This window comes from Pagrus major, chromosome 1, assembly GCF_040436345.1.
Source record: "Pagrus major chromosome 1, Pma_NU_1.0".
Taxonomy (NCBI): domain Eukaryota; kingdom Metazoa; phylum Chordata; class Actinopteri; order Spariformes; family Sparidae; genus Pagrus; species Pagrus major.
In genome coordinates this window covers 6833051-6903216 of record NC_133215.1, presented here as the reverse complement: position 1 = coordinate 6903216, position 70166 = coordinate 6833051, and the positions used below count along the sequence as shown (strand labels likewise).

At 40.7% G+C, this 70166-nt stretch overlaps 6 protein-coding genes across 7 annotated transcripts; 3 read left to right on the top strand and 3 right to left on the bottom strand.

Annotated features, from left to right (window-relative positions):
* The first annotated feature begins 739 nt into the window (after positions 1 to 739).
* LOC141004471 (anionic trypsin-2-like) lies at positions 740 to 3609 on the top strand. The gene is made up of 5 exons (XM_073475975.1): positions 740 to 786; positions 1916 to 2090; positions 2307 to 2513; positions 2718 to 2727; positions 3463 to 3609. Exons 1-5 carry the CDS (start codon positions 747 to 749, stop codon positions 3607 to 3609), a joined length of 579 nt encoding a protein of 192 aa, XP_073332076.1. The 5' UTR covers positions 740 to 746.
* A 1650-nt stretch (positions 3610 to 5259) lies between these two features.
* On the top strand, positions 5260 to 8048 carry LOC141005586 (kallikrein-6-like). The gene is made up of 6 exons (XM_073477475.1): positions 5260 to 5318; positions 6106 to 6286; positions 6439 to 6633; positions 7076 to 7128; positions 7462 to 7619; positions 7712 to 8048. Exons 1-6 carry the CDS (start codon positions 5276 to 5278, stop codon positions 7880 to 7882), a joined length of 801 nt encoding a protein of 266 aa, XP_073333576.1. The 5' UTR covers positions 5260 to 5275; the 3' UTR covers positions 7883 to 8048.
* Positions 8049 to 10598: 2550 nt separating this feature from the next.
* rac2 (Rac family small GTPase 2) lies at positions 10599 to 26164 on the bottom strand. 2 transcript variants are annotated; one of them, XM_073468724.1, is made up of 7 exons: positions 26079 to 26164; positions 18709 to 18780; positions 16585 to 16702; positions 16017 to 16079; positions 12925 to 13084; positions 11960 to 12093; positions 10599 to 11220 (listed from the first exon to the last, which is right to left on the bottom strand). In XM_073468724.1, exons 1-6 carry the CDS (start codon positions 26111 to 26113, stop codon positions 11963 to 11965), a joined length of 579 nt encoding a protein of 192 aa, XP_073324825.1. In that variant the 5' UTR covers positions 26114 to 26164; the 3' UTR covers positions 10599 to 11220; positions 11960 to 11962. The 2 variants fall into 2 exon arrangements, with proteins under 2 accessions (XP_073324825.1, XP_073324833.1); XM_073468732.1 differs by having other exon boundaries at positions 11069 to 11220; positions 12921 to 13084; positions 26079 to 26158.
* A 2281-nt stretch (positions 26165 to 28445) lies between these two features.
* Positions 28446 to 41335, top strand: cyth4b (cytohesin 4b). The gene is made up of 13 exons (XM_073462940.1): positions 28446 to 28886; positions 31921 to 32003; positions 32117 to 32181; positions 33433 to 33499; positions 34287 to 34405; positions 34795 to 34875; positions 36141 to 36253; positions 36503 to 36651; positions 37655 to 37766; positions 38163 to 38239; positions 38818 to 38889; positions 39044 to 39198; positions 40296 to 41335. Exons 1-13 carry the CDS (start codon positions 28868 to 28870, stop codon positions 40375 to 40377), a joined length of 1194 nt encoding a protein of 397 aa, XP_073319041.1. The 5' UTR covers positions 28446 to 28867; the 3' UTR covers positions 40378 to 41335.
* Positions 41336 to 43953: 2618 nt separating this feature from the next.
* Positions 43954 to 54547, bottom strand: fam83fb (family with sequence similarity 83 member Fb). The gene is made up of 5 exons (XM_073473708.1): positions 53988 to 54547; positions 47616 to 47783; positions 46321 to 46442; positions 45381 to 46129; positions 43954 to 45140 (listed from the first exon to the last, which is right to left on the bottom strand). Exons 1-5 carry the CDS (start codon positions 54501 to 54503, stop codon positions 45094 to 45096), a joined length of 1602 nt encoding a protein of 533 aa, XP_073329809.1. The 5' UTR covers positions 54504 to 54547; the 3' UTR covers positions 43954 to 45093.
* Positions 54548 to 56455: 1908 nt separating this feature from the next.
* On the bottom strand, positions 56456 to 60578 carry grap2b (GRB2 related adaptor protein 2b). The gene is made up of 6 exons (XM_073471542.1): positions 60498 to 60578; positions 59672 to 59763; positions 59020 to 59142; positions 57904 to 58066; positions 57681 to 57761; positions 56456 to 56851 (listed from the first exon to the last, which is right to left on the bottom strand). The coding sequence occupies exons 1-6, from the start codon at positions 60573 to 60575 to the stop codon at positions 56666 to 56668; spliced, it is 723 nt and encodes a 240-aa protein (XP_073327643.1). The 5' UTR covers positions 60576 to 60578; the 3' UTR covers positions 56456 to 56665.
* Between the last annotated feature and the right edge of the window lie 9588 nt (positions 60579 to 70166).

The following is a 70166-nucleotide window of genomic DNA, read 5'->3' as shown; positions in this document are numbered from 1 at the left end:
ATTAAAACTTTCTGCACGCTGGTGCCCTTTTCATTTTTTCCGCATCTGCCCCTCAGACAGCCTGATTTGGCCACTAAAGATGTTATTTTTATTCTTTCTTCTCTAAAAGGTAAGAAGATTTCTAAATCATGCAAGTGTGTCACCCCAGATTGTCCGAGATGACTCAGAGTCGACAAGAGCCCTGCTGGAACAGGCCATGAACTATAAATGTTCAGTGTTTCAGCAACATAAATGAGCTATTGAGATGCAGCATTTCTGGCAGCTTCCATGTTCATGTGGTGCAGGAAGTTAAAAGAAGTGGTTTGGCTTCGGAGGATGAACCTAACAGGGTTCTGGTGAAGTTTCTGAGACAAAGTTGAAAAAGTTTTGCAAATGATTTAGTACAGGTTTACACTGACACTTCACTTAATTGCTTTACATGGATTATTTTCAATCAAAATATCAACTTAGGCCAACTTTTACTTTCCCCTTAAACTTAAACATTGTGTTGATAAAATGCAGCTATGTTTTTTTTCTGTCATAGTTTTTTGTCACTTTATGCGAGACAAGTAGGTGATAGGAAGACTTGATAAGTGATCAGAAATTTGCATCAGTCCAGAACTCTGTAGCCAATGAGGTTGATTTGATAAACCTTCATGAGATGATTGGTGGCTCGAAGGCCAACAGGTCAGTGTGAACAGGTTTAAAAAGGCACCACTGTTGCACCAGGAGGGCAGTCGGAGTCAGAGTCAGAGTCAGAGTCAGAGATGGGTGGCTTGACAAGTCTTCTCCTGTTGCTGTGCGTTGGTGAGTAGATCACTATGCTTCACACGTCTGTTACTTTAACTACTGTATGTTCTGTAATTACCTGTGAAGTCTTATACTGCATCAGCAGTGTAGGGAAAACGGATGAAGAAGTCCACAGCTAAGAGAAGTTATGCAGGCTCAGACAACACTTAGTGAGGATATTGTAGGGTTGTTTTCTGAATTGCAGGCGATAACAGTATCCAGTGGAGCCATGCAGCTGACAAGAGGCTGGCTACAGCCTCGACAGGTCGCCAGTCAATTAAAGGGCTGACACATTGAGATGGTTCACACTCACATTCACACTTCAAGTCAAGTATGTTTGGGAGAATGTGGCTTCCCACCGTTCTCTTCCAGTTACAGTCCATCCTAAAATGGTGTCACATAATCTAACTTTACTCTCCATTCCTGGACCCACCAGAGGAATCATCTTCCTCGTTGAGGTGTAAAGTTCATGACCACCGGCCACACATGGTCACATGTCCCTCTTGGACACAGTGAATACTGGATGTCAGGCACATCTGCAGAAGATTGTCAGGGACAGGGGGATTGTTATTTCCCAGGTGCATTACAACAGAGAACACAAGGTCTGATGTCAATATTTACATGAGGCTAAATGTCAAAGACACATGTTGTATTTCTATATCTGTCGCTGTCCTCTACATCTTTGTATAGTTAATATGTAGTTGTGTATTGTCTCAATGGAATGACTTTAATTTCCATTTTGTGAAGTTGAAATTACTCTGCAAAAATGGTAAAAGGCCTTTTATTGCAGTGTTTCTAGTTCATGTATGTGACATGTACTGTAAGGCAGCACAATCCATGCAGTAAAGATGTGCCACTTTTTTTTATTGAATTTTTGTTTATACTAAATGAATGAATGTAAAAAGATCAGCTGCTTTAAAGACAGTAGTGATACATATTTTAATGGTACTGGGGGTTAGTGTTGTGTCATTGTGTGATGAGTGATAAAGTCTTACTGTTAGGACACAAATGTTGTCAAAACTGTAATACTGGGCTGTAATAGAAACACTCAAACAACTTTTGAACATTTCACCATGCAACAAGTTGTTCTCTACAACGACCACTGCTCTGACTCACAGTAACCTGGTGGAGGACTTTTCTCTTTCAGGTGTCACAGTGAGCACAGTGTTGGATCTGCAGAAGAGGATCGTTGGCGGTCATGATTGTGGACCAACTGAGCGTCAGTACCATGTGAAAATTACTACTCGTATTGGTCAATTCATATGTGGTGGCTCTCTGCTCAGGAACAACTGGATTCTGACTGCAGCTCACTGCTGGATGTGGTGAGAGAGCAACAGCTTAACTTAAATATATAAACATATTTCTCATAACTTCAATCTGAAAACCCTCAAGCAGCAATCAGTAATGGTTTGATATAAAACTAAATCATTCCCAAAATAAATATATCATTGCTAATGTTCATGCTATAGCTGATTTTAAGATGCAATGTATCTTCAGTAATTCAGTGATGTTCTTCTTTGACCTCCACTTATTTTTAGGGGTATGAAAGCAGTTGTAGGTGTGCATCCAGGCACTCAACCAGGTACTCAACCAGGCACTCAACCAGTCACTATGCTGATCACAGCACCGCCTGTGATGTATGGGGACGGCAGTAACAGGATCCATGACATCATGCTACTGAAGCTACCAAACGCTACTCAGATTACACCTGTAAATCTTCCTGACTGTAACAACAAACCCAAGCCGTAAGTTGTGATCTTTCTCTTTTAATACATCTTGAAGCTCAACTCATCGTGAAATAAAAAAATGCATCCAAATTATTTTTTGGTTGTTGAACCTTTTTTCTGTTTTTGTTGTGATTCATGTTGTAGACTTCTTTAAAAAGAAAATGGTTATTGTATTATATTATATTGTAAATCCTTTTATCTTTTTTTAAAATTGTATTTCAGAGGTGCTACAGTTCGGATTGCAGGTCATGCAGCCAACTACACAGGCCCTAATAATGAAAGACGTGAGATGAATCCTTCTTATTTTATAACAATTATTATCTATGTTTATCACAGCTAGTGTCATTATTTATGCATGTATGATTGTTATCATTGCTGACTCATTATATTAAATATATTCTTCTTTCGTCTTAAACTTTTGTTTCTGTTCATAAGACATAAATCTGCCAGTACACTTTCCTTTCACGCTCAACTTGGCTCATTTCAAAATGTAGTCGAACCCAGTGACACATTTTAACATTTAAAGATGCTTTCTGATTTAATTTCTCTAAGATGTCTGGATAGATTTTATATAAATCTAAAGAAGTAAAATTAATCTGATTTCATTTGTAAGGTGCAGGTAATAGAAGTAGTAGTGAAGAAAAGTAGACTATTCATTAAAAAAACCTTTCTTTTTAATCTAGAGAATAATGAAACCGAAAAACTCCAATGTGCAGACATCAAACTTTCTTACTGTGGGAACCTCCAGAATTTCAGGGACTATAATGAGCTAAGAAAGTATGACTACTGGCTCTGTGGCCAAACTACCACAGTGGATGCATGTTGTGTGAGTAGTCATGGCTTCTAACCTTATATCTTTTCTATAGTCATTACAGTAGTAGTTTAACCCTTTTCAATGTCAATAAGCTTTTCAAAAAATGATGCAAAAGTCTGTAACAAACAAGCAATATATACATCTCTCTTACAGGGGGACTCTGGAGGAGGAGTGGTGGTCGGGACCACGATTTATGGTGTCATTTCTTTTACTGGTAATGCTACACATGCACATGATAAAGATGTTGCATTTATGGATGTTTGTGAATACAAGAAATGGATCGTAGATACTACTAAATAGACCTGATAAAGGAATATTTGGGCTTTGGCTAGGTGTGATATGTCCTGTCATTTAAAGGGCATTTCACTTTTAATAAAAATTGTTGAGCTACTCCAAATTTGCAATTGATACATTAACAATGGATTGGTTTGCATTAAATGTTCAACTATCATTTGCAATGCCCCATATTAAAACAATAAAAGTGATTTTACAAAGTTATACAAGGCCGTGTTTGTCATGAATGTTCAGATTCTTGCTGTTATATCTACAATCCTACATTTTCAATACTTAAATTCAATGGATGCTGCCTGTTATTATGCTATTACAGCCTGTGATGACTGCTAATATACATTCATAGTATGGAAAAACACAATGATAAACAATTATGACTCACCTTTTATGAGGTTATGTCACTTGAAGTACATATTGAAGTAACATATTTCTGCACAATTTCCACTATTCAACATCTAGTGGGGCGATAGGCTACTATGACCTTTTAAGATATGCCGGTGCCTGGTCATTAATGGCTTTGTATGTGAGTGGGAGGATTTTTTAAGTGTATATGTTATGTTATGTCTGTTCAGCAACACAAATGAGAGTGACTGCAGTGATACTTCTTGGTCTGCTGTTTAGAAGCAGAAGTTTTCTAAAAAGAAGTCATTTTATTGGTGTGGTAATAGTTCAATAACAAAAAGCCTTCAGCAAAATAGTGACTGACCAACAGTTTCACAGACGTGAACGACTGCATCGATTGAAATTTCACGAAACGACATACATCCCCATACCAACATGCCCATTGCAGTGTAAACAGCAATACAAGTAGTGGACCTTCATTCTACAGAGTATGCATCAATGCAGGTTTACAAACAAGACTCCTAAAGTGCAGCATCTCTTTTGTGTCCGAGTTGGACACACTACTCCCATACAGTTATGTCCTCAGGAAAATTATTATAATGAAGTTTTCTTAGCTCAGATAGACTATTTACTTGCATACCTGACAGAATTAGATGTTAGATTGTATATTGGAATGAACATGCCGTTAAGAAAATGGTACACGTGTCCATCTTATTTGACTTGATTGCCTGTGTTGCAGTTTAAGGGACTGTGGAAGAATGGCAACTTAGCTACTGAAAAAATGGGAAACAACAAAACAAAAATTGTGGCAAAAGAAGGGTGGGAGTGAGTTTTTATTTATTCAGTCAATACATTTTCCTTTCACAAGCATACTAACCCAAAAATAGGCCACTTTATTGATCCAAGGGAGAGATGGGGTCACATTAACAGGTGCTTTGTCCAATTAATGTAAATAAAACAGAATAAAAAATATGTTCGTTAGAATAATCATGATAAAATAATAATGATATAGAGAATAAGAAGGTCTAATAGAAATATAGAAAGAATTTATGAATCAACAGTTCTGCACATATTTTAAAAGTCCTCAGAATGAAATACAGTGAACAGATTGAGGAGCATGTGACTCGAGTCAGTGAACTCGTGTTGCCTTGATAGAGTATAGTTTCATTTCAGTGTCATTTTCCTGCTGTCACTTTACGGAGGGCGAGGGCGTAAACTGATGATAAGTTCAAACTTTGCATAAACGTGTGGAGCTTTGCAGCCAATGGGGTTGTGTTGATAAGCCTTTGGTTGCCGCCGCTGTTGTAACAGAAAGACAGTCATTAGAGGGTGAATGGCAGCGCTGGCTGATGCTCTGATGCTTCTGCTGTGGGTCGGTGAGTATTCAAAAATCTTATTTACATCTACATGTGTGATGCCTTCTTTGATGATACAGTACGTTAATATTTTTTAGTAGTGAAATTTATGTCGAGCTGATTCATTAGTCTAAATATTGTGCTATGAATGTGTGCACTTGGCTTATAAGTTTTCATGAAAGTTGCAGGGAAACACATTGTTACAAGGGACAGGATGCCATCACATACATGAAAAAATGTAAAAATGAAATGGTCTAATGACAGCCATTGTCAGAGCAAACCACACATATAATATTACAGCATAAAGTTAACTGGATCCTTTAAGTTTGATAATTAGGCCCGTATTGACATGTGTCTACGGCCCAGAACACTCTGGCCACACAAGATAAGATGTCGTACATACCCTGTATCAATGTTAGGCCCAGTAAGGTATGGATGAGGGCATAATGACGTCTGATCTATGAGTTTATATCTCTCATGGTCTTTGCAGATTTAGCAGTTTGAAGCTGCTGTAGAAACAGATCTCTGACAAACCAAAGCTTTTGTTTGTGTAAACCCGTAGGATGGCCTTCGATCTATCTGCTGTAAGCAGACTAACTGTCTCCAACGTTTCCTGAGCTTGAAGGGAGAAGGATGGGCAGGATTAACTTGACGATGCACTGTGCATACAGTTGTGCTGTTATTTTGCAAGTTTGTATAAACTACTTCAACGTAAGACAGCGGTGCCTCTGAGTCTTCTTCATCATTTCCTGACACAACACTTTGTTTTAACCTGTGGTCACCTGGTGGGGCATCTTTTCTCTTTCAGGCGTCACAGCGAGCACGACGGTGGATCTGCAGAAGAGAATCATCGGAGGTCAACCATGTGAGCGTCAGTACCATGTGAAGCTGAGAGGAGTTGCTGCTGGTCGATCTTCCAGCTTGTGCGGCGGCTCTCTGATCAGTGACCGCTGGATTTTGACCGCAGCTCACTGCTTGAACCCAAAAAGGTGAGAAAATGACCTGAATCTAAACACTATAAACATTTACAGACGTGTTTTTGATATTTTTGTGAAGAAATGTTCAATTAATGAGAATCTGACTGATCTAAAGTCCGACAGTTTTTGTGCAATATTCATCTTTAACCTCTTCCTCTCTGTAGGACTATGTTTGCAAATGTTAGTGTGCATCCAGGTGGTCCAGCACAAGAAGTGCAAATCACGGCAGAACCAGTGATCTACACCGACAAAGACAAGAACAACAACAGCAGGTCTCATGATCTCATGCTGCTGCAGCTTCCCGGGCCCTCTAACATTCAGCCTGTGGCTCTTCCTGACTGTGGAGATCATCCTAAAAAGTGAGTTGTCATTTGTCATAGCTGTCATAGCAACTGAAAGTAGCTTAAATTAACCAAGTTCAGATCTATTTTTTAGATACCACCACAGAGCCTCAATTACATCACAGGTTTGAGTGCCAACTATTCACATTACACACTGAGATTTGATTGTTTGTATAACAGAATTAAGCAGCGCAAATACTGTAAAAACGTTTAAATTTAGAATCAGTAAAATAAAAGAGCTGGTTTTGCCATTAATGTCAGCTATTCCAAGTATTGATATTTCTGTTGTTTTGAGGCTCATGTCTTTGTAATTTTCACTGTGTACAGAGTTAAAAGACATCAATAATTACAGTAATATTTGCTGTAGCATTATGAGTGATTGCATTAAATTCTTTATGTTGATATAATATATAAAAATGGAAATGGTGTTCTGTGTGATGTGGTTGTTGCTGTTTTCCAGAGTCGAGGTCGCAGGTCACGCTGCCACGACCGGAGGCCCTAAAGATGAAAGGAGTGAGATGATTTTTGATGATAAAATAAAGTTGTTGCCAGTGGAGCAGGAGCAGTTTAGGGTTCAGTATCTTGCCCAAGGACACTTTGACATGCAGACCAGGGGAATCAAACTAGCGACCTTCTGATAACAAGACACTGGATCTACCCCTGAGCCGCAACCACCCTTATACAACTATGTCACAGATGAAAAAGCACTAGCCAAAGGGCTGACGTTTCAATTCTATTCTGCTGCAGTTCTGCATAAAATTAAATATAAAAACAAAATACTTTTTATCATAAAATGTTCAAACAAGTTTACGTGTTTTGTAGAAACTTCTTCTTCTTCTTCTCTAGAACGCGGTGTATCACCGACTCTCCAGTGTGCAGAAGTTGACGTTGTCAGCTGTGACGACCTCGAAAACAGTGTGAAGACAAATTTCCCTCAGGTCTACCAAGTCAAGGTGTATCAGCACTGGTTCTGTGGCCAATCAGCTCGAAAGGACATATGTTATGTGGGTTGGCATGGCCCGAAATTGTAAATCATCTGTTGTTAAGTATTTAAATAAGGCTGATATTACAAACAAAATATCTTTCTCTCTCACAGGGGGATTCTGGTGGAGGAGTGGTGAACCAAGGCAAGATTTATGGCGTCATTTCTTTTCTTGGTGATCCTAACAAAGTGTGTACAAAAGCAGCTGCGTTCATGGACCTCTGCAATCGAGAATATGCAACATGGGTCCGTGAAACTATTGAAATCAAAATGTCTCCTGTATGATGAGGTTAAGTGTAAAGAGAAATGTACAAGATTCCAGATAAACAAGAAACTTTAAGTGGTTTTTGTGTTTCTTTTCTTTTTAAACTCAGAAAATGTGTCATACAAATTAGAAGCAATGTTTGTAACAATCTGCTTTACATTCGAAAATAAAAGTTACCAGATCATCAATCAGTAATCTGCTGCTATACTTTGTGTCAGCTATGACAAGTGTGAGGGAAATTCTCTAATATCCCTTTATTATTCTGATATGTTATTCTTGCAAACTGACAAATATAGATGCAAATGTGTGTAGGCTGAAAACTTGTGTCTGTGGGCCTCCTGCATGGTTTCTACTATGATAAAGGATGAGGAGAGACTGCCTCTCTTCAGTCATCATCTATGGGCTAATGATGAGTGACTTTTGCTTGCAAGCAATAAAGAACTTCTAGAAAAGAAATATTGTGACAAACTTGGTGTTTTGACCAACTCTCATCTGCACTAGACAAGTGACCGATTTTCAGTCGCCACGACACAAGTGATGCAGGATTTTAGAAACACCGAGGTCATGAGTCAGCGTCATCTAATCACATTGACGATTGAAACTGCAGAATGTATGTTAATAACCTTAAATCCCCCTGGTAAAGGATTTTAATTGTTTCTATCTTAACAGGGCATTGTGTCTTGAAAAAGTTAGAAAAAGTTGTTGAATCTTTTTACATGACTAAAGAAGCACAATCTGACCTCTGTAACACTTTTGTTAAACTCATGTGTGGTACATGATATTTTTGCCAATAACATAACATATGAAGGTAATGACAATCAGCAATTAAAAGTAGCCTAGCTGCTAAATGAGTTCAATCTAAATCAAATCAGAAGACCCCTTGTAACTTGAACCAGAATGAAGAATCCCATAAACCCAAATCCTGGGATCACTTTTCCATCATATGGAGTGCACTAACATCAGGGTTGTACATTTTATGGGGATTGTTCCTTCAACAGTTTACATTACATCTACATGTTTATGCTCATTTAATCAGTAAATTGTGTGGTTTCCAAACTAGAAAGAGTGTAAAATAAATATGTAAAGTTGTTGGACCTTATTAGAGCTTTATCACAGAAGATAACTGATATTAATTGCCGTCATAATTAAATGTTTCACCTGTGTTTTCCCTGCTAAGACAAGCAACTGCCTGCCGTGACAAAGGTCTATAAATCTGAATCACTGAAGAAAGATAAAGACACAAGTCTTGCTCTGATGCACGGCTAAGATTGATCATTCAGAGAGCAAAACAAGTTATTTTCTTGTCCCTTTTTTCTCTCATGTGCAGTTTTCTGCGCAGTTTGTTGTGAAAGTCATGTTGTAAAACCTATTTTTAATCCGTCTCCGTGCACTTTGTGAGCTTTTGTCCAGAGCACTCACTGTTGTTTAAAAAAGCGCTCAACGCGATTGCACGTTTAAAGGGAAGCGTGCCGTGGTGGAACACATTATTACCTTGTCGAGTGACGAGTGTCCCCATCGATCCTAATCTGAGCTGTCAGGCAAGTTCTCTGTAATCATCAAGTCGGGGATAATCTGTTTTGAAAAGGCAGCCTCCCTTGCTGCTGCAGACCAAACGCCTTTTGTCGACTTGCTGCTGTTTGACAAATCTTTAAGCCCCTCGAGAGGCTTTTGGGTGAAAAGAACGACAAATTGATTTAATGCACAGACGCGTTCCTCCGATGCACAAAAAGCAATCCATTCACACCTACTGTATGACAGTCAGCTTGCAGTTTGTGCACAAAATGACTGAGTCTGTCTGAGTATAGTGTTTACTTTAAAGGGCATGTCCAACAATTTGACACATCTATGTGTGTTTACAGGGTTTGGGGAGTCGTAATGCATGTGTGAAAAAAGTTTGTGGCTCCAGAAGAAGCTGCACATAATCTGATGAATCCAGTGATGTCACTCAGTGGCCAAGTTGAATTGTGGGTAATGTGGACACCAGGTTTTGAAAAGCAGACTACTGATGTCCACTGTGCTCCTTTAAGAAATGGACATTATGTACAGTGATAGATTCAGATAAAGCAGAATCAGAAATATCGCATTTCTTATTCCACACATTCTTCTTCCTTTTCCAGTGCAACTCAACCCATTTGGTGAAGGAAAGGAAAAAGATTGGGGTCTACAAGTGCCTCATTCATTCATTGAACAGTCATACAGTTCATCATGACAAATAGAGCTTTGCATATTTTTGCTATTTACTGTTTTAACGTGCATCATAATAGAAATAAATGATTAACGGGCTGTACCTTTAACCCTGGTAGTCCTGGTGCGATGTGAGTCCCTTTGAAGGCTCATTTGTTCCCTTATAAACACACGTTGACACACACGTGCACACTTAAACAAATGATGAGCGATGTTCCTCACCTGGTGAAGAGAATTATAACGTCTCCCCCGCCATTTTGAACATTAATCAGTTAGCCACCGTTAATCAGAGCGAACAAATAAGTCAGATTGATGTCACCGTCCTGATGTCTCGCCCTCCAGGAAGGCAAAGAGAGATGGATGATGATGCGGCAGATGGTAGAAACGCAGTCAGATATATCAGCGTTACCTCAGACAGAGCCGCCAACACTGTCACTCTGATTTATTTTGTGTAGATGCTGCTGCTGCTGCTGTGTGTCTGAGGCTGCCTGCACAAAACCAGGTTTGGAAAATGGCGTCATTTGTGAAAAAAAAACACCTTTTTCTCCACGGACATTTACTCCCATCAAATGTCTTTTATTTTAATATCACAACAAATAATACATTTGTTAATTACTTTTATTCAAACACAACATTGTTCAGCTCCCTGCTCCTACAACATTCCTCATCTGTATGTTTCATCACTGGTCATCACTCTCCAAAGAAGACATTATGAAGCACCACTATGTTTGAGCTCCGTAACAAATATTATCATTATGTGAAGCCGAACAAGACACCTGTGTACATGCTGTCAGCCCCAAAAGGGACAGCAGAGTCCGTTGTGCAGGTGCTTTGCTGCTCTTGATCTGACAATTTAAGCCAACAGGATGAATGTACAGTGTGTCAGCCTCCACATCTAGTGATATACTTTGTTCAATTTTACAGTGAAATGTCTGCCTGGTCTATAATGCACTTGAATAATCAGTCTCAGAGTATGCTGTACAGAAAGGGTTTGCTACCATTTACCATTTATCATCACCGCACAAGCATTATTTTTTTCTAAACTAGTGGAAATCTAGTCGCAGTCTTCTATCACAAACAATTAAACATAACAGAACTTTCCAATCGTCTTCTTTTCACCTTTTCATCAGTCGCAAACGCTTTCTCATCGTCGTCGTCTTCGTCTTGCAAGAATCTGAAACGATGAAGGCCACAAGGATCTGCGTCAACGTCATTAACACGCACGGTCACAAGTCATTTCTGCTTCAACATTGAGGACATAAACATTTATTTCTCTCAGCGAAGACGTGACAATTTTGAAAAGATAATTTCCCTGTGACGTGTCTATAAATTCTCTCTGTACCTTGGCATATTGAAATGCCAGCGGGGTGTTTTCACTTAAGCTATTATTATGGTAATTCTACAAGAGACAAGAGCGGAAAATTAGCTCCTTATTTTCTGTGGACTCAGTGTTTGTCAGTCGCTAATGTAACCGCCTGAGGAGAAAAGGTTTGGATTGCTGTCTGTCAGGTTATTGCGGTATCGTCAAAGCTCACTAAATTATGTGTCTGTCCTCCTCTGGGCAAATTGAAAACCTGACCGAAGGCTTTGGAAATAATTACCCAACCGTTGTGATTGGAACTTTTCACATGCTATGCACCCGTTTGTGGAAAATCGTCCTTCGTTCTCATATGTTTCTAGTTCTTCTGGTCTCTTTGCTGCGTCTCCCTTCCTGTTTTCCTGCCTTTGAATCGTCCAATTACTGATCTGCCAACTCTCGCCGCACTGCACTGTTTGTGATCAAGATTCCTCAAAGGACACACAAAAAGCAAATGATTCTTCGTGACCTCTCCTACTCTAACTCCCTCGTTCATTACATCTCTCAGTCGCTCTTTTATTCTCCTCCTCTCGCTCTGTGTTTACTTCAGTCTTACCATTTACAGCAGTGAGCACGGCTTCTTCTTGACCTTGGTGGGCTGAGGGCAGAGCACGGCCCGGATGGCCTCGTCGAACACGGTCTTCAGGCCACGCTGGGTCAAGGCTGAGCACTCCAGGTACTTCACTGCATCTGCAGGCGAGGAGACGCAGAAAAACACATCAGTAAAACTACTTATAGAAAGAAGCGGGAAGTAAACAAGCTGAAATGATGTGCTGAGCTTTAACACCTCTAGGGCGAATACTCAATTCTGATTGGCTGGAGCCCCTCAGTCAATTAACTTTTGATATAGAGAGCCGAAAATATGTATTTTAATGACTGGAAAGAGAAACAACATTTTTTGATCCCATTTGAATTGTGCCATGAACTACACTTATAATGTTCGACGATTGAAAAGATTATTTTTCAACTTGAGAAAGTCATAAAACTTATGAAATATAACATGATGAAAACACGTAATTATAAAGACTACACACCCACTGCGTGACTTTGGCTAGTTCCAGTAAAACTGCCTGTTCACCATTTTCTAAAATGAGCAACATTGGCATCGGCTGGCTGCAGACACCCTGACGTTTGAAATAATTTGAGCTAGTTAAACTAAAAAATCTGAATATCTTATTTACAGCACAAAATGTAGTCTTTCAATGCATCATCCTATGAACACCACAGGGTGGCGCTTGTAACACACAAGCTGCAAGAAGCAGCCAACACTCAGGGCTGTAGTAAATTATAAAGTAGGTCAGCTGGCTAAACCGTCCATCATAAGTAGAGTAGGTGCAGGTGTTGTCAGAGAATGTTACTGCTTGTAAAAAAACTTCATATTTCTATCGCAAAACACTGAAAAAATATACTTTAATGTCTGGCATTAGGCATTATCAGTAACGTATCCGGTGTATGTAGCTAAACAACACTTTTTAACCACACTATGCAGGATATCCCATAGGACCTCCATCCATCACTCACCGATCTCCTTAGCCAGAGCCAGGCCCTGGGGGTAGGTGATCGGCGCCAGCTTCTTTTCCTTCAGCTTCTCAATGGTTTCCTTCTCGTCCCTCAGATCCAGCTTGGTGCCCACCAGGATGATAGGTGTGGAGGGGCAGTGGTGGCGAACCTCTGGGTACCACTGGCAAGGGACAGAGTCAAAAAGCAAATGTGAGTAGTGAAGGTGTGTGAATGGGATGAAGTGGACAGCTGGAAGCCAGGAGGTGCAAAAAGCTGGACGAAGGAGTCAGTCTGGTTTCTTAAATTGTATTGAAATACATTTTAAAATGCAAAATGACACTCTGTGGGGATGGAGAATAAGATGAAAATGTGGTAAGGTGTTGGCGCCGCGTTCGCTTTTCTAATCAAGCAAGTTTCAGCCCCAACTTCAGAATATCTTCCTGACGTGAGCGAGGTTTTCATTTTCAGACCTGCCTCCACACTTCTTTTCTCCTTCTCTCAAGAGTCTTTCCTTTGCTCATTCTCTCACCCAGGCAGCCACTATTTTCCCTTATTTTCCTCATTCCTTCACCTTCTGATCTCTCATTTGCTTCTCTCTTCTCACCTCACATCTCTCTGTCCCTCTAAAAACCTCTTCCTCTTGCTGTCTCCCTCGACTCTCTGCCTCTTTTATCCTCTCTTCATCCATTTCCCTCAGTGAGGAAATGAGAGATGCTATCTGCTCAAAGAATTACACAGGTTCTGTTAGCGCACACAGGTCGGTGATAGCTGTAGTTTTTTGATTGGCAAATCCAACCTTCTTAGTGGAGTAGTCTGCTAACAAGGCAGCCGATTGACATGTGGGGATTATGGGTAATGCCTGATGAATCATACCGCTGCTTCTTTGAGTCAATTCTTTTGAAATGTCTTACCGTGTGTAGCTGAAATTTTAAACAACTGTGTTACACAAATTGCCAGTATCCTTCTTCCTCGCCAGCTTTATCTTCTTCTGAGGTTTCATTGAAATAAATTCTAACATGTTATATTGGTCACAGCCAGTCGGAAATGTATAAACTTTACTTATCTAGTGAGTGTTTCTTCTCATATTATAGTAGAATTCAGACTTTAAATTTAAGTTCAAAGTTAAGAAAAACGAAGGGCTTCAGTCTTGACTTAGACTTGAGACTTACTTGAGAATGGACTCCCTCAGGACTGCACCTTAGATTATTTTGTGAATGGTTTGAAACATGACTTGCGATTGAGCTCAATGAGTTTTGAGACTTGCTCTGAAAGACCTCAGATTTGCGTTGAACCTGTCTTGAATGACTTGAGACACAGCTCAGACTTGTCATCAGTGACTTCAGGTTTGATACTTGATCTGAAAGACCTCTGATTTTCCTTGGACTGGGGTCTATTTAAGATTTGACACTGACTTGTCATGAATGACCTAAGATTTGTGTTGAGACTTGCTCTGAAAGCCTGCATATTTGAATTTGACTTGTGTTAATTAAGTCAAGACTGTCCACCAGGATGATGGGCGGTGGTTGGAGTCGTCTTTAATGAGTTCAGTGTTGGGACTTGTTCTGAAAGACGTGATTTGGCGGTGACTTGTGTCAAGTCTTGCTCCTCAAATTTGACTTAGTTGAGTCACACTGGACTCGGACCTGTTTCCGTCAACTCAGACTTATCCTAAATGACTCTAGACTTGACTTGGACTCGCCCCAAAAGACCAAACCTATGACACACTATGCAGTAAACTCACTCGTGTATTTCACCGTTAGCCACTGAGAAGCTACCCTGTACCAGGCAGCACTGATCACAAGGTTGTCGGTGAGATGTTAATGAGACGAAAGATCTAATTTCAGTCAGTTAACCCCCATGCCAGTCTTAAAGACCTGTCTCTCCAGTTGATTGTGAGATGTGTAATGAAGCACAGGCTGAATGATATCTGACTGGTGATGGATGGACATTGACTGAACAGGATGCTGGTCAATCTATACTCCGCTGTGTCATTAGGCTTTGATTTGCTTGACATTTAGTTTCTCAGGGGCCTTGCTGTCAATTGTTGTCAACCTTTACATGGGGAAAAAAAAACTCTTTCTAAAACTGATGAAGGAGAAGTGAAGGTGGAGCGACAGTTTATATCTATAATAATGTCTGTATGCTTAAGCAAACAGTGCCAGTCATACGTGATCATACCATCCTAACAGATATTTGGTAATTCTTGTACTTGTATTGGCTGAACACAGATCTGTTGTAATCAAATTATAACTCAAGCCCTCTTTCCGCTGATGAAAATTCACTTTATATAAATCACATTTTTGTCCTCAACTGGTCGTCCATTTTGTTTTCCCTCCATACCGACAGATCCGGTGGGAAAGCACTTACGGCACCACTCCAGTCCCTTGTCACTGCGGTGACTCACATGGGATTCAAATCGAAGAAGCCGAGATGAATCGTACTAAAACGAATCTAATCAATATCCCCGCCGTTATTTCCTTTTATTGTGTTGTTCTGATGCTCTCGTAGGACGCTCATGGGTCGAAGAGCAGGTGAGTGGTTTTGGCGAGAGGTCACATACAGAAAAAGGCTCTCGCAGAGGCTCTGCTTTTGTTGCTCCACTTATCCCGGTAAATGGAGAACGCATGCAAAAACTGAGGAAGCCCTTGAGATGAGTGTGCTGCACATGAAAGGTTTTCATCTCACAATGCTTCCTGGACCTCTATTCAATGTGTTGAAATTGAAGGACTGAATAATTTATCCCTCCTGACCCTGAATAGAAATGAGCAGGAATGGAAAATGAATGGAGGAATGGAGTGACGGATGTGAAATCTAAAAATATAGAGCTGATACAATAAGTTGATTAATTGATTATTGACATAAATTTAGTAAAATAATTGAGTCATTTATGGTTTCGGCTTCTCCAATGTCTCTTTATATATAATTATATATATAATATCTTTGGTTTGTGGATCTGTGATCTGTGTGGTGGACGCGGCTGCAACTAAATCATTGTTTGTTTCTATTAATATACAATATAACCGCTTAATAAGCTAAGAATAAAGTGGAACTGGTTACTTATGTGACATATATAACTGTTCCAGGTAATCATGTACCACAGAGACTAGACTCACCTTAGCTCTGACGTTCTCGTAGGACGCTGGGCTCACCAGGGAGAAACAGATCAGGAAAACATCCTAGATGGACAGACAGCGAGATGAGAGAGAGTACATTAGACAGATTTGACCACACTGGGTCCCGTTATAGTCAAATATGTATTTATTATTTATTATTTTACACCTGTGCCGGAATGAAAATGGCTTGACGTATCTAATTGCAATGGGCATTAATAGAGGAGCTTGCTTTAACAAATGACTAATACTCGATCCAAAAGAGCCCAAGGCATCAGGAACTGCGTACCATACTCCTGTCTAATAATAGTCAGGTGGCTTTCACACATGAAGCAACTTCCTCAGCCACATCTCCTGTCTTTTTTCCTTCCTCTTGTGCCTTTTAATTTAACGAGCTGTGGCTCAGTCAGGCTGCAGTGTCGTGTATGGATCTGGCAGTTGCAATCTCAACTCTACCGGGTTTCACCACAGGAGATAAAGTGGATTTTATCTTTTCTAATGAACTGTGTGTGTGTGTGTGTGTGTGTGTGTGTGTGTGTGTGTGTGTGTGTGTGTGTCAGATGATATCTACCGTCTGTGGGTAGGACAGTGGGCGGAGCCTGTCGTAGTCTTCCTGTCCAGCTGTATCCCAGAGGCCCAGGTTGACTGGCTTGCTGTCCACCATCACATTAGCTGAGTAGTTGTCAAATCTGTGGGGAGAGTGAGGGGGGGAGTAGTCAGTGATCAATCAAGTAATCTTTCCGGCCAGTCTTTCATTTCATTTAATTGATTCATTAAATAATCAATAATCAGTTTGATTTAATGGAAGTGGTTCTCAGCCTTTTTGAGATGTGATCCCCCAGAAAAAAATAGGTTGGTGTTCAAGACAAGAGGTAATTATATAACTGGTAATGTTAAAAAGAAAAACTATTCTCCAGTCTGTTTTATTATATCATTTTTTCCACAACCATCTGGCGACCCCTGTTAATTAACTTGTGACTCCCTCAGGGGACCCCTAGGTTGAGAACCAGTGACCTAAGGTCTCATAATTAGACTGAGATCTGAATAGAGAAGCAGAAAAATGAAGTCAATTATTGCATATTGAACAAAGTCTGGGATAACCTGTAATAAGGGTTTAATAATGATATAAATACCTTTGTTTATGCAGCTTTGAAAAGGGCTTTGTGGTCAGTAAATGTTATCTAACACAGAAAGAAGCTCATTAAATTTCAACCGACTGTTTCTTGTGCAGTTAATGAGCAGAGACTGGTCATCAGGCTGGAACGATTCAAGGCATTTTTATTCCCCTGTTGTGCCTTTATTGCCAAAAAATACATCAAGTCTTTGTCCTCTGTTGGTTAAACACTGGTGTGTTTTAGGAAATAACCAGTGGTGGAATGTAGCTAAGTAGATTTACTCAAGTGATGTAAGTATTTCTACTCCACCACAGTTCAGAGGCAGATGTTGTACTTTTAATGTTAAAGATATTGATTTAACAACATACATGATCCATTTGTAAAAACTGATATGATGCAACTAAGTACATTTACTCAAGTACTATACTTTACTACAATTTTATGCTACTTTACTTGAGTATTTCCATTTTCTGCGTCTTTATACTTCCACTTCAACGCATTTTGGAGGCAAATACTGCACTTCTTCCTCCGCTACATTAATTTGATAACTACAGTTGCGAGTTACTTTGCAGTAGACCCATAGTATACAGTATGTACACATGTAAATATATGTTTAATTTGATTTTGATATTTAAGTGCATTTATTGCCAAGCCCTTTTACTTTTTTGATTCTTCAAGCACATAATAGGAGCAAGCAAGTAACCAGTGCAATGTCTCAGGTTGTAGTATTTAAGCAGCACTGCCCCCATGTGGTCACGGATAGACACTACAGTCTTCTCTGTCAGCTTTGTGAGTTGCTTGCCTAAACTTCCTCTGTGTACACTTGTTGCTAAAACAACACACAGACTTTTCCAGCCGGGATCATCTTATTGATCCTTTCAGTTTTCCCTAATGCAACTATTGACACACTCAGTTCCGTTTTATCAACGTCCTGCCTCTTTTTTTATGTGTTTATGTCTTTTCACTGTCATCTGACATCTGAAGTTAGCATCTAAATCATCTCTCACTTAGAAAATGGCTTTTATTAATGTTAGCAGGTTCTACTTTCTTATTTTTCAGATATCTTTACTGTTGTTAGTCTCAGTTTTTACACAGTTATTGCCTGATTATACTTGTCTTTTAGCTTAAATATGTTTCAATGTTTTGAAAGGAGTCATATTGATCAGGTTTATTAGTTTTAAGCACGTGTTGGCTAGTGGAGGAAACATAAAACCCATGCCTTGCTCACAAGCACTGCAACATTAACATTACATTAAATTTACATTTACATTATGAAAGTCTCTACTTACTTTTCCTGTTCTTTGCTCAGAAGTTTTAATAAGAAGTGTGTTTTGATAACATGGAGGCTGCTGCCAGCCTGAACCTGTCAGTGTTAACACCATCAGATAACTGAAGTTGAACCGTCACACGTGTATCAGCCATATTTGACTGTCGTAATGTTTGTGTATGCGTGCACACAAATACATATTTGGTTTAATTGGTGCTCATGCAAATATATGTCACATGTTTGAATGTATGTATTTTACTGCATGAGAGAGAGAGAGAGAGAGAGAGTGTGTAGGTGTGTGTGTCGTACTCACACAGTAGGAATGTACTCCCCGGGGAAGGCATTGGTTGTGTAGCTGATGAGAAGACATGTTTTTCCCACAGCTCTGTATCACACAAGTAAAGACACATTCAGTGAGACATTAACAACACACAGAAAACAATGTTTCAGGCCATAAAAACAGAGGAGAGTGGAGGTGGGCGGGGCTTCAGCTTCGTCCCAGTTCCAGAGGAGGAATGTAACAGATTACATAAGTGCATATAAGTACAGTTTTGAGGTACCTTTTTGAGTTTTTTACATTTTATGCTACTTTATACTTCTACACCACGATATTTAGGAGGAGAATATTATACTTTTCTACACTTTGACGCTAAGTTGGGACATCTTCAGCCGGGTTTGTGGCGACAAAACTGGTTGTTTTTTTAACGAGACATTGCAACAATATCCAGCGTTGTTTGTGCCAACAAAAAACATATTCCTGATGGTTAGTCGTGACATTTCCAGCCATGTTTGTGCTGACCAAAACTGGTATTTTAAGCCAAAACATGATCTTTTCCTAACCCTAACCCGATGGTTTTGTGCCTAAAATAAGAGCATAAACACTGTGTTGCTACAGGATAAAAGTGAAAATTAAACCAAAAAAACACAAAGTTGCAACATTTCAGTAGTTTTACAGAAACATACATTTATTCTGGAAATGGTTGTTGCACAAAGAGTCCCTTAACATTTGGTGCTTTTCCTATATTTTGATGTTTTTCTTCGTGCATTGCATTGAGGAGCAACTGTCCTATAATCACACATCAAAAAATTATTGTACTTTACTCAGTGTAAACTCAAAACCTGGTTCGACTTTGTCTGTATAATGGAGTCAGGACACAGAAAACAAGAAGGACGTGAGCTGGCAGACTGATCTTCGTGCAGTCATCACACGTTGCACAAGTTCATTCTATACAGCATTAATTTTAATATCACATTGAGACGAAGCAGCTTGTCTCAACATCCACTGTGATGAAACTTCACGGCCACATGCAGGAGATGACTGAGCGTGTATCAGCTGGCCCTGTTCTTATGTTGTTCCAGAGCTTTGCTGTCAGTATTTCAACAACACACTCCACAGCTCGTGCCCTGTCCTCATCATGGCACTGATACACGGAGCAGATAACATTCTGGATAAATCTGATTGGTTGGAAGTTATGAGGAGCTGCTTCGGTCTTGTTTTGTTAGTCGACCTGACGTCACAAAGCAGCGAGCGAGCCGTGTAACCAGATGATCACAGCCAAGATATCTAACCTGTGGTTTGCCCTCAAGGGTTATATTTAGGCTTGGAGTGAACGGCTTCTCTGTGTCTGTTATGATCTTACAATTTCAGGTAAATCTCACTCTTAAGCTCACGTAATGGCTGTGAGCAGACATGCCCTAGCAAATCCAGCTCATCGCCCACCATCACCATCACCAGTTCACCAACAGCGCCCTTTAAAGAAAGTAAGAACAATCCGGCATATATCATGAGAGGTTTCTGTTGCTTCTGTGCTGTTTGAAGTGGGTTTGTTGGACAGATCATGTCACATATTCCCACCAATCAGAACTCAGGACAAGACAGTTCATCTATGAATCGTCTTTGGTTGTCCTACACTGACATGCTCCAGATATGTCTCGTCAGTAGGACCTTGAGTCGGGCTATTTTTTCAAACAAATGGCAAAGATTTGAAACCAAGTTCTCGTGATCTTTTATACAGTCGCATATAGAAGCTTATGAAAGGTTGATTCAAAAGATAGTAGTCTGTTTAGCATCACAGCTATTATTGTTGCATGACTCAGACATCATCATTAGTGTACATATAGAAATGAGGCAAAAGGGGTTTTCCACTGTAAAAGCTCTTTTTTTTCTCACAAAACAAGATCAAGAAGGATCCGGTAACATCACATCAGGTCAGAAAAGGCTTAAATTAACAGCTTAAATGATAAATATAGCTTACAGGTCAACTGTGAGGGGGCTGACTTGTGACACTTTGGGACTGTAGGTCGGGTCAGTCGCCATCCCAATGTGTCAGTATTTGATGAGTTGGGAATGGGACTCAAAAATCGAATTTTTTACAAAGGTGGCTTTAAACGTTCATGGTTTATTACGCACATCACTTAATCAGTGGTACAGGAAATCTGCATTACACATAAACAGCTGTAGTTAGCAGCAGTATGGGAAAATCTGGGGTGTAACACATTCAGAAAGGTTAGATAAATGACAAAAACATTTTTTTAAAAATAGATAATTTAAAATTGACGCTATGTGTCAATGTTTCTGTTCCCAGCCGATTTAAATGGTGCAACCTTTGGAGAGAAAGTTGGAGGTTGGGACTTCACCTGCTTTGTTTAAGTGTTCGTTCAGCCGTACCACCGACACACACTAGAAATGGTCCTTTTCTGGCATTTAACCACGCAGATAGTTTCAGTTTTATTTTCCAGGCTTCACAATCATGGGAAAAATAAAGTATCTGACAACTTCTGCTTCCACTTCTAGGCACTGGAGGTGGTTGGAATTGTGTCTGTGTCATGCTTATTTGGCCGATCCGTGCATTTTCTGAGAATGTAGTAGAAAAGTAATAGGGCAGCTTTTTTCAGCAGAGTTTTCCAAAAAAGGATTTCCAAAGTAAAACGCAAAAGAGGAATATCTTTGTGTGATTTGGCTGCATCCAAAGCCAGTCCCTGATGCACTATATATTCATTTAAAACTATTTTATTTATGAGTAAAAATGTATTAACTCAAACACACGGTTTGTAACTTCTGCTGCTTTGGGTCTCTCAATTAAAACACAACAAAAGATGTTAAGTCGCACGGCATCGTGGGAGTTGTTGTCATTACCGTTGAATATCTACTCTACTCGCTACTGGAAGTTCTAGCAACATGCGACCAAATTGCTAACGTTTGTCCTGAGTGGACTTTTGAATTTCTCTGGGTTTGAACATTGTTGGAAACATTCCGTATAATGTAAGTACCAACTGCACGAAATATATAACAAAGGTGAAATAAGTTTATTGACAACAATGTTTCGATACTTAGACCTTCATCAGGTTATCTTGGGATGAAGATAGGGTTAGAGTTAGGGCTAAACGCGGTATCCTACGCACCTGACGACCTTAAGGTGTGCAAAAGCTGCACTCTGTACATATTACACTTTTAACTTTGCCCTCAAAAATGTCCGCAATACTAAACAAGTAGCATTATTAGATTAACTGTTTTTTAGAGATGCTAAAATCTAAATAATCATAAAATCAACATGTGTTCTGATTTAAAGAAAAAAAAAGTTAGCAGGGTTCAAAAATGGTTCTTATCCTATAAGTTGCTATTTTGAAAAGGCCAGCTCATGAACCAGATGACTCAGTCGTGGTTATACCAGCCCAGCTGTCAACTAAGAAAAGCTGTGTGTGTGTGTGTGTGTGTGTGTGTGTGTGTGTGTGTGTGTGTGGGTTCCTCTATCTCTGTGAGGACCAGTTTGAGTTTTAGATGTTAAGTGTGATAACATACTGTCAGGGTGTCAAAGGACTTTAGAAGATTCAGACTTGGTTTTTACAGTGAAGAATAAGGTTTTAGGTGAAATGTACAGGCTGGGGTTTCTGGCATGTATCCATGATGGCTGAGGTTGAGGATTATGAGTGTGTAAAGAGTGTGTTATGTCACTGAAGGTTCTCAGAAGTATAGAAGTGCGAGCTTGTGTGTGTTGTGTGGTTGTGTGTGAGTCAAATAGGAACTGGTCGGTTTCATTAGCATCAGTTAGCGCTAAAAAAAACAGGAACCAGCCAAAGTCGGCTATCAAGAAAGCTTCAAACTCTGATCTCGCTCTGCGTCTTTGTACTTAATCTGGTTTTCCATCAACTTGCCTGCTGACACCATCCAACATTATCTGCATCTAGCTTGGCAAACGCTTCAAAACAGATTCACTCTCACTCAGTCTCTGTCTTTCTACTCTTCACTCTTATTCTTTTTTCCAACTTTCTAACTTTTATTTCCTCCACTTAATCTTTTTCTCTCTCTCTTTGTTAGCCTGTTATTACAACAACATACTTTTTTCTCATTTCTTCCATCTACGTTTGACACACTCATGTTGCCCTGTACTTGGTTCAGTCCAAAAAGCACAAGCCACTGTAAATTATCACATGGCTTCGAAGCAAAAAAAAGGTGTTAGCTCTACAAGTACATTTGGGTTTGTAACCTCAAATATACAATGTTTGGCTTGGAGATGTAGTGACGACCCGCAGGGCCAGTTGGTAAACTACTATAGCTGATAAGCTAAGTGCTAACAAGCTTGTCTGGAACTTACTAGTCAGTCACAGTAGCTTTCAAAACATCTTTCTATTTACTGTACTGACTAAAGGTTACGTCAAAAACTATTTTCAAACCATTTTCTATATTTTGTGGCGCAGTTTATACTCCAAGCGAAGGTTGTTAAAGTCACAATAGCCTATTGCTACTGTTAAACTCTTCATTAAATCTCTGTGATATAAACAGTGTGTGAAATATAAAAACACAAGACACTTTTTCAACCAACAGGCTGCTTCTTGTTAAAGGCTCCCTGTGGAGTTCAACGCGAGGGTCCCCTTTTTGTTCATCTCCAAGAACAGCACCAGGCATCGAAGCCAATTTTACACTGTGGCCAAACCATGTAATTACAACATCATGTGATGCCCTGGGGCCCGAACAGATTATTATTATTTTTTCTCATAAGCTTAAATTGTGATAGAAACAGTTGTAAAACGCTGAATACAATGTTTTGAGCGTCACAACCCCCGAAACGACACGTTTCACAATCAGAATGTGACCAGTTTTGATTGATAACATTTGGAAAGCGTAGAAGAGCCGCACCATTTAACTGCTTTGATACCATTCAAATCAGCAAAACCAGAAGATAGCCGCTCAGTCAGCGAAAGTCTCTAGTGCGCATGCTCTATGGGCCCCACAATGCCGAAGCTACACAGACGACCCAGGAAGTCAAACTCTTTTTGGCTTCATGGGCCAGTGAGCAGCTGTCATATGAATGAATGGGGCTCTGTCTATCCAGATTTTCTCTTATCAGATCCATGTTGCGGATGCACTCGTCTGGGCACTCACACAGATTACGTGGTACACAATCCTAGCACTGCCCTCACACCGTTTCACTATTCCACTGATCAATTTGTGGCAGTATAACACCCCAAAGATGTGCTGAAATATGAGCGCAAAGCCAGAGAAGAAGAAGAAGACAGGAAGTAAGTAAGCATAGACGTAAAGAATGCAGGATTTAAAATGCTTAAAAGATTAAGCATTAAGATAGGTTTGGTAAATACCACTTAATGTGAACATAACTTACAAGAGAACTTCATACTGCCCCTTTAAGAGGTTTAAAATGTGTGTTTAATGCTGTTAAACTGTACATTAAGGATGGAGATTTGTGTATTGAACTAAACTGTTGATGAAACCAACAAGCCATCCATCATCCAACAAGCCGCACTATAACACAGCCGTATATCAACAGCATGTTAGCCTGTATGTACATAGTAGCTCTCTGAGAGACGGCCGACTTCCCTACAACGTGAGTCCGACTTCCTCTTCTCTCCCTGTTACTGGAAGCTTTAAAACACATTTTTGACACCTCAGTTTAGTCACATAAATAGACGAACGAGCACATGTTCACAAATCACACAGACACTGCAGCTGCTGCGATTCTTTAAAAACACGGCCTCCACGAAGGGTCCACCTGCGCTGGGTTCTAGTTTTCGTGTGAAACTGGCCGCAAACTGCAAAGGCAACTGCAAACACAAGGATGTCTGCGCCGTTTGCAGCATGATGCCACATTAGCCTCGACTGGAGTCAAATGAAAAAATGGTGAAAAAAACCCAGTGGTGGTAGAAATTACTCACACTACCACCTGCTTCAACGGCTTCTCGTCTCTCACGAGATCAATACGCCAAAACTTGTGCTGTTTTGACAATCTGTCAAGCTCAGTTCAAACATTTAAACAGGAGTTTGCCACATTAATGCCATTTTTTCAAAACTCTCTGCCTGATCGACCGGATGTCCACAGGTGTCCGAGCTGTCACCGATTCTGTTCATGTTCTGTTCTTGCTTAGTGAAATGTGGGTCAAGTTCTGGACAGAAATGGGGCAAGTGTGCAACGCGGTGACATAGTTTGACGTCAAGAAGTGGAGGAATTAATGGCAGCACTGCTGATGAGGCGGTTCAAACACTCCAGGAGCAGTGTTTTCTGTGGGCTTTTTAACTTTTAAGACTTTTTACATGCACAAGAATAAAAAACACTGACAGTATAATAGGTCTCCTTTAAAGTCCCACATTTTCTTGACCTGTTCATCCACCTCGGCTCCCTCCTCCCTTAGTGGACATCTATAACAAATCTGACACAATACAGTCTCATATTTAAGTGTTTTCACCTCAAAATCATAGCTGAACGTCCACACCATCCCATCATAGACGCTGCTTGACTTTAACTGCAGTGTGCTGAAGTAAACCAAAACAAACTGTCTCAAGTATTCGCAGACTTCAGCCTCCCCTGCTTCCTCCACTCTACAATTTTAAATCACAGTGCCACATTCAAAACACACACACCAGGAAGCTCAACACACAAGGAAATGGGAGCTGCAGTAGCTGTGTGCTACCTGTAAATCTTCAACTTTCTCTGACTGTTTACTGATCTCTTGCTGCAACAACTACAGAACTTCCGCTTCACAGTTTCCTCCATCATGACAACCGGCCTTATTGCCCCACCTTCAAGAATAAGAAGCGTGTACAAGTTAAGTTTTCTGATGTGGTGGATGACACATTGTCCAAACTTGTTCTGAGAGAGTGCAATTGAGCCTTAAGACAGGTTTTCTAATAGCGAGGATTGTAAAAAATGCCCAACTTTAACCAAAAAAAGAGCTTTTATGTGTCTTCTTGTTCTGATCTTGTCTGTTTTTTCTTCTCTGCGTCTTACGAGCAGCTCCTCTGGACATTTCTCAAACTTTCATCTCCAGTACAGGAGTCTGTGCTCTGAGCTCGCAGCGTAGCGGCATTTCCCTGCATGTCGTGGCCTGCACCATCCAGCACCCTCACTCTGAATCAGCGCTGTCAAACACACGCCTAGAGATTCACACTTCAACACTGGACGGACTGCGTTCTTCAACAAGTTTAAGAGCACAGCTACCTGAAGTTTATAACAACCGTACCACGCAAACACATCACTGCGGAAGCTGGTAGAAACTGTTACTGAGGGCTCTTCAGGCCATGTGAAAACCGTTTCTGTCAAATAACCTTGAATTATGATCCCAAGCCCAACCGCCCCCATCACACACCAGCTGAGTTAAAAACTTCTCAATTCAATACCTGAAGGCTTAAGCTTTAGTTATAACAGTAAAGGTAAAGTAAAAATAATGGCGTACCCATCTCCCACGACCACACATTTGATAGCCTGCATCCTGTTCCGCTGCGCTTCGTCTGTGCTCTTCACTCTGACAGAAACAGACTCAGAGAGGAAGGTTCAGAGACGCAGATCAGCATGCAACTACAGGAAATTGTTACACACCTCCCTCACTCCCCTCCCTTCACTGACTCTTTTTTTTTTTCTTTCTCAGTCTCTCTTCCTTCATTTTTGCACCATTCTCTCTCCTTCCGGTTTTGTTGTGTTTTTATGCAAGAAGTGAGCAAAAAGGTACAAAACACAGAATACGTGTGATGAAAGATGTGGATTAAGACGCTGTTGCGACAGATGAGAGCTGTAAAAAAATGGCTGTGGAGGGTTTTGAAAAGGGGGAAGATGCAGTGACAATAACACCGGGCTTTATTTAAAACTTCCTCTTTTGTTCGCTTGCTGATTTGCAGTCATGCGTGCGCACACACGCACGCACACACTGATATAGAAATAGAACGACACAGACACACACAGCCTAAATTTAGTTAGAGTTTAAGTTTCATTTGTAAAGTGACACAAATTTGTGTATACAAACAGTACAAAAGTGTGTATGTATAGCACATTTTAAAACATAGTTACAAAGTTCTTCATATATAGGAAAAACACATCAAAACACAGTGTGCATACATACATACATGCACAATCACAAGCATGATGCACAGAAAAAAGAAAATACACACACACATATTGTTCAATCAAACACATTCATTATATGGTTTAATTTAGTTAAAGTGGTTGTAGTAATAGTTTAATTTCAGTTTGCTGAGTGACAAAAATTGGAAATCAACCACATTCTTAAAAAAAAAACCTTTTTTACCTTCTCCATTTTTAATACAGTGAAGCAGAACATGACAAGTGAGACAAGACAACACACAACACGACACAGTGGATGACAGGCTCAGCATGTCGAGGGAAAAGCATATTTTAGTGCAGACAACAGCAACAGCGAAACACAACAACAAGACAAAACAAAACAAAACATAACAAGTGAGACAAGACAACACACAACATGACACAGTGGATGACAGGATCAGCATATCGAGGGAAAACACACTTTTAGTGTAGACAACAGCAACAGCAAAACACAAAAACAAAACAAAACAAAAACAAATGTATGATGGAGAAGTTGTATGGTCATCTGTGTGTAGGTGTGAGAGTGTGTGTGTTATGGAGCCATAAGTGGGAGAGGTTTGGAAATCAGTAAAACAACCACAATGGAAATGGGAAGGAGAAAGAGAGAAGAAGGAAATTATAATTAAATTAAATATGATGAATTTAAAAATAAATTATGGTGTGAAATAAAGGAACAAGGAAACGAAAGGAGGAGGGTTGAGTCTTGACTACCCACATGCAGTTTAAATTCAGTTTATGTAGCTTCAGTTTGATTTTAATGTATAAAGTGCTGAAAATTGGAAATTAATTAATTAACAAGCCACAGCAGTACTCAAACACATCTGCACACACTCATGATCACACACTAGAGACAACAATACCTGTGATATTCCACTAGATGGCACTTCTGCTTCATCTTTTTATCAGAGATCATCACTCTGAACATGTACAGCAGAGGTGCGGCCTCCTTCAACCTTTAGACATACATCACATTTGGCTTCTACAAGTTTGAAAAGTAGGAAAATGTGATTTAGTTTTGAGACAAACAGCTGATGCATTTGTCACATCAATAGAAACTCTTAAAACAACCTTCGTTAATCCAGTAATGACTTAACACTGTGTATAATGTCGCCTTCCTAAACCCTTTTTGTATCATGAAACTTGCATTTAATGTTTTGTAAGATTACAAGTATTTAGTTTTATTGAGGTTGTGTATATGTTGTGGTAATTTTGCAGATGTTGCACATAATTTTCACGAACCAACAGCAGTTTACTGACAGATACTGGTCAGGATGCTGCGTGCAAAACCACCCTGTTAACCACTATGACTTCTGCTCTAAAGGAGGGTTTTTTTAACTGTCAAGTCAACCTGACTTAGTACACCACAATGAGCCGAGAGGGAAGGTGATCTCATCTTCAAAGTAAAAGTGTCTAATGTGCAGTTAGAAGAGAATAAATTGGAGCTAAGTCGAGGACCACTTAACAATTAGCAGTGTGGATACTAACAAGAGCCTTGATGAGCGTCAGTGTGACGCTTATCTGATGTTCGTGGCTTTCAACAGTCACTTCCCTCCTTGCCTGAATGTGTGTTTTGCAACTAGGTTTTATTGTTCAACTAAATTTCAAAACACCATCACTTTCTCAATGCAGTGACGGATGTGCTACCGGTGTTGTGTGAATCCTCACGTTTAGAAAATGTCACATTCAAGCTAAAAAGGCAAATTTCAGAGCTGTGCTGTTATTGTTTATTCATGCTGGAGTGCTGCCTCCACTTCTCTAGACGTCTCTGTTTTAATAAAACAATAATAATTGTTTAATAATTTTAATGTCAGTCACAAGTTCTGTCCACGTTGTAGAGGTCTAACAGTCCCCTGAAAAAGTATTTTTAAAAAGGCCTGGCTTCATTTTATGGATGAATCCACTCAGTGAGGGTTTTATTTTGAAGCAGATTCTGTTTGTCGTTCTTCCTGTCGTCACGCTGATGTGCGCTCGACAGGGATGGGGAAGAGGTGGGGTTGAAAACCAACATCAACTTCATTCAAGTGTTGCTGCACTGAGAGCTGAGGCAGTCTGCATATCGTGACATCTCGACTGCACGTAACTCTTCTGGTGTTGTTGCCTTTTTTTTTTCTTTTTTCTTGGATATAAATGACTGATTGCCAAATGGGTAAGACCTGTTTTACTGCCCTTCATCTGTTTTTAATGATGATTTTCATGTATTATATTTTATTTTTAGATATCCACAAAGACTTTAAGCATCTGTTGGTATTTTAATTCCAGTGTGTGGTCAAAAAAATGTGTCATTTAATATTTTACATTGAGAAATAGGGCCTTGTTTCATGACATTATCAACAGTGTTGTGTGATTTTCCTGCATAAATTGAATGTTTACTTATTCCTACATATGATGAGGTGTGATTTTCCTGCATAAATTGAATGTTTACTTATTCCTACATATGATGAGGTGTTTGACTACCCTGTCAATGTTGATGAACTTAAAATGTTGACCATCACATCAGGATTCAGACAAGACTTTTACTCTTAACGACTCCTAAATAGTTTCCAAGCTGTTTGGTATAACAGCTTCTGATTCCTTTCACTGTCATTTAGAAACATATAAAAATACATTATAAATTGATGTAACTCTTCGTGGTGTGACTTAAACATTGAACTTATCGATGCTCAGTTCTTGCTATACCACCATCTGAACCCTGCGGTGAAACGATGCACAGCGCTGGTCTCATCTGAAATAGGGAAGAGGCCGTCATGCTGAGAACTCACAGGACCACACACCACTGATACTAATCTAGAAAAACAGAAGTTGCGATCTTTAAACAGTTCACCTTTAAAGTCATAGCGCTAAGATATTTACTACACATCAACTGTTATATATCAGATTAAATGCAAAATCTAATTAATGTAAAGGACAAGTTAAATGACTCATTCCTGTCAGCTGTGTTACACAAGATATGTAAAGGAAGGGTGGGGAAGTGGAAGTCCTGTGTTCACATCATTAGCACCAAACAGTTCACTGATCTCAACGGGAAGTGTTGGCAGTTAACCATTTGGTTAAATTTAAATTCTGCAATGGTTGTTTCTCACTGAACAACTGCTGCAGTCTCTAAATAAATGCTGCTCTGCTGGCGGAGGCACCGCAGAGCGCAGGTCTCGGGTCGTTTTTTCACTGCCAGACAAAACAACTCTGCTGTGTTTATTGTGGCGTCTTCTATGCAGATGAGATAGCCATTTATATTACTTCTGTTTTTGTCTTGTGGGAACCGCTCTCTGCTTCAAATGAGCCTTCCAACTTTGCCTAAAGCTTCTTCTCTACTTGCTGCAGCAACAGTGAGAGGAAAATTGCAAGAATGTCATTTGCTACCTTGAAAATCCTCTGCTCCAGAAGGGGCAAATGCAGTAAGCAAGTAAATCGATGACAGGATTATGACTTTGTTATTGTGGTTTTGTGGAGTGACCCGTGAGAAGGCCATAGCTGCCAACTCTCACGCTTTCGCCGTGTGACACACGATCGAGTGCGTGTGAAAACAGGCAAAACCATGTCACACGGCAAAATCCTGAGAGTTGGCAGCTATGGAAGGCTGCCAGGCCAATGACCACAGTTTGAGATTAAGCTTCAACATTTATAAATGTGAAACCGGTGGAGATTTTTAAGGAGACCTCTGGAGAATTTCCAGCTGTGTTTGTGGCGGAAAAAACAGCGTTTTTAACAAGACGTGTGGACATCTGCTGCCCAATTTGTGGTGACCAAAGCAGGTATTTGGTATTTTTAACGTAATCTTCTCCTCAGCGTAAAAAAATGTTTTTTGTGCCTAAATCTAGCCAGACCATAAGCACAATGTTATCAAGGCATAACATTTGAAATTGAACCTAAAGAAATGTAAACTTCAACATGTGGTTTTGCAGTACATTGCCAACAGGTATTTGGGCGATTGCTTTGACCAGACATTCATGGTCCCCCCAGAAATGAATCCTACTGACTGTAGCGATCCCTGACTTAACTTTACAAACACCAGCAGGTTGACATTTTTGGCTTCTGGTGAAAAATCCACAGGTATTGGGTGGATTGCCGTGAAAGTTTGGTTCAATCTCTCATGGTTCCCAGAGGATGAATCCTAATTTTCTCCATTCCCATTACTTGTACCCTTACGACATCACGAGGCTGACATTTGTGGTTTTGAGTAATATGCCTCTCTAATTATTGACTAGATTGTCATGACATTTATGCCGCCCTCAGGATTAATTCTAAATACTAATGAGACACCTTAACTTTTTATCTAGCACCATCACTGAGTCACACCTAAGATACCTGGATAATTAGACAGGTGCATTATAATGGGTTGCTTGTGTGAAAGTGGCGAACACTATTACAGTAATCAGGTTGTGGAAAGACAATAACTTGTGCTACAATGACCTCAGACTGTGTAACTTCTTAGTAAATTATAGAACACATATGGTTTTTGTGGGTAATAAGATACCTAGCACCATCTTCTTCTTCTTCGTCTAACTTCATAAGCAACCGCCAACCCTAGATAAAAACCTTCTCTAAGTATGACTGTGGAAGTTTTCATGATTCATACTGTACACCACTTCTGTCTGTCACTTAGCTTCTCCAATGTGGGAGTGGGGAAGGGATGGTGGTTGGCAGTGTGCTAAACAGGCGTTCACAGAGCCTGTTAGCTGTGTTTGAGTGTCTATCCATGTATTTGCATGCTTGTGCTTTGTGTTTTTCAAGAAATCTATTTATGTTCCTATTTTGCGGTGACACATATATTTCACATGAAATACCACACCACCTGTCTGACATGTCTCATAGAGAAACACCTCTTCCTTGTGCTGTGGTTAAGCCTTTAAATACACAGCATGTTGAGACTGTATGTAAAATGTATTCAAATTGTTGTAGCAGAATAGATGTGTCTGTGATGTGACAGAAAGGTGGCTTTTACAACTTTTAACACTTTGCCTTTGGTTCCCAACATGTGAAAACTTGTGAATAAAGAGCTAAAGTCAAGTCTTGACCAGTGACAGAGCGAGTGTGTTTCACCACATATGACAAAGTAGATTGCGTCATCATTTAAACTGAATATCTTGATGTGATGAGAATTGCGTTGGCTCATTATTAAATATGAAGAACTGAATCGAAATTCCTGCGAATCTCCATGACGTTTTTGTTCTTCTTTTCTGTAGTTTCCTCAGATTTTACAGCAGATGAGAAGATGGAGATTGAGAGCATCAAGACGTATAAGGAAGATCTTCTGGACGATATCCAGGTACATACTGATAAAAAAACCAAAAAAACATGTTGTTTTGTTAGTGACCTTTCCCACTTTAGATGTTGTGGAAACCTATATTAAAGCCTTATCTTTCTATCTAACCACTCCAGAAGTTAAAGACGGAGATAGACAATGTCATGGCGGAAATACTCAGCTTTGAGTCTGCAGAGGAAAAGTGAGTATTCATCTGGGGAAAAAACCCACATCTACCTCAAAAACCAGTCATCCTCTTTATATAACTCCGGTCTTTATTACTCCTACTAAATACTCCTACGTATTTTTTCATTGTCACGAATGTTTCAGTTTCACAGTTGCTTTCTGACAATTTTTAACCTGCTGTGCCACAAAATTGTAGCTCTCAATGTATTTGACCTTTGAGGATTTTCAAGAAATAGTTCAAATTTGTATTTGTTTCATGTCGGAAACAGTGTTTGTTTGCGTGATCCCACCTCCCTGCCCGGCCTCTCATATCCAATAACCTTTGGGTTTAAAGTTGCTTTAAGATTAATACCTCATTGTCTAATCTTGTGCCTGAACATGCAGAATAACAGTCCCCCACATAAACTGTTGTTTCACACTTTTTTATGCAGATTAAACAAACAAAATATTAATTAGTAAGCTTAATAGGTGCTGGTGGCTACAGATTCAAGCTAGCTGTTCACACCTGTTTCCAGCACATACACTAAGCTAAACTAAGTTAAGCCGCTGCTGGCTGTATCCCCGTAAATAAAAGCAAATAAGCATATTTCTCAAGATGTAGAACTGTTCCTTGATGCTAAATACAGACTGAATTATCACCTGGACTTGAGCAGCTCGACATTTCAGCCAAGACAGAACAACTGTGATTTTGTTGGGATTCAGTAAACACACCTCCCATTAATCTTGGCCCAAGAAGTTCACATCCTCAGACCTAAACGACTGAATAGGTTGATTACCAGTGACTCCCAAAATGACATATATCACTGCTCCCAAAACAAACATGACTGTCACAGTTTACCAGCAACAGGCGTACCAGACGTCCATCATACACTCTGTGTTTGGTTGGGTTAAGGCAAGAAAAGTACTTGGTTGGGTTTAGGAAAACATGGTGGTTTGGCTTAAAATAACTACGTTACGTACGTACCTTCAGTTATGCCCTCCGTCCCCGACCAAATACCTGACTTGATGCTCTTAATACTGAATTCTATGGCCACTGGAAGTCGCCACCTAATAAAAAACATAAATATGAGGAGTAGCAAGCTGTAATATATGACCTAGTGATATATATGTGCTGCGATGTAAGTTGAGCAAAGGAAAGAAAAGTGTTACATTAAGTTTATGTTGTCGCCCTGTTGCATATTACTTACTAAGATGTATACAAGCGACAGCATTATTGTAATCATCCCTAAATACTATACTTCTTTCTTTAATGTTGCTTTTCCTGCAGTAAGACCATCGAGAAGAGCAAACGGTTCTCAATGGGGAAGAAGAAATTCAACATGGACCCCAAAAAGGTGAGGCGCCATGTGTGCATGTGTTGTATTTCGATCAGCATAATATAATAATAAGAGACGACTGCTTACTATTCTCGGACGGTTTGAAAATACCCTGCGCATCTCTGTGTGTCTCAGAGCTTTTTTAACTGAGCACCATCAGTAAAGCATCTGCGTGGACTTCCTCTCACCTAACCACACTGAGCTGCTGTCAGTCTGTGAACTGACGCTGGTGCAGCTCCTCAGCTCACTTTCGCGGTCGCAGTGACACATCAACCTTGTTTCTGCTGTGGACACAAGTGTTCGCAACAACAAAACAAAGACGATGCTTTTATGACATTTAGTTACTGGAATAGATCTTATCTGAACCGTAGCTGCTGTTTTGAGATACCTGAACGATTAGACAGACTGAAATAGAGGCGATTCTGAAGAACTCTAATTTCTTTACTGCTGCAGATGTTTGTTTTTATTCAGCAACGATGCGGTATTAGAGGTTTGCTACTTTTAGAGATCATTTTCATTTTCTCCATGTCCATAGCGAACCCTATATATAACCATCCTTCTCCTCTCCAAACCCGGTGACGGAAAGAGGAAGAGAAATTAGTTTTAAGGAATTGGGATAACAGAAGCTGCGATCTCACTCTGTCGTACCAACCGGAGATGAGCTCATAGTGAAACTCAGCACATTTGACCACAGCGCAGTAGGCAGAGTTTGTGTCAGTGAATGTATGTCATAAACTAAACCCACCTAACACAATGTGAGAGTATAAAATCTATACATCCAGTAAACGATGTACTTTGTCTGCAGGGCATCAATTACCTGGTGGAGAATAAGCTGCTGGATGGAATTGCTCCATCCATCGCTGAGTTCCTCTACAAGGAGGAGGGACTCAACAAGACAGCCATTGGAGAGTTTCTTGGGGAAAGGTGAGGAAGAGAAGGAGAGGGGTGGGTTGGAGTAACAGTAATGGAAAATGGATGGAAGATAAGAGGGTTGAAGATGTATAGAAGTGATAAGGATGATAAGGACAATGGCAGAGATTAGCTAGTAGGAAGAAAGGAAAAAGGATTAGGAGGATAATGAGGATTTTGGTCGATATGGTAGAAGAAGGAGATATAGATTTATGATGGGATGAAGTCAAAGCAGGTCAAAGTCATGACAAAGTTAGGAAAAAAGGAAGGGTGGAGCGAGAAAATGAGGGAGAGGAGACAGAAGAAAGGAGAGGAAAGAGTGAGATGTGAGGGCATGTCGCAACAGGGAAAGTGAATAACTTCCTCTGGTTTCATGTGTCCTCCTGCCTCTGTCTGTCCCACAGGGAGGAGCTCCACCTGAAGACCCTGAAGGCCTTTGTGGAGCTGCACGAGTTCTCTGACCTCAACCTGGTCCAGGCCCTCAGGTCAGTGTACAGTCATCACCATCATGATCAACATCATGAACAGATCTTGTCAAGATTCTCTTCAGTAGAGCTTCAGTAGAATAAGTTCACCAACTTTTATAGGTTAAGGTGCTGAATTTAATAACATGACAGACTGAAAGACTGATAAGAAAAATAGGCACTGAAAGACAATTGATCGAGACAAATATGCAATTACTTTACTCGTGTTAATTGAATAATAAAAGTTAACTTTGTAAATTCAGTTATTTTAACAATTCTCACAGAATTATGAGAAAACTAAACTGGAAGCAATGTTTTTAATGCTTTAGATGTGAAATCGTGACAATGTTTTCAAGAGCAAAACACAATTTGACACCATCTTTAAATCCACACCACTGATTTCCGTCTCTTCCTGATCTTTTCTTTGACTTGATATCGTTGTACCATATGTTTTTAATGGCATGACTGCAAAATCCAGATAAACAGTCAGTTAGTCACCTACACTGATCATAGTCTTTGTTATTTGTCACAAGCCACAACAGTAGCCACAGACTTCACTGAGTTTCCACACAGGGTATGAGAGGGGGGCTGCTGTTAGCATAGAAATATCACATCACCAGTGGAAAACAATCTGGTGCCTGCGTCAGTGGTACCGGCAGAGTTAGACAGACTGTGTGTGGCCGTTGAGGGGGGGCTTTGTCAGGTCTGCGATAACGGCCCCCGATGATGGTGGTGATGATGATAGTGATGTCAACAGGGTTATGCTGAATGTAGATCGGTGGCTGCTAACTAATAACAGAAAGTCTGCATCACGAACAGGGTTTGAAATTTGAAACATGTTGGCATTTCCCAGGAGAAGTCCAATGAAAAGTGACTCCCAGTTGCATTATGGGAAATGTAGTGTTCCTAGGTTTTTTTGATCTTGCCTAGTACAGCTAAGTAGTGATATCTTTTTGCCTCTTTTAGCATGATAAGGCACTGAACTAAGATGGTTAACAAAGTAAACGTTATACCTGCTACCTGTAACATTTCTGCATTTAATCAAATTTATTTATCAAATATGGGAAATTTATGCTTTTAATAATGTGTTAGTGAGCATTATAACGTCACACATGACTGATAATCTGTCATACATGTTACTATGAGGCTGTACACCTGCTGCCAACACACAGTCACTCTCAAGATGTGCGGTGCATCTGGGATCCACATCCTGCTCACAAACCTAAATGACATTTACACATCACATATAGAGGTTCATGTTATTGTGGTGTGTGTGCGTGCGACAGACAGTTCCTGTGGAGTTTCCGTCTGCCCGGCGAAGCCCAGAAGATCGACCGCATGATGGAGGCCTTCGCCACGCGCTACTGTGACTGCAACACTCATGTCTTCCAGTCGACCGGTGAGCTTCACTAAATATACATCTGTCCACTTCCTGTCTGGACTGCGTGTGTGTGTGTGTGAGTGTGCGTGTAAAATCACCTCTCCATTTGCCTTTCTGGCTTTTGTTTCTTCTTTTTTCTCCTGCAGATCTTTCTCTTTCTCACTGACTATGCATTTATGTTAATTACATTACATCACCCCAATTCTACGAATATTGTGTTGCTTCCTCTTATTCTCTGTGCATATGCATGTTCCTCTGTGACACCAGACACGTGCTACATCCTGTCGTTCGCCATCATCATGCTCAACACCAGCCTCCACAACCCCTGCGTGAAGGACAAGACCACTCTGGAGCGTTTCATCTCCATGAACAGAGGCATAAACAACGGAGAGAATCTACCTGATGAGCTTCTCTCGGTGAGAACTGCCGGCCAATCACAGCGCCCAAAATAGACACCAGGAAGTAACAACACAAATGCTAATATGGCTGAAATTTCACGTTCTGACCATCTAAATTTTTCCCTAATGACATTTCAAGAATAGGTTATTTGTAAGCAAACAAACAAAAACTGAAGGGGTTAGCATCTATCTCAAGAGGAGAAATTGGATGCCCATTAGCAAAAATGGCACCTTCCAGTTAGCAGGCATACATAAATACATTTTTTGTTGACTCAAATCACTCTACCGCCTTAATGGCTTTTCTGTCATAGAGTGTAAGTGCAAGTTTATATATGTGGAGTAACTGGAATTGAGACTTTTCATGCTTCTCACCTGTATATAGTGTCAGGTGTGTACGTTTTAGAATAATAGATAATGTGATCAGACTTATTTAGGATATTCGTGTAAATCTCTGCTTGATTTAGCAAACAGAAAGTGCCGGTTTCACTTCTGAATGCATTTTCATTTTTCATTTTCCAAGAACACAATTTTATTTCTATAGAGTGGAGGGGACCACAAAACGAGATGTTACGTACCATACAAGTTACTCAATCTGAGGCCGATATGAAAATCAAATTTAAGTAAAATTGATTTGATTTATTTTAATACAAAAAATGCTATACTTCATGATGCCATGCAGTACTTTCTCTGCCTTGGTCTCACAATGACCACGTCATGTGGAACAGAAACACACAAAAGTGACCACATCCAGGTTGTTCTAGGTCACAAGTAACAGGAATGTGAAGGAGGTGGTGTTTAACAGTGTCCCAGACTGTGGGCAGGTGGTAGGGTAAAGACGTGTGAACACCCCAGTGTCTCATTCTCACCAAGTGAGTCACTCTGGACTGAAATCACACACGGACATATTTGTCTTAGTTTGAGTAAATGGGATTTTATGTGAATAATGACAGCAGTATTTTAGCTGGCAATTTGTATCATCTAAATGTCTCCTTTGTTTCCCACTCACTTCCATTCTCCTCAGAAACTGTACGAGAGCATTCGCAATGAGCCTTTCAAAATCCCCGAGGATGATGGGAACGATCTGACTCACACCTTCTTCAACCCTGACAGAGAAGGCTGGCTCCTTAAACTTGGTAAAATATCCCAAAAAGTTTGTTTTAACGACTAATTATGAATAATTTGGGATGTTTGATAAACCCTTGTTGTTTAAACCCAAAATGAGAAGAGGTTCACGTGCTGACCTACATTATATCTAAGTTGCTAAACAAGGTAAAAAACAGGAAACTGCAGAGGAAACAGCCAAAAAAATGACCCAATAGTGGAGTTAACACGTGTGCGTTTGCATGCAAAACCACATCACGTCAGTGTCAAGCTTTGCAGAAGTTTAACTTATGATATCCTCAAACATTTTTTATTTTGGGCAGCTTGTGAAGTTGCCTTAGACGACTTCTGAAACATTGTTAGTTTCAGCTGTTTAGCTTCCACTGACAACTGGCACGTCTTAATATTTTGCTTTCTCTGTACTTCAGGAGGACGAGTTAAGACATGGAAGAGGCGATGGTTCATCCTGACTGACAACTGCCTGTACTACTTTGAGTTCACCACTGTAAGGCTCAGTATATTTTTTTTTTCTCGGCTCTAAAAAAGTGGTAGTCCAGTATTTCCCGGCCTATGTCCATATTTTTTGTCCAAGTGACATAATTTTTGAAAAAATTGGTCCAGTTTTGAGCGAGACCACGGCAACTGGCAGCCGAGAAACTGGTTGCAGTGTAGCCCCTGTAGGCAAGTGCTCCCCATCGCAGTACGTCCACTAAAAAGTGCTTGTTTCTGCCACCGACAGGCTCAGATTGTTAAGTGTCCGACAATGAAATGGAAAGGATTGCTACAGATAGGACTTTTTGTTAACAAATAAGATCTTTCTTGTGTAACCAGAAACACGCTCACCAAAGACACCAGACTCAATTAGAGATTACATTCAAACTTGACAGAAAAAAGTGAAACTCACCAAACCCACCACACGTTTTTTTGTTTGTTGGTCTTGTTTTTTTTTACTGTTGGGTTTGTCACAAATTCTTACGATATGTGATTCTTTGTTTGTTCTGATTCTCATGCTCAACCCTTCCTTCTCTCTCTTCTGATACATCACATGACTCACTCTCCCTCTCTTTTTAAATCTGACTGCAGGATAAGGAGCCCAGAGGCATCATCCCTCTAGAGAACCTCTGTGTGAGAGAAGTGCCATACGCTCGCAAACCGGTAAGAATCCTGTCAGCTGTGAAGTCTTTCAACAGTAGCGTGTTTAAATCAAACCTTATTGTATTGATTAAGGGCGGTCTTTGGATGAAGCACTCACGTTAGGTCGACAGATGGATTTATAGATTGATTTTCATGTGGTTCTGGTGTCGTCTAGTACTGTCTGGAGCTGTACAACCCCAACAGTCGAGGGCAGAAAATCAAAGCGTGCAAAACGGAGACGGACGGCAGAGTGGTGGAGGGGAAGCACCAGTCCTACACCATCTGTGCTGCCAGCGCCGAGGAGAGAGACTCCTGGATTGAGGCCATTAGGTCAGACCACACACGAGTACATATATGTGTATGTGCGTGATTGTGCTTACGTCTGCACAAACAGTAACATGTACATAACCAGACACATGAAAATACATTTCACAACCTGCACGCTGCTGCACGCACCTCTGTGGGGTGAAAGGTTTAAGTCTGTTCAACATCTGTCCACACCCAACATCACAGCTGGGTGAAGTCAGGTGTGGTCTGTTATGCTTGAGACCACATCCAGTTGTGATCAGATATTGTATTTTAATGTACTATGGAGTGCTGTGAGAGACAGGATGTGGAAAGAAAATGTAGTCACAACAACTTGGCAGTGCAAGTGAGATTATTGCTGCGTGCTTGGTGTTTTAATGAAAACCTACAACCTACCTGTTATTTCTGTAATTAGCCATTACTTCCTTATGTTTTGATTATTAGATTTTACTCGTTAACTTAGTGGCTGTCCTAACACAAAGGTGCAAAAGCATTAAGGAAATCAGGTTAAACTTGGAAAATCTGTCTGTAGTCTCACTCGCTTAGTAAAAACTACCTACAATCCATTAATGACATGTAACAATCCATATGTTTGCATTATTCGATTTTTCTGGCCACTCAGAGGCGGTGCAGCAAACACAAGATTAACTTTATGAAGAAGTTATTACAAAGACATCAGCCTATTTACACATCCAGGTCTGGTCTCAAACCAACTCCTGAGGCACATTTTCTGGCTCTATAGCAGCTTAATATTTTGGAAAAGTTTCTTCCAAAAAAAAAAATATAGTCAGTTTTAATGAGCTCTTCCCTGAAAACAGCTGCCTGCTGTGGCTAAAAGTGATAGTGATAGCTGTAACCAGCAAAGTTTGCCTAACCATAACCACCACAACTGCATGCCTCATTTCTAGAGTTGCCCTGACCCTATTTTTATCCTCCATAACCTTCAAACCAAGTCCTGTGAGAACTGGCCAAAATGTCCTCACAATGCACCGATGTCCTCACTACGATGGTTAGAAACGGAAGCTGGTCCACACGAAGATATCATGACAAACCCACACATACACACACCAACACTGCTGCCCTCATGTTTCTATAATGACAATCTTCTTCCCTTCAAACAGAGCGAGCATCACCAAGGATCCATTCTACGACCTGGTCTCAGTCCGTAAGAAGAAGGTGATAAACCAGGCTCCTCAGGATTGAGCTGTCCAGCGCCCTCCGTGGACGTTCATGGTACTGCATCATAGGTGGATTCAGTCCCCCTTTAAGTTGTATTAAACACCCTGCAACACAACTGAGCAGATACACTGGGCCTAGACACTGACAGTGGTCATCCAGGCTAAAAGAAGAACTTCTCTTTCCACTTCTCTTTTTACAGACTAGACTTAACAGTGTCAAAGGTTAAAAATGTCGACGCGTTTTTGTTGCTCCCATTGTCAGTCTGACAAGCCACAAAGAATTTATCGAGAAAACGGCATCAGTGTTGTAGGAACCGGATCTCTGTCCGTGCATGTTGTGGACAGAAGCTGTGTGTGGATATTTGTACAGAATTTTTTTTAAAAGTGTCTGTTTAGTCACAAACTTTCTTGTGTCTTCTACCGAGAGAAGTTGATTTGTGGTCGATGCCTGTCTGCTCCTTGAAGATTTTGTTATTCTGCCCAGGAAGGCAAATAATGTTTGTGATGTCCAAGCAGATTTATGCATGCTGTAAAAAAAAGGCAAGACATTGCTCTGATTCCTTAAGGCTCAAAAATGGACATTAAGTACAAGTACAGTAACAGTAAAATGCTTTACTTCTGTCCAGTGGGTTGTTATATCTCGCATGTAAAAAGCTCTACACCATACTGTTACAGTTAAGATTGTTAATGCTTAATTTTGTAAATATTGATGCTGTACATTTTCAAGCATTTTGAGGAATTCATTTTTGTTGTTGTTGAAATTTTTAGTACTTTATAGAGTGAAGCCTGCTTTTCTTTATATCTCACCTACCTTTATTAGCACAGTTCAATAAGTGCAATATCCATTCTGTCTGCTTTGATTCAACTGCAACGCGTACACTGAATATGAATGAAATCTTTTCACTGTTATTGTTGTATTTGTTATGTTCTCAATGATTAATTATTTAATAAAAAGAGGTATTGAGGTACCTGTTGACTTGTCAGCCTGGATCCTGTTTATGGCTTAAGGAGCAAACCGACACCTGTGTTTTCAGCTGAACGCACTCTGAAACCACCAGGTGACTACTCACTTCCTCATATTGACTGTCTCTGTGTTGTGTTTTTTTCATATGTGAATGTTGACATGCTCGCTTCACATCCTTAAATGTGCTTCTTGAAGGGTGGCACCGAAACCACCTTTGCGGTTTAAATTAATATTGCATATAGACGTTGAGAAAGCATCTTATTTATCTAGTATAGCCTCCTCTGGCTTCCCTTATAAACTGACATACAAATTAGAGCCACAACAGTTCATTTTTTAGTTGTCAACTATTAAATCAATAGCCAGATATTTTGTTCATCGATTTATTGTTTTGATTCCGGCTTCTTAAATGTGAATATTTTGTGTTTTCTTTCCTCCTCTATGACAGTAAACTGAATATCTTTAGGTTGTGGACAATACAAGACATTTGAGGACGTCATCTTAGGCTTTGGGGAACACTGATCAACATTTTTCACCATTTTCTGACATTTCAGAGACCGAAAAAAATGTATTAATTGAGAAAATAATACGATTAAGTAACAATGAAAAAAATCATTAGTTACAGCCATACTGTAAACATGTTGAACACTGTTTTCTTGATGTTGAAAGGGAAAATTTGATTGAAACGGTTAAGTTTCATGAGACATCTAGTTTACATCACCACTGTTTTAACAGCATTACATTACAATATTTCAGTGTGTAGTAGGTCCAAACTAAACATTTAAAAAAACAACAAAACGACTGAATGCTCTTAAAACAGCAGTTACAACAACCTACATCTGATACTGAAATACTGACACCAAAAATGACCCAATCCATGCTAACAGGATTAAATGTGTCCTATGGTGCCATTGCGTTTATCCTCAAGGCTAAAAAAATAAATTATTGGTATATAAAACACTTTTAAGTGCCTTATTTGATGTTTTAAAAGCTGCATTGTTACCTTTAAGGTGGGTTGCCAGCTACCCCCCAAACTGTTTGTGCCCTCTGCAATTATGTTTTATATCATCACTGAGCTTATTGTGGACATCTGCATGACACAAAAATAGAAATGGGGAGCCGCTAATTAACACACTGCAATTGAACTCGGCTAGTGGTCAAAAACTTTACAAGAATTTCAACTTTTTAAGGTCCAAAACTCTGAAAAAGCAACATAAAAAAGCATTAATATATTCCATTCAATTAGAGGTACTGTTACTTGTTAAACATTTTATTTAGTTCGTCACATTCACAAGTTAAAACCAGCTCAACTGAGTCATTCCCTCTGTGATGCTTATCAGAATGGTGACCAACCATCTTTTCATTATACCACACGTGAAGCTTCCTAAAACACAAAACAGGGTCAGAGATCAGTGTAATATTGAAACAACTGAAAGTAAAAACACATTAACAGTGTCCAATTGAGGGTTACCTGTCATATGCTGCATTATATGTGTTTTAATCAAACTTTCGTCTGCTAGTTGAGACATTTGAGTACATACAAGTAAAGTTTAATTAAATATAATTTATCTTGGTGATGAAATGAGCTCATGCCGACAATATCTGATGCTCAATCCCACTCTCAAGAAGTATTATTAGGCTAAACAAGAAGATGTGATGCTCACAGGAAACAACTTTTTTTTTAATGCCTTCTGTGTGTCAGTAAAAATTATTCTGTCAAGTGGTGCGAGAACGCCTCTTCCTGCTGCATCTCTGACTTCCTGTTTCACTGTTGCACCACATCTCTTCATCTACCCACCCCCCTCCCCTCAACTCAGTCTTGAGCTCATGACAAGGCCTGTGGTTCCTCTCTGAGGTCTGAGCTGTTAGCATACACCCAGAGAGGACGAGCAGAGGGGGGACGAGGGAGGCAGCTAGTGGGAGGTTCGGGCAGTGCAGTCATCGGTTCTCCATCTGAAGTGTTGGAGTAATACTGTGTGACACCAGCAGGCGGAGCTGCAGGCAAAGTGATGCCTCATGTTTGAACAGACATGCAGACAGCTGTCTTTGGTGTTCACAAACATCTGGCCCTTCTCCCACTTCATTTTATGTATTTATGTTTTTGAAGATTTTGTCTTGTGATATTGTGATCCTGGTGTTTTTCTTTATCAAATCATGTATTGTTGGTTGAGCTGCAACAATTAATCAAATAGTCACCAACTATTCTGATAACTGATTAATCCATTTATGCTTTTTTTAAAGAAAAAAGGCAAAATTCTCTGATTCCTGCTTCTTCTTTATTTCCTCCTCTACAACAGTAAACTGAATATTTTGGGGTTGTGGACAAAGCAAGACGTTTGAGGACGTCATCTTGGACTTTGGGAAACATTGATTGACATTTTTCAGACCAAACAACTATTCAATTATGTGAAGAAATAACTGTTACTTGCAGCATAAATTTTTGGGAATCAAAAGACAATTTTACACAATGTGGATTCCTCACCGACATGTTTTTTTTAAAAGGCAAAACCTTCCTCAAAATTTGAGTGAAAGGATGGTTTTGTTGTAAAAATATAACACAAAACTAAGAATGTATTAAATAGGTAAAAATATTGAACAATCCCAATATGTAAAGAAAAACCTTTAGAGTTTCCCATATCTGAAACCATTTATTGAGCACAGTGAACAAAAGGTCCCACAACTTCTTAGTGCATCAAACAGACATCAACACAGTTCTTAGTAAAATTTTTTCACAGATAAACGGAAAAATAAAAAGCGTCCGCAGTTTTATCCTGTACACATTTATAACACCTTACTGACAGGGTAACACAAGGTGACATTTAATCTCCTTTACTTTTTTTTAAAAAAACATAACGTCTCTGTGCAAAAGGAAGAATCATCGGTGGTCTGACAACGTCCTGCTTCAGCTTCCTTCCCACCGTATTTTGGATCTTGTAGCAGTGCTCTTTAAACGAAAGGTGCAGCCGGGGTAACAAATAAATCTGCCTGTACATCTCACTACCATTTGGACGATGTTTCATCTGTAGCCTCAGACTACTGCTTTCTTTGTACTCGCTTTGCAGCCGAGGAAGACTTTCATAAATAATCTATACAACCATCAACCCAACTGGGAGGATAAATGTTGACAATGTTTCTTTTTCATGCAACTTCAAGTTTGATTTGCAGTTTTGTGTGTTATGATCTGGTTAGGTTTAAGCATAAAAACCCCTTGGTTAGGGTTGGAAAAGATCATGTTTTGGCTTAAAAATACATGATTTTGTCGCCACTAATGCGGCTGAAAAATGTCCCAACATCTCGTTAAAAATATCCAGTGGTTTCCTACTTACAAATGTTGAAATGCGTCTCAAACATTGCCCTCACCTCCTGACACGAAAGTCAGCTCATGTGCATGTAATGGGAACGGTTTGCATTAACGTGACCAACATTTTTGACTTGGAGCTCAATGTCCAGCCGGGAAGCGGTCACCTCTACATCCCTCAAACCCCAACAAGGTTCAAAGCAAACAAGATACAAGTGATCACCAGGAAATATCTCATCAGACCGGTACGCACCCCACAAGGGTAAAAAAACATCCCACAACGCTTTGATTATCGATTTTACATTTGGCACCAAACGTACAAAAACTGCATGTGTAGTACCTGAAGGACTGTACATTCATTCGGTCTCTCAGTAAGGCACTGGATAAAGTACTTCCAATATTGCACAATCAAAGGTGAAGGTAGTTTTTAAGGAAGTTACTTTTAATCCATCTTAAGAATGTGTTGCTTTGCTCTGCGGTCTTCAGGACACCGTACAACCCTCTTTTCCACGACTCCGACTGTTAATACCTGTGAGAACAAAACAAAAAGACAACAGTGACATGGTTATAAAAAGAGATTGCCACCTTTCTGGCTCCAAACAGTGTTCTGGACCTTATTTTCCACTGAGAACAGCTGGTTTATTCAGTTATGGGGAAAAAAAAAATATTTCTGAGTCTGTATTGTACCTCATTAATACTGTAAATAATAAAATTCTGAGTTTGAATTTCTGATCCAAAACTACACAGTGTCCCTTCAATTCTGACTTACTCTGATTGTCCAGTGCAGCGTTGACAGCCTGCTCAGATTCTGCCTTCTTGCTCAGTTTAGACGGCTTCTTGCTCTTCATTTTGGATGGAGTTTTCACGACGACTTCAAAGTTGTCCTCGTTCTCATCAGTCCGATTGGTTTCTGTGTTTGAAGGGCACGTACTCCCCGCACGGCTGTTAACTGAAAGCTTGCTGGGTGATTTTCCTCTGGTGAGTTTCTTTTTCCATGCCTGCCAGCCCTTCTTCTCCGGCTTGACTCCATTTGGTCCTTCGAACATTTCGCTTGGGGTTTCTGCGGGCAGCGGACTAAGCCGCTCCAACTTTTCACTGCTGGCCAATCGAGGCCTTCCCTCGGCAGTCTCCTCGGGACCTCCAAGCAGCGTTGACCCTCTTTTGGGTTTGAACTCATGCAGAGATCCCGATGGACGAGGAAGTTCCCCCATTGCCAGGAGGTATTTGGGGTTGTGGTATTTGTGTGCAGGCACCTGGATGTCAGCCTTCTTTGATTCCCCCAAGGTAACCTGGAAGCGGGACGTGGTCGCCGGTAAAGGCGGCCGCTTGCTCCCCGCTCTGCAGCGTAATGTGTCCGTCTTGTTCGGAGCAGGCGGGCTGACGTGGAACTCCTTGTAGAGGTCCAGCTTCTCAGAGATGGCGTAAAGCTCGCGGAAGTCCCGGTCAAAGAAGTCAACCACCTGTCCCGTCATCACAGTGATCATGTTCCGGTCCATACGGGACGTACACCAGGAGAAACTGGGATAGAGACAAAGACAACAACAGTGAACAACTTCATCTGATTCTGTGTGTCCATGTTGGTCCATTAGATTTACATCAAACATTAAATCGTTATATAAAACATATTCAACAAGTGCAACACGCATCATCAAACACCAAGACCAACATAAACATAAAACATGTGCTGTCTGTCCCCACACGGACCTCACCTGTACGAGCCGAACATGACTTTGTCCCCGTCCACCAGCATGTATTTATAACACTGTGAACCAGGCAGCCTGCCGAACGACAAGGGGAAGCCGACTCCCTGAAGTGATCTTGCTCGGATATTCTGCAGCCAAAGAGGGTCACAGACAGTTATGTCAGCAGGGTGATATTATAACAAAGTTGCAAACAGGAGACAATTGTCAGGACCCCACCCCTAAAGTTCACCACGGTTCAGAGCACCACAGCCTTGTTTTGGGCTGCATACAGAAGGAATTCATCTGGGGCCGTCACAAAATGGCCTGTTGATGCAATTTTATCAGAATGTGAATGTCATAAACTTCACAAGGACATTTAAAATTAAATTCCTTGCTGGTTATAAACAAGTCCTGCAGTCTGGCTTGCATCACTTGCAGCCACACAAATGCTGACCAACCACAGTGGGGTTTGAACTGTAGTTTATATGGGAATGTAATGTAAAAGAAAATAAGGCGAGTGCTGCACTGGGTCAGGAGTGTAAATAGAGAGATGTAGATGTAAAGAATGAGGACAAAGGTTGAGAACAATAAAACATGAAAAAACAGTAGGCAGTCTGACAGAGAATCTCACAAAAGTTTCACACAAAGTGCTATGATGAAGGAATTTGGGGATTTTGGTGTTGACATTATAATTATTTGTTTTTCCTCTGAACACAAATACCTCCTGTGTGATGGCCCTGATGCTCTTATCTGTTTTCGAGATCTTATCTGTTATCTTTTGGCCTCTGCTAACAACCTTTGCCAGTATTCCATTACTTTAATGTCTATTTTCATGTCAAGCTACTTTGTTTGACTCCCTGTACATGCTGTTATATTTCTGAAATGGAATCAAATCCATATCTATTATTTTCCCAAATCAGGGTGACTGTGGCTCAGGAGGTCTTCTACTAATCTACTAATATGTTTACAGCAGTTAACAGTGATCAAACCTGACGAAAACTGGCAAACGTTATCACCCTGGTAATGACTTTGCTGTGCTGTATGTGGTTTGTCTGATCAGAGGCAGTGCTGTGTAGGCACTCTGTATCACTCTCAGTAAGGTCACATAAATGTTGAGGCATGACTGAGATTCATCAACAGGTTGTGACATGAGTACAATTCAATGCAATGCACTTCATTTTCCTAGAACCAACACGTTTTAACGGCTTTCCAGGTAACACTGGGTGAATGGATTAAAACATATGATAAACACAACAATAAAAGATCACCGAGTTGATTTCATAGTGCTCTCGCTGCGTGTCTGAGCAACATTCGTGCCTTACCCGAAGGTGCTGTTGGCCGATCTGCAGCCTGCAGCACATATCCAGGAAGTGCGGCACACCTTGGTTATCCATCAGAATGTAAACGGGGACGGAGCGACGGCTTGCTGCATCCATCAGATCCTGCAGGATGTGTTGGTCTGTTATCATGTCCATCACTATCGCTATCACCTGCGAGAGAAACAGTTCAATAGTTTTATTTTAAAGGCAACAACAATTTATGATATGCTCTGACAGGAACGTGCAGGGAGACCGGATAGTGACTGATAGAAACACAATGTGTGTTTTGAGGTACAAACTGTAATTTGAGGTACTTGTACTTTTTACTTCAGTATTTCCATTTTCGGGTACATTATGCTTCTACTTCACTACATTTAAGAGGGACATGTTGCCCTTTTTACTCCGCTGCATGTGACTGAGCTTCAGGCAGTTGTTGCTTTAAAAATGAAGATTTTTGTAAAACAAAGAAATGAAAATTGTTCCAGCTTAAAAATGTGAAGATTTGCTGACTTTCCTTTGATTAATTTTAATAATTTTAATGCATTTTTGAATAAATTTAAGGGGTTGGACTGTTGTGAAGGTGTCACTTTGGACCACTTTGGGTAATTATGACGGCATTTCTCACTATTTTTTTAATGTTACAAACCAAACAATCACTAATGAAAGGTGTAGCAGTCCCATCATGCAGCCCTTGTTATCTTATTTATTTTTATTTTAACTGAATGTCAAAATCATGTGGACTGATTACAGTAGATTCAGATCACCTGATGTGCAGGGTGTGGAGACTGGCTCCTAATTAATGACTGAGAGCAGCTTGAGGCATTCCCCTCATAGCCAATCAGGGCGTGACGATGCCTTTTTGTGACAGCTTAAGAGAGGTGGGGAGGGGCACACAGGTCAGACTGAGTGTCATTCTGAGTTTGTCCTTGACACACTGCAGACGTCATCCAGACAGAAACAGAAATGCTGATCTGTTTGGGCCTAGTCACCATTCAGCTTGGCTGCCTGCATCAGGGCTCAGAGGGTTGCTTGCCTTTCAATAGCCTGGCGCCTTCTTTTGTTGTTTGTCTTAACTTAACTCCTTCCAATTCAATTCAAAAAACTTTATTTGTCCCCAGGAGACAATGTAAGGCAATATTTACATGCGGTGCAAAGTAGCATTGAGGTAGGTTGGGTTGTGCATGAAGAAGCAGCAGCAGCAAGTTGGTGCAAATGTGAAAAATGCAATAGAGAGGGAGGGGAAGTGGGAAATGCAGTGACCATCAACAGGATACTTATTGTCCGTTTCGGTATTGTCCAGTGTGAGGGGGGCAGGGGTGGATGGGAGTTTAGGAGCGGAAAGTGCTCCTTGATATCCGAACCCCTCTATTCACCATTAGTTTTTCCAATTTCATTTCATTTCATTTCAGACTTAAGAGGTGGTAAAATATATATTTCAGTTTCATTATCCCCTGAAGAGACATGTTTTGATTAGAATCCAAGTATTAGTGAGCGTTGGCGTTCCCGCAGATTTATATTTTGATGTGGTTTGGCGCTGGTTGTAGGCGTTTTCCTGCCAGTACTGCCACAGGTTTATTGAGAAAATGAGCATATAAATCCATATTTAAAATTGTTATTAACTTCAGTCCGATACAGAACAGTTCAAATGAGCTGCACCTGCTAATTTTCTGCTTTAACTTTTAACACTTAATTACATTTTCCTGATTATACTTACATACTGTTACTTGTGTACATTATCAAGTATTTTTACTTCAGTAATGGCTCTGTATACTTCCTCCACCACTGGGTGATCCTACATGGCACTGCAAAACCATTTCCAAACAACTTAATATGACTCACGGCTTTATGACTCGCCCATGACTGACTTCCCTTCATGTTTCATGTTATGTTAATCCTTTTGTTGAAAAACCTTTTCCCACAAAACGCTGTGACAAATCTTTACAAAAAGTGTATTTTAAAAATGTAAATGTTTGAGATTTCATTCTGTTAGGTCAGTTCTTTGATCGTGCTGCAGAAGGAAGAAGAAAAAAAACACATTGTATCCAGTGAATAGGCATGACTCACACTCAGCGCTCTGTTTCCCATGTTACCTTTCTGAAGCCGAGGGGGAGAAAATCAATAAAATGTTTATGGGCTGAATGTCTTTTTGACAGCTAACAAAGACGCCAGCAGAGGAGGCTAATCTGTCAAAGTGCAGCACCGGTGATACATTCACCCTGAGGGCCACAGTGAGGCCACATGAAGGAGTCTGAGCTGCTGGTCTCGCAACAGCGGAGAACACCACCAGTCTATTATCTGCCCGCTGAGTTCCAGTCAGGCTGACGGATCATGGAGATACAGCTTTACAACAACAAAAGGAGATCAGCTGAGGAATTTAGCACTCAGATCCGTCACTGCCTTTAAGAAATGCTTCCATACAGCTTTCGCTTTCCCCCCTCTGTCAGAGCGCTGGAATTAGTACAAGTTTGCACTTTGATTTTTACCAAATAAGGAATTCAAGAGACATTAATTAAAGTTGTTTAACAGGAAGGAGCCAGTAGAGTAAACCAAACAGATGTGCACTGACCTTTTCTGCCTCTAACTGAAACTTGGTAATGGCCAACAACAGAAATATTTGTTTCATGAAAACTAATTTAAGTACAGCTGGCAATTTTATTATCTAAATTCTTTGATTCTTATAAAATCGTTTTAGTTTAACAAGCTGCGATGTGCTGCGGGTTTTGCAGCTGAGCAAACTCACGCTGTTGTTGTAAACTACCCTTGTGCGAACGGTCTGTTCCCAATTGACCGACGAAATCCATTTTAAATAAATTACCCGAATTTAACCATATCGAGACCCAATAATGTATCAAAGGCATGGCTGTCTGAAAAATGTTTGAATCAGAAATTGGATTAGGAGAATCTGAACACCAGACCGACAGTCATACGTCAGCCAATGCTGAGGCTGTCAGGAGGCGTCTATGGCCCTTGCTTTTGCTGCTCATGCTCAGTCTGAACCCGTGGTGGAGCCCGTCGGGGAAAGGAAGACGCTATTGGCTGTTCAGCTAAGTAAATCACGAGATGAGAAACAGAAAAAAGGGAAAGCCCCTTCAGATTGTCACTGTAGTGTCCATGTTTTCGCGCATTTTAGTGTGGGTCTCGCCTCCACCTCTTTCTTCTTCCACAACCAGAAGACCGTGGGCTGACAATGCCCATGCCATTTGCAACTTTCTATCAGACTTATTCTCGATAACGAAGTGGCCATGTCAGCAAAAGTGGTATGAAAATGCTGCTCTTCACAATGGTTTCTAGATCTGCAATCCTGAGTTTTGTTTTTTTTCTCTCACACAAGCACTAGTTGGCCATCGGCTGTAGACTTTGCGGTGCGTTCAAGTGCAGCTTTGGAGCCGTGAGACCACCCAACAGTCGGCCTTCCTTTGTCGCCACTAGTTCTTTGATTTTGGTTTGGAGTGAAGCGACCCAATGAACCCTGTAGCTGACAAGGCAAAGTCTGTAGATTGTGAAATTTAAAAGTCAAAGCCACAATACTTAGGAAAGAAGTTGCATGTTAGGCCCATAGAGTAATCATGTATGATAGAGATGTGCAGGAGGGCAAAAAAACCGAGAGCGATGGTCATTTCAGACATGTAGGGACATGTTCACTGCTGGCAGAGGATGATAGTGTTCATCTGCTCCACTGTTCCCTGAAAAGCAAAGTCATGGAAAAAATCTCTTTAAATCTGCAACAAATGTTCCTCTGTGAGGCATAAAAGCCCTGTTGTTTCCACCAAGTGTCTCACTGAGGAAAAATGCTGAGTGGACCTGCGAGGCTGACAAACAGAGATACAAGCTGGGACAAGTGTCGACGGCAGCCTTGCTGCTGCGAAGCCTCCTGACGGGATCAGCATCGAGTTAAATGAGCAAAAACTAAAAAATCAACCTGCGAGACGTCATTCGATATGTGCGTCTAAGACGCTCGTGTGGAAGCCCGGAGAACTGGTTGCTCAACATGAATTATCTCGAGCTTGTTTTGTGAGTGTGTTATTTTGAAGAACAGTTCCTTCTCTTTTATGATAAGCGATGACAAAGCTTGTATGTTTGTTACATTCCTCGCATGATAAACAAACTACTGAATTCAGCATATTTCTCTGACATCTTTAGGAAACACCCAAAAACATAGAAAAACTTTATAAAAAGTCTGAATATAGAGAGCTGGGTTGCCAGATCAAATTCTGGTTTAACTAGGAAAATATCAGAAGGAAGAGCGGACTAGTAAACAGACACTCAGCTGAACTCCAAACATCAGAAGGTGGAGCAACAAACAAGATAATTGTGTACCATAAATCACTTGTTTCACCACTTGCAATGCTTCTTGGTGCCTAAACTTGGAAGGGAATGAACTTTTGAAACCAGGAGGAAAAGAAGGAAGGAAGGAAAGAAGGGTAAGCATGTAATCATGCAAAAGAAGAATAGAAAAAGGACACACAAAAGAAAAAGAGAATGGGAGGATGTAAGGCGGGATTTCCCAAAAAATCCAAGGGAAATGCATACATGTGTTGCGTAACAAAGTCAATCAACGGGCGCTGAGTGAGCATGTGTCGCGTTTATCTGTCATCTTTCCATGACCCAGTTTTTAAAGAGCCATAAATGAGGCAGGGCGAGTCGAGGAGAGGCCGTCCCTGTGTGGCTGCGAGCAGGCGGAACAGATGACTCAGCTGAGCTCCGGCACTCTATGAGTAAACATTAGGACGGACAACTCAAACACACACACGGACCCACTTCAGTCAGTGTGTGTGTGTGTGTGTGTGTGTGTGTGTGTGTGTGTGTGTGTGGAGGTATTAATCACTCCAACTTTAATTCACCCCACCTGGGAGTTATGAAACTATATATGATGCAGGAAAAGGGCAGATTGGTACATGAAGGCAAGGAAACTGTGTGTGTGTGTGGGCTGCAATAGTGAAGGCATGTACAAAACATGGCCAAAAGTATATGGACACCTCTGTCCACATGCTGTTTTTTGTCCTCTAGGTCTGGTTTTCATGGCTTGGCCATTCTGAAAGGGCTCTATGTTGTTTAATTTATAGTCATTTCCATGTACAACCACAATTTTATTGCCCTTTAGGTGAGTGGATTGTAAAGTGAGGTGAAAACGAGAACTTCCCCTTCTCTCCCAGTTGTCTACAACAGCAGCTTACATTAGTTTAGTAATGGAGTCCAACAGTGCCCCTTTTTAATGCTGCAACAGTAAATGCGATTTTTAGACGACTGTTTGCTGTGAAGGTCCCTTCCATTATTGATCAAACGGACAATTTTGATAAGCAATTAAGCTTTTCTTAAGAGAGAATTTGCCAAAAATTCACTGCTTCCAGCTTCTCAAATGTGAAAACTCGTCATTAAACTTTTCAGACTTTTGTATGGGACCATTGGTTTAGACGCACGAGATATTTACGTGGAAAACAGTGACGTGTGGAGACCAAACAATTAATCAAGGAACCAATCTGAGATAATGGCTGCAGTCCAATTTAGTGCCTGCGGTTTTGGATTGACGCGCGATCAACCAGGTGATGTTCTCATGTCCTCATACTTGCGGTCACACAGTGCAGCACTGGTGAAACAAAAATAACTGACCTCCCATGATTAGATGAACCAAGCTCTGCAGGTTTGGCAGGTTTGTTAACTGAACAAAAACCATTAATCGGAATCAGACTTAATAGTTTTGCTTTGCACGTCGGTGTTTACTTTTACCAACTGTCCTAATCAGTTTGCAATTAGTCTGTGGTTTGCTTATGCACACTGATTACACCCCATACCACCTGCTGAGGTTTAGACATCTACATATCACATTTTGTTTTACATGTGGTTTAAGCAAACTAGTCTACAAGTGTTTATGAATGTAGAGCTCCTGAAGTGAGCTGAGGCAAAGCAAACTCCTGGAAACAACCAGGTCATAAAAGCATAATAACTTCCTGTAAACTGCTTCAATCTCTCACACACTGTTGACCTTCATGACATTGTATTTTTCCTCTGTAGCAGTTTACCTAATACATTTTTTTCTTGTAATATTCTCTACAAACTTTTTAAAAATATCTGTAATCGTCTACCACAATGATGCTTTATGGGCTACCAGCATCTTTAGTTTTTTTTTACCCCAACAGCATCACATCTGGTTTCACTATAGTCGCTGTTAAATGGTTAAAAAAATTGATTTTTTTTTCTGTATTGTTAGGTTTTAAGTTTGGTATTTGTTCATAGTTATAATCTTAGAAAAAAATAAAAAATAAAAGTCTACTCTTGATTAAAATGAGGCAGGATGATGAAGTTCATCATGCTTAATAACACTATAATTAAATATAAATGTCACATTAGTCATCTGATGATGCCCCCTGTCCTGCTCACCTTGTTGGCCTCCTGGATCAAGCGCCGGACCACCTCCTTGATGTGTGGTCCGTTGTCTTTGGGCGGGTGCGTGTGCACGGCCACACGGGTCACCCCTTTGAACATGGCCCCGCTGGGCCAGCCGATATCCAGCGGCGGCACCTCGGTGTCCGACATCTGGGGCCAGTAGGTGGAGTGGACCCCCGAATCCGCGTCGGTCCCTGAAGCGGCGGCGGCGGCTCCCTTCTGGGACTTGGACGGTGACGCCTTGCTGGTGCCGGTGCCGGTGCCGGTGCTGCTGTCCTCACCCGAGTCGTACTTCTGGAAAGTGCTCACCAACAGTTTGACTTCTCTGGCCGATAAGAAGTCCTTGGTGTCGTCCTCCTTGAGGCGCATCTTGAAGGCGCTGTCGCCGTTCTTCAGCAGCTCCTCGACGGCCGCCCGCTGCTGCTCGCTGTAGTAGAACTCCGGTCTGGACTCCGGGACGTTGGCTCCGATGTGGCCGTCCTCCATGCACACGAGCTGGGATTCGGCCATGGCTGCGGCGGCGGTCACCGTCCTGGAGCTCTGACACTCGGGCACAGACTGAGCTGCTTGTTGGTGTAACTCACCTGTGTGTTTGTGTGTGTGTGTGTGTGTTTTCTCACCTGTCCGGGGGGGAGAGGGGCGGGGCCCGGGGCAGAAACACATGTTGCATTCAAGTGCAAACGGAATAAAGAGCACGGCATTACTGTTAGTGACTTTTAGTGAGTTTTCTGTCGTTGTTTGGTTTTGAACAGTGTTGTAATAAATACCCAAAAGTCGTCATACTTGATTTAAAGTAATACAATTCTACTTTGTATATGTGACTTTCACTTTTACCAAATAGTAGTTGAGTAAAAGTCTAAAATATCTGACAATAAATGTACTTAAGTATGAAAAGTACAAGTAAAATTAAGTTATACGTATATTTACATATGTGCAGCATAAACTACATTACTCTGCGTATGCCTGGGTGCCTCAGTGTGTTGGTGGGTTTGAAGTGAACCAGGATATGATGTTTCTTGAAGACGAACGGCACAACACCGTAGGGCCAACTCCTCAGGTCAAGGAAAATAAACATAAGAGCAAGTCTATAAAAGTTGGTTTTAAGTGATTTTAAAAGAAGTTACCTGTAGAATATAATGTATTCTATTGGCTGATCGATTATCAGCCTGGACACTTATCAGATTTGATGTTCAACATGTACTCGTTTGACTCAGACGCAGCAGTAACTTGAGTTTATAAATGAATGTAGTGAGTAAAAAGTACAATATTTGTCTCCAAACGACAGTGGAAGTATAAAGTACCAGAAAATGGAAAAACTCAAGTAAGTACAAATAGCCTACCTCAAAACTGTACTTAAGCACAGTAAATGCACTCATTAGTCTTTTTTTGATTCAATTATTAATTTAAATGAATTATAAAATATATACTAAATTTACAATTACCAGACTCTTCTAATTCAAATTCAGTCTGTAATTGATTTTTAAAAGCAGATAGGTCGGATTTACTGATTTACAGATTGGACCTGAACGCAGCAGAAGTTTCCCTGGAATGGGCTGGTTTTGTGGAAACTTTGTGCAGAACTCCCTTCTAGTCTACTCCTTTGTTCATGCTGTAAACAAAAACCAGACCAGCCCAGGTAATAAACTGAGACAACTGTTTGTCCTCGTGTACGTCAAACAAGGTCACGTGCCTTCACAGAGTCAATGACATCATAGGTTTGATTTGAGAAAAGGTTTACAACCCCTCTGTGTTGTCTGAACACGGACGGGTCCACAACTGAATCCTGGTATGTACGTTTTTATTATTTACTCCTGAGGGTGTCCAAATAAACTGATGGATGTGTATAAGCATTTGTGAGACTGTACATACTGTATATAACGAGTTCTTAATGTAAACATCTCAAAGTCTTGTATATGGGACCAGTGACATCATGATATCTGGATAATGTTTGAAAAAAAGCAAACTCAATAAAATCAACACTCAACATTAATACTCATTGTAGTTTTTTATTAAAAAATAAAATTGTTTGTGAAAATAAATATGCCTGACACATTCATCTTTTTATAATGTCGGTTATATTTATGTCAAATACTCAGACCAAATTCTGTAAAGAGTTGTGTTATCAGTACTTTCATCAATTTAGTATCTTAATTATTAATGTCGTATAAATACATTTACTATGATCGACCTTCAATTTAACTCTTTAAGTGGCGATTTATATGAAAAAAATCTGTTTTACACCCAAACATCTGTTCTGTTTCATGTCTTAAAGGTGCTATTTGTAGGAGAATTGATTTTTGAGTCTCACTCCCGACTCGTCAAAAGCTGACACTTTGGGATGGCAGCCAATGAGAATGCAAATTTTCTTACAAATAGCACCTTTTAATGAGACACCAACAGTGTGTTTGCCATGATAAGAAACTGTGTGTGTGTGTGTGTGTGTGTGTGTGTGTGTGTGTGTGTGTGTGTGTGTGTGTGTGTGTGTGATCCTAAACCAACAAGTTCGTCTTCATTTTTATTCTACACCGCTGTCACCAGACGCTGAGCTTTGTGCTGATAGTTTAGGGTCATGACCTCCTGTGAACTAGGGTAAAGTTGTGAGAATTAGCATAAGCCACATGACACAGTAATTACTGTGTCATTACAGGTGTTTGTGTGTGTGTGTGTTCCTCTCAGATGGGTGTGGTGTAGCTGGAGGGGAACAGGCCGGTTCTGCCCCTCAGCTGGCCTTTCCACCAGGTCTGGTCGGAGCACTCCAGGACCTCAATGATGTCGCCGACGTTGAACTCCAGTTCGTCCGCCTCTTCAGCGTGGAAGCTGTACAGAGCTCTGACCTGCAGCTCGGGGGAGGCTGTGTGCTGTGCACAGGAGAGGAGGAGGAGGAGGTACGGCATGAGACAGACGGACAGATACACAAACTCATTCTATGAACCACATGTCAATGAACTTTACAGGGTCATTAAAATCTTATTAGGGTACAATATCTGCATTTAGTTTCAACTTCCCATTTCTTGTGTGCTGCCATTTCTAGACTATGTGAAACCACAATTTGAATTTGGCAGAAAGTAATAAGAATGGTGGGATTTTCTTTGTTGCAGCCCCTTTTTAAGCTGTGGATGTACTAACACTTTCTCGTAACAAATCATTCAAAAGCATTAATTGAATCCTCTTTGTGTCAAAAATGATTATATGTTGTCGCTGCTGAGTAAATAAAATGGCAGCAAGCAACCATGCAAAGTGCTGGTCTGACCATCAGGAGCAACGTGAGGTTCAATGTCTTGCCCGAATACGCTTCCTAATCCTGTGATCAGTGGATGATCTACTCAACCTCCAAAACAGCCACAGCCGGCCCTTTTTTTCAGAGTTTTTAGATAAGTTGAAAAAGTACATGCTTCTTTATGAGATGAGGAAGATATTTAATTTGCGATGCTCACGTAACGTCGATTTATTTTATATTATATTATGTCATTAACATGCTTTAAAAAGGTTTTTCTGGGCTCTTTAGAAACTGACAGCAAATCAAATTTAAAGTTGAAGTCATTGAACTACGATAACACATAACAAGGTTATAGCTTAAGAGAATGGGATTTGTTCCTACATATGGACAGACACACATACATCATTCAAACAAACGGCATGCACAGAAAAACAAACACACACGTGCAGACACACAGCACTGTTGAGTACCTGTCGTGGTGCAGGTAGAGGTGGGCAGTGGGAGTGTGGAGGAGGAGCAGGAGATGAAAATTTGTCCGAGCCTCCTCTCTGCTGGTCGACACAAGAAGTAGAAATTTTAGATTTTTGTTTACTTCTGTTTTGACTTGATGTTTTTAAAGTAAAATACTACAGTTTTCTACTTAAATCCTTCTACAGTGCATTATCATGAGTGGTCATTAGTAGGTTTTCCTACCTGTTGTTGCGTGTCTTGTAGGAATATCTGACTCCTTCTGGAGATTGAGTTGATTTTGTAATGCTCCACCAGCTGGTTGAGAGAAGGGAACTTCTCCGTCCACAGATAATACTGCCCCCTGCTGTCTCGCAACACCTTGAAGTGTTGGACATCTTTTGCATGTCTGCAGTGGAGTAAAAACACAGAGGATGCTTCATCTTACTTGTGTCATAACGGGCCCAGAACAGAACTTATCAGTTCTATATCTGTCTCTCTGAGACGGTGGAAAGAATGAAACCTGTATAACCACTGGATAAAGTGGTAACATGTGAATAGGCAGGTTTTGTAGGAAGTCTGGAAGCTGCGTCTTCATCTACGCTATTAATTTCAGTGAGAAGATGACTTCAGGCTCTACAAGAAGCCATGGTTGAACCTCGTCTACAACATCCTACAAACATATTCACGTGGTTGCAAACTGAAAGTTTCTCCAGAAAGAGAGAGTGCATCTGCCGGGGGAAGTGATGAGGTCAAACGGCTATACACAGAAAATACATAAAATTGAAAGCGCAAATATGAGAACTAACTGTGCTGATATAGCCCACAGTGATGGGACGGTGACGCAGAATGAGCGAGACATGCCAGTTGAGAAGAAGGACAATGAGATCACTGACGGGCATCCAGCGCAAAACAAAACCGAAATATGCTGGAAAAGTGAAAATGGTGGGAGATCTTATAAAGGTTACCTTCCCCTGATGGCAAATGTCACAAAAAAATACAAAAGTTTTATTACAAGCAGGAAAAACTAAATATACAAATCTGACTTTCAGGCTGGATACTAGAAGGCCTGGCATATGCTAACGCTAGCAGGCCTATCTTTGGAGTAGCAGCACAAAATCAAATTTGCGCCCAATATACTAAAAATGTGAATTGTTTAATAGTAAAAAGTCAGTATTTCTACCATGTTAACAGGAAATGCTTTATTTTGAAGTGTAAAGAAGTAATCTTTTGAGTCTTGTTGCTTGCTTTAGCAATGATGTGAACACATCAGATGTAAAGGTCCGCCTTGCCTACGATTGGTTTCTGTACTGTAAAACTGCACCATGTTGGACAATAAATTGTGACACACTGTAAATGCACCTGACAGAGATGGAGAAGTCACCCGGGGCTGAATTTCGGCTGCCCCGTATGAGGAAGGCCCCCGCGGGCTGTGACATCAGCTTGTCCTGGGCGTCGGCGCGGCTGCAGTCCTCCTGGTACCAGCTGGAGTCACGGAGGAAGCAATAACACAGGTTGCATAGGTATAAAGTGTAAGAAACCCTGCTGAGTGAACATTCATTTTATTTTTTTGAGTGTGATGTGCTCACTGTCTCAATCTTAGTAGGCCTATCTCATCTCGGATTTTAAAAACGGGTATTCTGGGCCCTATATTAAGTACGAGATTCCAGAGCAAGACTTGTGTGTCTGATTCATAAAAGGATTTTAGGATCCATAAGGATTACATTGCAGCTATAGCAGCCATGTTGTGGCTCCGAGCGGCTCTCCTGGACCGATTCCAACACTTTTGGTAAGTATGACTCACTGACACACTAAAATATGCAAATATAGGCAACCACAGAAAAAAACTTTAAGCAATATTCTGTTGAAAAACTAGTTTCCTCATTACACTTCATGTTTTTTCCTTTCCTGTGAAAATGACTTCATCCTCTATTCAGTGTCATTACAATAAATAGCTCACGTCTGACTGTCTCTGTTCGTCTTCCATTTTCTGTTTGTCTTCGGTGACTTTTACCTCGGCAGATGAATGTCGATGAAGTTTTGGGGTACGACCCCCTCGGCCCCTTTGACTTCTGCTTTGTACCAGTTCCCTGTGGTCTGCAGAATCTGACATGGTGGGACACAATCGCAGAAAATGCTTTCATATCGAGATGAATGAGCTGCATAGCATTCTTTTTACATGATACTTTGAGGTTTGGAGGTTCGACAGACATTAAATCAGTGTTGTGAGTACAGTGTTTTTAATAAGTCCTATTAAACTGTTAATCAATTGCACTTAAAGCTGAAAGATCAAGTCTATACACATCACTGTAACTTAAAGGTCCAGTGTGTAGGATCTAGTGACATCCTGTGGGCATGTTGTACATTGCAACCAAATGAACACCTCTCTTCGAACCCTCCCACCCGGAAAAAACCAACAACCTTGTGTTAAAAAACCCACAAAAAGCCCAATTTGGAGCTCAGCATTTTATTTGTCCTTTCTGGGCTGTTTTTGCTATTTAGTTATTAAAGTTTTTTAAATGTTGTAACAGGCATAACGATGCCATTGCAATGACAATGACATGTGCAAATAGGAAATAAAAAAATGTTTCTGAGCAACAGGATGGAGTTTCACAACACATTTTCATAACCTGCTGCACAGACTAATGGACAGTGCGATTATGCAAATGCTCCTGGTCTTTACTCTGTGAGAACGCACTGAATGTCCAGGTAGTGTTAGATTTGCATGAATATAACAGTCCCCAATTTGAATGTTCTTCATATTTGGAGATATTTACGACATGGAAGGTTAATGTTTAATTTGAGCGTGTTGTACAGCATGTGTGTGTACGTTGCCTTACTTTTAATAGCTCTCCCTTTCTGAAGCTGAGTTCATCATCAACTGTAGCTTCGTAGTCGTACTTGGCCGTAGCCTCCATGGTCAAGAATCTGAATGAGATGTTAAAAAAAAGATAATTAAAAGGTGTAAAGGCGTGTGCAAACGTTGGTATTTTAGCTCAGCAGTACATTTTTCTTGTTTTATTCACCTTGTAATGTTGCGAATTAGCTGACAACGATAATGTAGAAAATGAACAATGGTTTCTGGGCTGTTTAGCTGTTTCATACTGCCTATATGTAACTATTGCTCAACACGATGCAGGTCCTGACTACGTGTTGAAATACAGCCATCAAAGGGAACAGCTGTTCTATCTGAACCCAGACATCTTAAAATCTTTCACACGTCTATTTTACTTTATCTGTCTTATCAACAGGAACACATTTCTGATATTTTCAGTCTAAAAGCACCACAAAAAGCGCTCCGACCTGCCCCCTCTCCTTCACTTTTCTCTTACACACATTAAAGAAATGGTTTTGACAGATGAAACCATCGAGCTATCACCAGCTTCACCTGGACTCTGAAGCTGATTCTGTATGTTTTACCTCCAGTGCAGTGAGAGCAAAGTCTGTATTGGCAGCACGTCAACAAACCATAATTTAAAATGACAATCTGTGGCTGTTAGCACCGTATGTGAGACAGAAACATTGAGCTACTCACCATGTATGTGTCGTTCTCCCTGCAGAGCTGAGATCACACGGTTTACAAAGAGAAGTGACGAGCTCCTGCCGTCAGTTCACAGGAAGCGCAGTCTGCTACTGAGAGACACTCTGTGTCACTGCTGACCACTTGCACACAGTCACAGGAACTCGCACTGAAATAGACACAGGTGCAGAGGCATGCACATGTGTGTGAAACCAAACACTGTGTGAAAGGTTTAAAGTGACTGCATGAGAGGCAGCTGGATCTTTTTATTCAGCTGCTAACTTTAAATTGCAGGGACATTTATGTTCACAGAGCTTTATTTTGACATTTTCATTAGAAAATTAAAGGTTTGTTTCTGCTTTCTCACACTTCCTGCTCATCCTCTCTGCTGTATTCCACCCTCATTACAGTGCATAAGTCACTTACAATGAAGATTGTAATAATGCTGCTTTATATTTCATGACTTTGCGCCATCTAGTCAATGTTAAGTGCATTTACTGTACTGAAATTGGCTTTGCTAAGTGTTAAGCCAACTGGCTAGCCTAGCTATCTTACCCTGTGTTATTGTGGACAGATGGTTAACCATGGTTAGTATTCAAGTGCTCACAGGATGTTTCCAGGGGGGTGGATCGCTGAACAACCCACGCTGGGGGAAGAGTGGTGTTGACTCATGCTGCTGTAGCTATGTGACTTTGGCAGTGACAATATTGGTCCTCCATAAAAATCTAGAAAAAAACCTGGCTTTTTTTCCGAGCTCTGAATGATCGTTGAAAAGCAATGAATCAAACAAAGTCGTGGCTCCATAGCTAGAATCAACTTTCGGTTAGCCGTGCAGTCACCAGCAAGCTAACGAGACACTAGCACAAGCTAAAAATCAGCATGTAGCCTAGCTTCCAATAACTCTTAACACGCGTAACATACCAATAGGCACGTTAGGCCCTTTTGACCACTAACATTTGTGCTTATGGAGCTGTATGCTAAAGATGCAATGCTAACATTAGCATTGCACAACAAAGTACAGCGTATGCTAACTTAATTAACTACTAACAAAACTAAAGCTGAGCCAAGTCTGCTAATGTTAAAATAGTTAACTCCCATTGGTCAAACAGGCTGCTGGTAATTTGTAATATATTCACCAAAAACAAGAGATGCAACATGCAATCAATGATCAATAGATGAAACAGGGAAGCAATTCACTTTCCTTTTTTAAACATGCTGAAGACGGCATCACAAACACTGTAGTGACATCGATCCGCTTCAGCTCATTGGTGTTCAAAACAGGAAGTTTAGTTCCTGTCAACACAGACTTTGCCTTGCGATGACGATGTGGCAATAATTCACATGAAACATTTCTTCAGTAGGTCACAGGTGTTTTTAGGCCAATTTGTGGTTTGCTGAACTTGTTTCCCCAGGTGGAGCCTCTGCTGTGTGCCGGTCAGTCTGTTTTACCTGTACTTAGGTGTGACAGACGAAAGCATTACTTTAATTCTTCCAGGAATACCCGCCATTATGTGTCTGCAGCAGGAGCTGTTGCATAACTCAAACAGTTTCTTTCTCCGTCATTCACTACAGTTAAATGTGACAAAATGGTGAAAGTGAAACAGGTGGGTGTTTGGATGTTGAACTAAAGGGTTAAGTCTCGCTGTAGTGATTCTGTTTGCCACATGATGGCAGCAGACTGCAAGAAAAAAAAGGAGATAATTCATGCAGGATGTGAATTATGGTTCATTTTCCATGCCCTCTTCTGCAGACCAAAAGAAATGATGTCTATTTATTGGCAAGACCGTCTTAAACATCACAAATACTGTTTTGAATGGACATTATAGGCCCCTGCTGACCACAAGACAAGGAAAGACTCCAGGAGGTGGGATGAAAGTGATGTGTTGTGTATCAGCCCACCTAGAATAACGTTTATTAGGATAGATCTTGACACCTGAATTCACGCTGACTGCTCGACGTTTTCCTCTGTGCACTTGAAGACTCAAATCAGTTTGCTGTGGCTAAAAGATACCGACTGTTCTGTCACTTTAAGAGTTTTTGTGAGTTAATCCGACTGGCCTTTTTACTTCGGTTGGTTTGGCAGGTGAGAGCAATGACACCAACTCAGGCAGCATGAAATCACTGCGCTGATGGGGACAGTGATTTGTCCCGGCCCATTTTTAAGAGCACCGCAGTGCTGTCTTGGAAGAGTGACAATACAGTGTGATATACTGCAGAGCCAAAGCCAAAGATTATAGTATATAGAGAGAGAATTAGCCCGTAGTGATGCTCAGACAGCCTGGTATTAAAATAAGAATCTAAAGTGACACAATTTAAAGTGACTACTCAGGCACAGTGGTGTATCGTAGGTAACTGGACGTGTTTCAGTTTCTTGAAGACGTTTCAGTTCTCATCCAAGACCCTCCAGAATGATGGCATTATCGTTTTGCAAGGATGTATCCATAAAACAAAGTGTTACGCAAACTGATACTAAACTGAAGTAATGAATGTGTCTAACAAATTATGTTTCATAGTTAAGGTCAACACTCGAGCAGTACTTGCAGTATAAAGAACAACTTTATTATTAGGCCAGTGTGTCTCAGCTCGTGGCCTTCATCAGGGTCTTTCAACCTCTTTAGACTTTGGAAGTGGGTGAAGTTGTTCCAAAAACCCCTCTGCTTCTACATATGTCACAGGATAGAAGTGAAAACTTTGACCCGCTGGTGGCGTGAGAGGAAAAAAGCCATTGGGATTCCTGCTGGGGACACCATGGATATCTGAGCTGAACTTCAACTCACCCAGTGGTTGTTTAGATGTTTCAGTCTGGAGTGGTGGACCAGTGTGACATCTGCATCCTTGCAGCCATGAAACACTGCATATTCACCCAATCACGTAGGGTTGAGCGATATGAAATGTTATAAATGTGTCAACCATCTGAGATCCGATACAGTTTATATGAATGTAGCTATTTTTTTTAAATCTCTTGATGTCTCGGACCATTTCTGAACCGTGTTACAAATCAATGTGCAGAACTTCTTCGTGCCAGGAGTGGATTTTAACGTGATCCTTGACGAATTGCTGTCATTTATCAGGCAATACATTTGTTGTGTTTGCCAAAAATCTAATATTTCTGTCTGTTGTGTTTTTTTGTTACCCACAGACTTCTTCAATTGATTTTCAAGAAAATGCATCCCAGACTCATAAATCAAGAGTTCAATTCTAACAAAACTAATTCACAAGTTTTCTCAGCTGCAGTTACAGACGCTCAATATATTTTATATTGTCTACCTCCAATTCCAATAAAGTTGGGACGCTGTGTAAAAGATACAGTAAATACAGTTTAAAAAATGCAATCGTTTGCACAAAAACTGTCTACTGACAAGTGTTTCCAAGCCCATGCGGTTATATCCTTTATAAAATCTCAATATATAAGTGTGAAACCACAAAACCAGACGTCGAGACATCTCCAGCCGCGTTTGTGGCAACAAAACAGGCATTTTAAGCTAAAACAAGATCTTTTCCTAAACTTAACCAAGTGTTTTTTGTGTCTAAACCTAACCAATCATATGCACAGCGTTGTCACAACATAAAATACAAAATTTAACCTAAAGAAACATAAAATTGAAGCATTAAGAAATGCAAAGATTTAACATATCCACATCCCAACTTTTAGGGGATCAGGGTGTATATCAGATGATACGTTTTGATTCCCCTTGTGCCAGCATTTCAACTCTACTCTACTACCAATATGCAAGAGGAGGAGGAGATATAGTGCCAAAGAAATGAGCCAGAAGGGGGTCAATGTGGGAGCAAGAGTCGGCTAAGAAAAGGAAAAAGAAGATGGACTAGAAAGTGAGAGACGGAGTCAGAAAGTGTTGGGAGTTGAGAGGGCGCAGAGGTGCAGCCTGTAGCAATGCAAGCAAATGGTGCCGCCACCAACCTCCTGATATTCACAGCCGGTCTGAGTGGTTGAACTGCCGCGAATGCTCAGATCCCCCGCGTGGTGTTCGGTGGGGGATTTGATCCTGTGACGGGGCTGAAAAGCAAAGTGATTTTTTTTTTTTTTTACAAAGCGAAGCAGTCGCCGAGCAATCAGCATCCCCCCCGTGAGAGGTTCGATGAATGGCTCATAGATGTTTATGAGTGTGTGTTGCTGTTTCTTTTTTTTTTACAGTGGCACAAGAATCATCTGCCTCTTGATAGCTGTTGCCAAGGTGACCCACAGCTGTATTTGCATCTATTGTTATGCAGCATCACTAAATACAAAAACAGGACCAGGTGTAACTATTCAAGTAAGATACTGTGATGATACGACACTGACTGTGTTTAATGGCCAGAGCTCGTGAAATATCCCATCTAGCTTCACGACAGAGCTCATAAAACTCCCGTTTTAGGTGGACCGGACTCAATGCAGAGCTGCCATTGAGGATTAAAGGGCCCGTTAAGTTTGTTTGGTGCACGTCTGAGGTTGTTAACGCTCGGCGACAGTTGCGGCTTTTAAGCGTCGAGGGGACTTCAGGACTCCTGAGATTGAGTGAGCGCGAATAGAAGAGAGGGAGAGACTGAGAGCGAGATGGATGCATCTGACAACTGAGAGGCAGAGATATATGAAAAAATAGTCTGTGAGCAAACATCACATTTCATCGAGTTTACCTTACCTCACTCCGCTCACCTCCCAGCAGACCCTGTCCAAGTCTGAAGAGGCTGAGGCAGAGAAAAGGGAAGCGAGGAAGAAAGAGAAGAGTTTGACTTTTGAAGTTCTTCGACAAAACAGCTCTCTGAAAATCTAAAAAGTAAAGAAAAAATATCAGGATTTGTAAACAGTAAGACCAACAACAGGGTGTCGATTATACAGTGCAGTTGCGAGGTTTGCAGTAAAATTATTCCGAACATGTTCAGACTTGTCTTTGCCTCAGTATTTGTTGCTTTACCCGACAAATCTCCCAGTTTTTCACTTTTTGTGTGAAGCTTTTTGTCGTCTGCATCAAATAATCATTATTTGCACTATCAATTAATCCGCTGATTATCCTCAAAATGAATCCTTTAGTCTATAAAATGTCAAAACATTCTGTACAGTGCTTATCTCAAATTCCCAGAGCCCAAAGTGACATCTTCAAAAACAGTCCAAAACCAAAGACTCCTTTTTTACCGTCATAAATGACAGAGAAAAGTAACGAGTCCTCATATTTAAGAAACTGGAACCAGCAAATGTTTGGCTTTTCGCTTGAAGAATGACTGAAACGGTTAATTGATTAACAAAGGAGTTGCTGATTAAATTGGTCGACTGACTCTCGCAGTTCAAGAAACAAGGATGTAAAGATATAAAGTGCTGTATGCTGTACAGATTGTAAAGCCTCTGCACAACTGTATTGTTTTGGGCAATGTAAATATGCTATTGCAGAAAAACGACACTAAACTGCCTCAATTGTAGGTCGGCTGTCACAAAAGCATCATTGGAAGGTCTTCACCAGCCTCCACACAGTATTGATGTTTGAGAGCAGACTCACCAGCACTCAACCAGAAGATTCCTCCATCGACCCCTCGTTGAAGCATCCTCGAAATAAAATCTGATTTGACTCCCGCTACGCTGGCGGCTGACCATGACCTCCCCTGCGAAATGGGCCTAAGTGAAGCCATCATTTAAAATCAATAAAACATCATGTATCAGTAGCTCAACCCCCCCTTTTTGCCATTCAGTGTCCGAGCTGCATTCTGGACATAATGATGGATAAGAGCCTGTCTGTCTCTGTCAGTGAGAGTCCATACCTCACCTTCATCCTCTGGACTCGTTCATCACCGGCTCATATCCATGCATCATAACGCTGATGGTGCCTTTGGCTGTGAAATGAGCGGCTGTACCTGGTGGGTTGAGAGTGGACTCGGAGCTTAATGAAGAAGCCGGAAGGCTTGAAGAGGGTCTGTCAGGTCGGACGAATGCATCAGCTCTCTGAGTCCAGGCTGTTTTTTTTTCTTCTTCTACCAATTTTTGCCATTTCGTCACGGTGTGCCTCAAGGAACGATCGAGAGCCACTGCTCGTCAGTGAGTTAACACAATCACAAACACAGGCCCGGCTCTTTTCAGCCAGAACCATAAGTTTACCCTCCCTAAACCGAATCAAACTCCCCAACACGAACAGATGCAAATACAAGAGAGAATGCTGTTGTTGTCATTCTCGATTCGACGTCTGTTTTCTGAAACACATGTCAGTTTCACTTGATGGGTCAGTCGGCATAAAAATGCTCGTCACCATGGCAACGGGTCCCATGTGTGTTCTGCAACAGCAAACGGCGGTGAAATGACCCCTCATTTCAATAGCATGCATATTCATCTCATCCGGACGACAGACAGACAGACAGAGGCTGGGTCAGAGTGGAGGTGGAGGTGGAGAGAGAAGATGGAGGGAAGAAGGAATGCAGGTACATCACAGGTGATGCATACACACACATATACACACACACACACACACACACACACACACACACACACACACACACACACACACACACACAAGAGATACAAGACCCCCTGCCAGGCCTGAGGGTTGAATAATTCAGGAGAACAGAGTTCCTTAATCAGTTTGTGCTTTCATACACAACACTGATGTTCTGTGTGGGCTCATGGTCGGGCAGTTATCAGGTGTTACTGTGTATTGGACTTATAGATAAACTATATTATATAATCTATGATAAACTGACAAAAGGAGTGACAGAAGTGTTGAAGAAGAGAACACGAGTTCGGCCTCATGTCTTGCATTAACACAACCATTTGCACTGAACAATAGCGTGGTAAGATAATGTAGCATACATTTACTATATGTGATTTAAATTGATATTATTACATTCAGGTTAAAGCAGTTGGACAGACACCTCAGAGTAGAGCTAGACCCATGTTAGCTTATCGCAGACATATCAGTATCAATATATATGTGTCAGCTGGTAAGTGCCAAAAAACTGCAGCAAAGAGACGTAAAAGAAAGGTGGTACCAGTAGATTGGTTTTGTCTCAAAGAGAGAACTGAGTTTGAGGTTGAATTTTCAGCTGTTAAATGTCCAGCTTATTGTGAGTCTTGGTGACAACTGTATCTTAAAAAGCTGTTGAGAGTAAGCTCAGAGTAAATAGAGCATTATTAGGACTATTTTCAGCTGTGTATCATTACACATTTGGTTTGTCTCCTGCAGCAGGAGGGTGTACGCCACTCAAAATAAACTACCTTGCCTGTCTTCATGGTAATGAAGGAACACAGTGCGGCTCACTGATGTAGTTTTTAATAGTTTTTGGAACGATGAAGCTTCGTGGCTCAGGGGAATAAGCTACACCGGGGTTTGAATACACAGGGAGGTGCTTGATAGTAGGATTAATACAATGTTGGTTTTAAATTGGATCCATCAGCGATAAGAAAAATATAGAATATTTCTCAGTCTTTAATTTGCATCTGAATGAAAATCCACCAGATAGAACAATTGCTTATTTGTGTGAGCTTAATTTGGCCTCTGCTTCGTCTCTTGTTTGGGCTTTGACAAACACTTCTCTTTACTGTCACTTTCATTTTTCAACTTGTATCAACAAAGAAAGACAACCTCACCGTTTTGTAAGCGTTTCGCCCCGCGTGCAAAACCACTGAACATGTATAAATACCCATCTGTTTGACTGTGTGCCAGTGATTTATTTGAGTGATCTAAACACTTGTTAGAGTAACTGTTGGTCCATAAAATGGGAGATGGAGAGAATGACAAGGAGCAGAAAGAGATCGTTTGGAGAAAAAGCACAAAAACTGAAGCAGAAAATCGGAGTGACAGGAGGATGATGGGGGGATGAGAGTGGAAGGCTAATGAGTGTCTGGCTCTCGAGAGCAAAAGCGAAATTTGTGTAATCGATCTCACTTTTTTTCATGAAGTGGGCATAAACATTTCACAGAGCCGTCAAACAATCCAAGCCACACATGCTTGACAGATGAGCTCTCATTAAGAGTCAGTCTGCACCGCTCAAATCATTCAGAGCAAGAGCCAGAACAAGCACAAACAAACTGGTCTTCACTGTCAAATGCAGTTACACATGTAACTCCATACAGACGGGGACAGAGGAGACTTGCTTGGAGAGTGTGATCAAAGGGAAACAGCAGCTCTTCTACGAACACACACAACAAAATGAGAACAAAATGTTGGTGCATGTGGAGTACAGGGAAGACGACACACTTTTAGATTAATTCCCAATGATTAACAAGTCATTTTTTTTAAGAAGAAATGTCTAAATTATCTGAATCCAGCTTCTCAAATGTGAATATTTTCTGGTTTCTTTAGTCCTTTAAGCAAAAATAAATGTAGAATCTTTGGGTTGTGGACAGAAGAAGACATTTGAGGGTCACCTTAGGCTTTAGAAAAAAGTGATCATCATTTTTCACCATTGTTATATTTTATGGACCAAAAAACTAACTAATGATCAAAAAAATAACAGGATGTGTCTGCTTTGGGTCGAACACAGCACTTTTGCACAGCACACCAATTTTCAAAGTCCCCCATCAGCAGCCAAGAAGTCCTGCTGAACCTTTTTCCAAAATTCATCCTTCATCCTGTGGTGATAAAAAAAACAACCTCCACCACTGTGTTAAAAGACGGGAAGGAAAAAGTATGAGTTATTGTAAATAAACTAAAGTGGCTATCAGCTGAATGAGGATCCATTTTTACAGGACCACTTGCTGATGTCGGCTGTACGTGCCCCTCTGAGCTGATCTCAGGCTTGTAGTTTTGTCTTTTTTTGGTTCTACAGCTCGCATGAGAGTAAATTGATCTAATTTTCTGAACTTATCAGTCTGTTCTACTTGTCCTAACACTTGCCTTTACCCACTTAGTCATTATATCCACATTACTGATTGATTTTGTCACCCAGTCCCAGCATATATGAAGTGCTGCAGAGAGAATATATTGTGCATCACGTTATGGACAGAGATAAGAGATCCCCCAAGGTCCTGATGTGAACAGAGATTCCTCAAGATCTAGGTCACAGGTAATCAGGA

Bases quoted from the DNA above. Each gene is read 5' to 3' on its own strand.
- LOC141004471 (XM_073475975.1), top strand. From the start codon at position 747: ATGGGTGGCTTGACAAGTCTTCTCCTGTTGCTGTGCGTTG. The intron at 787-1,915 runs GTGAGTAGATCA...TTTCTCTTTCAG, and splicing joins TCTCCTGTTGCTGTGCGTTG to GTGTCACAGTGAGCACAGTG. The intron at 2,091-2,306 runs GTGAGAGAGCAA...ACTTATTTTTAG, and splicing joins GCAGCTCACTGCTGGATGTG to GGGTATGAAAGCAGTTGTAG.
- LOC141005586 (XM_073477475.1), top strand. From the start codon at position 5,276: ATGGCAGCGCTGGCTGATGCTCTGATGCTTCTGCTGTGGGTCG. The intron at 7,129-7,461 runs GTGAGATGATTT...CTTCTTCTCTAG, and splicing joins AGGCCCTAAAGATGAAAGGA to AACGCGGTGTATCACCGACT. The intron at 7,620-7,711 runs GTGGGTTGGCAT...TCTCTCTCACAG, and splicing joins CTCGAAAGGACATATGTTAT to GGGGATTCTGGTGGAGGAGT.
- rac2 (XM_073468732.1), bottom strand. From the start codon at position 26,113: ATGCAGGCTATCAAATGTGTGGTCGTGGGAGATGG. The intron at 16,703-18,708 runs GTGAGTACGACA...CTCTCCCCACAG, and splicing joins GGGGAGTACATTCCTACTGT to ATTTGACAACTACTCAGCTA. The intron at 11,221-11,959 runs GTAAGACTGAAG...TCATCGTTTCAG, and splicing joins CGTGCTCACTGCTGTAAATG to ATTCTTGCAAGACGAAGACG.
- cyth4b (XM_073462940.1), top strand. The intron at 33,500-34,286 runs GTGAGGCGCCAT...CTTTGTCTGCAG, and splicing joins TCAACATGGACCCCAAAAAG to GGCATCAATTACCTGGTGGA. The intron at 39,199-40,295 runs GTCAGACCACAC...CCCTTCAAACAG, and splicing joins TCCTGGATTGAGGCCATTAG to AGCGAGCATCACCAAGGATC.
- fam83fb (XM_073473708.1), bottom strand. From the start codon at position 54,503: ATGGCCGAATCCCAGCTCGTGTGCATGGAGGACGGCCACATCGGAGCC. The intron at 47,784-53,987 runs GTGAGCAGGACA...TTTCTCTCGCAG, and splicing joins TGATCCAGGAGGCCAACAAG to GTGATAGCGATAGTGATGGA. The intron at 46,443-47,615 runs GTAAGGCACGAA...CTTTGGCTGCAG, and splicing joins TCGGCCAACAGCACCTTCGG to AATATCCGAGCAAGATCACT.
- grap2b (XM_073471542.1), bottom strand. From the start codon at position 60,575: ATGGAGGCTACGGCCAAGTACGACTACGAAGCTACAGTTGATGATGAA. The intron at 59,764-60,497 runs GTAAGGCAACGT...CCACCATGTCAG, and splicing joins GAAAGGGAGAGCTATTAAAA to ATTCTGCAGACCACAGGGAA. The intron at 57,762-57,903 runs GTAGGAAAACCT...TGTGTCGACCAG, and splicing joins TACAAGACACGCAACAACAG to CAGAGAGGAGGCTCGGACAA.